The 72,089-nt window shown below is 37.8% G+C and overlaps 3 protein-coding genes across 3 annotated transcripts; 2 read left to right on the top strand and 1 right to left on the bottom strand.

Moving 5' to 3' along the window:
* The first annotated feature begins 42,837 nt into the window (after positions 1-42,837).
* Positions 42,838-47,912, top strand: LOC113291340. Its single transcript, XM_026540885.1, has 8 exons — positions 42,838-43,311; positions 44,129-44,281; positions 45,058-45,149; positions 45,245-45,298; positions 45,384-45,449; positions 45,613-45,741; positions 46,127-46,632; positions 46,666-47,912. The coding sequence occupies exons 1-8, from the start codon at positions 42,838-42,840 to the stop codon at positions 47,910-47,912; spliced, it is 2,721 nt and encodes a 906-aa protein (XP_026396670.1).
* A 1,929-nt stretch (positions 47,913-49,841) lies between these two features.
* On the top strand, positions 49,842-55,003 carry LOC113288928. The gene is made up of 3 exons (XM_026538083.1): positions 49,842-50,113; positions 50,520-50,613; positions 51,372-55,003. Exon 3 carries the CDS (start codon positions 51,476-51,478, stop codon positions 54,560-54,562), a length of 3,087 nt encoding a protein of 1,028 aa, XP_026393868.1. The 5' UTR covers positions 49,842-50,113; positions 50,520-50,613; positions 51,372-51,475; the 3' UTR covers positions 54,563-55,003.
* Positions 55,004-58,006: 3,003 nt separating this feature from the next.
* On the bottom strand, positions 58,007-60,858 carry LOC113288927 (subtilisin-like protease SBT1.6). The gene has a single exon (XM_026538082.1). It carries the CDS (start codon positions 60,802-60,804, stop codon positions 58,477-58,479), a length of 2,328 nt encoding a protein of 775 aa, XP_026393867.1. The 5' UTR covers positions 60,805-60,858; the 3' UTR covers positions 58,007-58,476.
* Between the last annotated feature and the right edge of the window lie 11,231 nt (positions 60,859-72,089).

Raw genomic sequence — 72,089 nt, 5'->3', positions numbered from 1 at the left:
GCCAAAATATGGAGATGTTAACGGCAGGTAACAAATTAATAACAAATATAGTATTAAAAATCAATATAGACAGCATATACATACCAATAGTTCGTGCCATAACTTATCCCTCATCACTGAATTCACTTCCTTCCACTTCAAGTGCCTTAGACCAACGTCTCGACGTACCAATACACCCATGTAACTAGCAATTTCAGCTTTATATTTCCCCTTAAATCGACCAAAATTATCAAATTCTATCACATGCTTCTCGCCGTCAAAATTTTTCTTTAGCTTCTTCAATCTTGTTAAACCTCGAACATTATTCTCCTTAGACTCTACTGTATTGTTTGGAGCTCCTGTGTCTTTTTATAGTTCAAAAACCCAAAATAAGAGTAAACATGGTGTAAGAGTGTACTCATATTTTTTAAGTCCAAAGCAAACAAAAACAGACAAGCTAGTATAGCATTACCAGGCTGTTCAGGACTTTCAGTCGATTCATCATCAGAACTGGAGCTATCACCATCGGAACCGGTGCGACTACCATCGGAATCTTCGTCTTCATCCTCTGACTCTCCTAAATTCTGCAAGGCTTGAGCCTCCAGGGCTGCAGTCTCATTTTCAGCATACTCATCATCATACTCTGGCTCCCAACTCGAATTCTCTTGTGTAGTCATATAGGAAACTGCATATACATGTATATGATTCAATCAAATAAGGTCTGAATTCTTTTCAATCAAAAGTCAAAAGTTATTAAGCTAGACACAAGCAAAAATTAAATAACAGTCAATTAACATGGTCTTGATTATGTCAGTACTAACATGGTCTTGATTAGTATGATTAGATGCAAGAGCAGGATGCCGTCTCAGAATTGTTAAAAGATATAACAATTAAAAAATTATTAATCGCTGAGGTTTTTACTAGAGCATTGAAAGAACTCAAGCAAGACTCCAGTTCAAACATACACAATTATGTAAACCTACCAAGTTCCCTAAAAACAAACGACGGATGCCGATCTCCGACATAATTATAATCCCATTATACAAAATGTCAATGACTCGGGAGTATACACGACAGATGGAAGCTTACTGACCAGCTAAAGTTGATGAAAATGAGATAAAAATGTGATTTCTAGTGGTTTCAGGGAGAACCACAGAAGTTTAAACTATTGGTTTGCAATGTGAAAAACATTCATCAGAATAGACAGATAAAAAAACCAAGGAATAACATTCAATTGACCTAGCTCTGACATAATTATAATCCCATTATACAAAACGTCAATGACACGGGAGTATACACGACAGAGAATGTGGCCAGCTAAATGAGATAAGAATGTGATGTCGAGTGGTTTCAGGGAGAACCACAGAAGCTTAAACTATTGTTTGCAGTGTGAAAAACATTAATCAGATTCATCGGAAAAGAAAGAAAAAAACATAAAAGAATAGCATTTCCATAACCATAGAAGACTGAGTTGTTATCCAGCCACTATGCAACTTAGAATACAATCTGCATAAAGATCCTAAGCATAACATAGGAAAAGCTTAAACATGCATGCACACCATTGTTCTTCTTAATAAGAAATAAACAGGTGCATAAACCCTGCTTTCAATGAATCAAAAATTAAGAATTAGGGTTTGAGTCAAAACTTAACCTTTGAATCAATTGGGTCTGATTCAAAAATTAAGGTTTGAATCAATTAGGGTTTGAATAACTAAGCTTTTTAGACGAAAGAAAGATTGAGAACATGATATACCTTTATAAGATTTAGCCATGCAATTCCTCAACACCATACGGCCCTTTATAAAGTCGCACAGATTGAATAATCCCGCCGAAAATATTTTGCGTTTCATTTTCATCCCGCTCAAAATTATTTAGGGTGAACTGAAAAATCGATTGAGTTTGGTCTACGATTTCCTTTTTTCGGAAAAATCTCCTAAGAAAATACCATTTGATTTTGATCCTACGGTAGACCTAAAAATATTTCCAAACTTTAGAAATCCGATTTCCCTTTTTACTCTAACAAATCTCAATGTTTCCCTGATTTTAAGCCTAGAACTTTATCCCCTTTTTACTCTGCTTAGGTTTCTCTAGTTCTCTCCGCTCTGTAACTCTGGTTTAGGAGGAAAGATAAAACGAACAGAATTTTGAGGTGTTACATAGCGTAAGATAAGAGGTTCTTCCATATTAATCTAACTATTGGTTGGGCTTGTGATAAATATATTCACCGTTAGATTTACTATGGACATCCTATTCGATGCATTTTGAAATAACATAAGTAAAATCGTAATGGACTGGGCTGGAGTGTTAGCTTAAACCATGTAATGGACTGGGCTGGACTGTTAGCTTAAACCATGTAATTGACTGGGCTGGACATAAATGTGGCATAAATTTTTTCATTATTTTTCATTTTTTACTTAAATTTTTTTTCATTTTTTTCCTTTTTTTTCTTTTTACTTTTTTTTTTATTACATAATCAAAATTTAGTTACATAATCAAGACTCGACACTTCACCTGAAATATTGATCGATTCTGAACGAGTTCGAGTAAAACTGATGAAAATGGAACTTCGTCCTTTGGAATCGAGACACGGAAAAATTTAGTTATTACATAATCAAAATTTAGTTATTACATAATAAAAATTTAGTTATTACATGATCAAAATTTAGTTACATAATCAAGACTCGACACTTCACCTGAAATATTGATCGATTCGAAACGAGTTCGAGTAAAACTGATGAAAACGGAACTTCGTCCTTTGGAATCGAGACACGACAAAATTTAGTTATTAAATAATCATAATTTAGTTAATACATAATCAAAATTTAGTTATTACATGATCAAAATTTAGTTACATAATCAAGACTCGACACTTCACCTGAAATATTGATCGATTCGGAACGAGTTCGAGTAAAACTGATGAAAACGGAACTTCGTCCTTTGGAATCGAGACACGACAAAATTTAGTTATTACATAATCATAATTTAGTTATTACATAATCAAAATTTAGTTATTACATGATCAAAATTTAGTTACATAAACAAGACTCGACACTTCACCTGAAATATTGATCGATTCGGAACGAGTTCGAGTAAAACTGATGAAAATGGAACTTCGTCCTTTGGAATCGAGACACGGAAAAATTTAGTTATTACATAATCAAAATTTAGTTATTACATGATCAAAATTTAGTTACATAATCAAGACTCGACACTTCACCTGAAATATTGATCGATTCAGAACGAGTTCGAGTAAAACTGATGAAAACGGAACTTCGTCCTTTGGAATCGAGACACGACAAAATTTAGTTATTACATAATCATAATTTAGTTATTACATAATCAAAATTTAGTTATTACATGATCAAAATTTAGTTACATAATCAAGACTCGACACTTCACCTGAAATATTGATCGATTCGAAACGAGCTCGAGTAAAACTGATGAAAACGGAACTTCGTCCTTTGGAATCGAGACACGACAAAATTTAGTTATTACATAATCATGAAAAAATTTAGTTATTACATAATCAAAATTTAGTTATTACATGATCAAAATTTAGTTACATAATCAAGACTCGACACTTCACCTGAAATATTGATCGATTCAGAACGAGTTCGAGTAAAACTGATGAAAACGGAACTTCGTCCTTTGGAATCGAGACACGACAAAATTTAGTTATTACATAATCATAATTTTGTTATTACATAATCAAAATTTAGTTATAACATGATCAAAATTTAGTTACATAATCAAGACTCGACACTTCACCTGAAATATTGATCGATTCGGAACGAGTTCGAGTAAAACTGATGAAAACGGAACTTCGTCCTTTGGAATCGAGACACGGAAAAATTTAGTTATTAGATAATCATAATTTAGTTATTACATAATCAAAATTTAGTTATTACATGATCAAAATTTAGTTACATAATCAAGACTCGACACTTCACCTGAAATATTGATCGATTCGGAACGAGTTCGAGTAAAACTGATGAAAACGGAACTTCGTCCTTTGGAATCGAGACACGACAAAATTTAGTTATTACATAATCATAATTTAGTTATTACATAATCAAAATTTAGTTATTACATGATCAAAATTTAGTTACATAATCAAGAATCGACACTTCACCTGAAATATTGATCGATTCGGAACGAGTTCGAGTAAAACTGATGAAATTGGAACTTCGTCCTTTGGAATCGAGACACGGAAAAATTTAGTTATTACATAATCAAAATTTAGTTATTACATGATCAAAATTTAGTTACATAATCAAGACTCGACACTTCACCTGAAATATTGATCGATTCGGAACGAGTTCGAGTAAAACTGATGAAAACGGAACTTCGTCCTTTGGAATCGAGACACGACAAAATTTAGTTATTACATAATCATAATTTAGTTATTACATGATCAAGACTCGACACTTCACCTGAAATATTGATCGATTCGGAACGAGTTCGAGTACTAATTTAATTTTAATCGAATAATTTATAATTTAATTTTAATTGAATAATTTATAATTAACTATAATTTAATTTTAATTAAATTTGTGTGGGGAAATAATTTAACTTTAAAAAAAAAAAAGACAAACACATGCTCGGTTTTGATGTTAACAATGTAAAATGGGTATCTTCTCAAACAGGCATGTACGCCTATCAGTTCATCCCTAAAATCTCTAAATCACTTCATCCATATCTCTCTATCTTAAGGAAAAAAAATTCTCCAACTGATATTCTGGCAGAAAATAAGGGGATTTTTAGGGAAGATTTAGTCTTCAATTTTGGAAATATTTCTGCACCTCCATAGGATGAAAATCTGATGAAATCAAGAATATTGAGAACATCTAGCGGTAATAATCCCAGTCAATTATTTTTTTATTTGAACCCTAACCTTTTTATTTTGGGGTTGAAATCAAAAGAAATAACTTTTGGGCGGGATTATTGCCCCTTGATGTTTTAGAATATCTATAGATTCAACCCTAAAATCAGTCTGATTTACTCCCATCTTAGGTATGTTGTAGCATTCATTCTTAGATTGCTGAAATTCTCATTATACTAGATGATTTTTGCGTAGTAATAAGTGTTACTATGTTACTTTTTGAATTTTGTTGTAACCCATTGCACTCTGTGTTAGCTTCATCTGGTTCCCTTGATGTTAGTCAACATTGATGCTCTCTGAATTTGTTAGTCCTGACAATCTCTTTTGAGCAACCAGGTACTTGTGAGGCTGAAATACAAACCAAGGAGGGGGTAAGAAGGAGCATCACAATATGTGGTAGTGCCTAAACCCAGTTTATACTGGAGGTATCATTCTCAAACCTTAAAGTTATTATCTCTGATAATTATCATGATAGCTTGTTGAACTGTAACCTCATTGTAATTTAGTTAAACCTCTGAACTTTTCATGCTCTGTCTTGAATGATATACCCCATGTTTGCCTGAAATGTTGTTAACTCCTGCAACATATAGAATCTGTTGAGTAAAGTTTGTGTCTGAAGTTTGTGCACTAAAATTCTTTTTCGCTGCACTAAAGTTTGTGTCTATTATTTTTCCTGCAACATATAGAATCTGTGCTCACTACTGCTTTGTTGTTCAGTACATCATGTTGAATCTGTGAGCATGTTTCATAGAACTTATCTGGTGATGTTATCCTATTAGAGGGACTAGTAAAATGGGTAGCTAAATGGGTGATGTATTGTAGCTGAATGGGTGATTTCATTCAATCTGGTGATGTTTCATAAAACTAAATGGTTGATGTTATCCTATTTGTTTTTGAATCTGTAGCTAAATGGGTGATGTATTGTAGGTACATGTATTTGTTTTCAATCTGTTTCAGGGGTGTCATTATTCTTCAGTGAAAGCATTGAGTTTCCAGTTCCATGAGAGACAGATTTAGTGATTTGCTTTATGTATAATACTATCGTGCAGTTTCGAGCATTTTCAGTTAAGACCTTTGGAAGAATTTGAAAATTTGCAATGATAAAATTCTTAACTTTTTGCAACAGTTGCCTGGGATTTGTTGTTTCTGGATCTAATTTCTACTAAATCAGCACTTTGAGACGAGAGAGAGAAAAGCCAAAAGGAAGGCATTTTTTTAAAGAATCACTAAAACTGACTCAAAGTTACTTATAGGTATGTTTTTCAAGCCTTGATGTACTATGCACCAGTGTTAAGTACTTCGTTTTTTTTCTCATTGTCATTGTGCAATCATTCTTCATGAACATTAGAGCTCTTTCTCGACAGATGTGACTTCACATCTGTCTAAAGAAGAAGATTTGAGCTCCCAGAGATATAAAAGTTGCCAACTATGTCAATTATAGAACTAGGGACATACTACTTATGATCTGATATTTCTAAGTTAATCAATTAGAGTACTTATTTGAAATGACATTTTGATTTCTAAGTTAATCAATTAGAGCACAGATCAGTGTTTACTCTAATTTAACAAACACACTGACCCTAGAGCTGCTGCAATTCATTCTCGCGAAATCTCCCAACTGCGGCTGACATACAGACCCTTCAGTATGTGTTATTCCAAAACTTGAAATGACTCCATTTACTGAAAGTACTAGACCAATTTTCCTGAGTTAATACTGGATGTCTGATTATGGGTTTGTGTGGCATGATTATCGGTTTGTATGAGGGAAATTGCATATTGCCTGTTTCATCTGTTATTACCATGTTTGTCCATATAAATTTTTTATGTTTCAAATGGTGCTGAATTTATTGGTAATTTCAAGACTTGTATGTATTTCTGAATTGATTTATCAGTTTTTGCTTTCATTGGAGTGCAACTGATGGATCTACTGGTCTCTTTGCGTTTCAGAATGGATAAATCCTGGATGAGTACTGATAGAACGAAGAAACGTTATAGAGAAGGAGTTGCGGCGTTTCTGCGGTATGCTGTCAACCATCTCAAGGAGGAGGGTGAGACATATGATGAATTTCTTATGTTGTGTCCGTGTACAAATTGTTTAAATCTCTGTGCATGCTCCGTTGGAGACGTAGAAGATCATTTATTCGTAAATGGAATCGATCAAACGTATACTATTTGGAATAAGCATGGGGAAAAGGATGAGGCAATAACTAGTAGTAAGCCAGTTAACGTCAACAATGGTATGCACGCTGAATTTGAAATGGGAACTCCCACTGATGCTCCAGACGAAGATTTTGGAATGGGAACTCCCACTGATGCTCCAGACACTATAGATATGATGCAGGCTGCAGAAGAGTTCGCAGATGACCCTATAAAGTTTAAAAAGTTACTTGAAAATGCTGAAAAGCCCTTATACGAAGGATGTCCCAACTTCACAAAGTTGTCTGCAATTGTGCAGTTGTTTAAGTTGAAGAGTAAGCACGGTGCATCAGACATGTTTTTTAATGAATTGTTACCCTTGTTAAAGGACATGCTTCCCAAAGAAGGTAATTTAATGGGAGGAGTACATATCAGGCAAAAAAAATATTGAAATCAATGGGTTCAGGGTACACAAAGATACATGCATGTATCAACAACTGCATTCTTTATTGGAATGAGTACAAGGATGAAAAAGTGTGTCCTACTTGTAAAGCACCCAGATGGAAAGTTGACAGGGATGGTAAAGTTTACGAGAATGTTCCAGCAAAGGTATTGTGGTACTTCGACATCATCCCAAGATTTCAGCGGCTGTTTCAATCGAAGCACACAGCAAAAGATTTGATATGGCACGATACCACTAGAAACAAAGACGGTGTTTTACGTCATCCGGCAGACTCACATGCTTGGAGAGAGATAGATAACAATTTCCCAGAAATTAAAGGTGATCCAAGAAATCTGCGGTTAGCTGTTTCGGCTGATGGAGTTGATGTAAACACAGGCACCAAACATCACAGTGTATGGCCAGTTTTGGTTGTGATTTACAACCTTCCACCGGGGCTGTGTGAAGAGAAAGTTCATCATGTTGTCGTTACTTATAGATGGTGCGCCAGGAAACAACATCGATGTCTTTTTAGAACCTCTTGTTAAAGATTTTCAATTCTTATTTGAGAAGGGAAAGAGAACATGGGATGCATATGCCCAAGAAATGTTTACTCTACGTGCAGTTGTTTTGTGGACGATAAACGATTATCCTGCTCTTGGTACACTATGTGGTTGTCGCTACGCTGGATATCATGGTTGTGTGGTGTGTCGTAAAAAAACGCACAGTATTAGGCTTCATGACTCAAACAAGAATGTTTATGTTGGTTATAGAAGATTTTTACCCTATGAGCATCCGTTCAGAAGGCAGAAGGGGGCATTTGGCGGAAAACAAGAGTGGGAGACTGCTCCAGAACCAATGACCGGGGAAGAAATATATGAGGAGGTAAAATGTATAAAGAATTCATGGGGAAAGAAGGGGACGAATACTCAAGGGGAAGACGTGCAGGCTACACCTGGAAAAGGTGGAAAGATGAAGCGCATCGGAAAAACGAAAATTGAGCGCATCAGAAAAATATCAAAAGAAGTCGATAGGTCAGGTGAGGAAGAGGAAGGCAGGGAAACCACTTACTGGAGCAAGTACAACATATGGCAGCGACTACTTAGATATTGGCGCTATAATGATGTCCAACATTGTATTGATTTCATGCATGTCGAAAAGAATGTGGGACAAAGTGTTGTTGGAACGTTGTTGCACAACGGGAATACAAAAGATGGATTAAACGCCAGAAAGGATTTGGTGCGTTTGGGGTTAAAATCGGAGTTACACCCTAAGACAGATGACAAAGGAACGATACTTCCCGCAGCATGTTATACATTAACTACGGAAGAAAAAGACATATTCTTGGAGACACTATCCGAGTTAAGAGTTCCAGAAGGGTATTGTTCGGATTTTTCCACCCTTGTGAACCTAAAAGAGCGTAAGCTGATCGGACTCAAATCACATGATTACCATATGCTTATGCAACAATTTTTGCCCGTCGCTATTCGATCAATTATGCCTACACCTGTGAGATATGCTATTATCAGGTTTTGTTTCTTTTTCAGATCAATATCTGCCAAAGAAATCATGGTGGAAGAGCTAGATAAATTGCAAGAGGATCTCTGTGTGACGTTATGCTTACTAGAGAAGTATTTTCTTCCATCCTTCTTTGACATCATGATTCATTAACTGTACATCTTACCAGGGAAGTGAAGTTATGCGGTCCGGTTTGCTTTCGATGGATGTATCCTTTCGAAAGGTGTATGAAGGTTATAAAGGGGCATGTGCGAAACAAGAATCAACCTTGTGGATGCATTGCCGAAGAGAATGTTGCAGAAGAGACGATTGAGATATATTGTGAGTACCATAAAAGCATCAGGACAATTGGTATTCCACTAGATAGGCATAATACATCTCAGGAGGGAGAACCGTTATCAGCTGAAGAGCCGTGTATAGTTACCCCTGAACAGTTGAGACAAGCACATTTCTATGTAATGCAGAACACGCCTGAAATTGAGCCTTACATAGAGTAAGTATTAATTTGTTTTTTTTTTCCTGTTTTTTTTCCTTTTTTTTGTACAAAGTATAATAACATTTGGTTATTGTACATACCAGCCGACACAAGCTATATTTGGAAACTAACTATTCTACTAAAAAGCGAGCATGGCTAGAGAAAGAGCACTCTAACACTTTTGGCGCTTGGTTAAAAAATGAGGTAATAGGTCATAGAAAAAGTGTCTTGTTTGATGTGTTATATTCCTTTAAACTCAAGGTTCATCCTAATAATGAATTTCAGGTTGAAAAAGAGTTGGCAGACGACAGAGAAAGTATCTCAGAGAACTTAAGATGGATATCACACGGCCCGCACTACGAGGTAACGAAATACACTGTATATCGCATCAATGGATATCTATTCCGCACAAGATCCCGTGATGGTAGAATTCACCAGAATAGTGGGGTTAGCGTTGCAGCAAATGACATGCACATATCTAGAGATGATGATGTTACATATGGTAAAGCCTCTTATTATGGTGTCTTGCAAGAGATATGGGAGTTAGATTACTGTGAAAGAAAAGTTCATCTGTTCAAGTGCAATTGGGTTGATAATAAACGTGGGGTCAAAAGAGATGCTCTTGGCTACAAGATTGTTGACCTTACTATGTTGGGATACAAAAATGATCCTTTTATTTTAGCCTCACAAGCTAAGCAGGTATTTTATGTCAAAGACCAGTTAGATAAGAAAAAGTCTATTTTTTTGTGACACCTCCCAAAAATTATAGAGATGACGATGCAACGATGAGGAATTCAGTACAGTAATCTTTTCTGCGAATGATAATATCTTGCCGTCTGTAGATCCACAAGACTTGGGTAAAGAATCCCGAAATGATTACTTCCGAACTGACTGCCGAGGTTTACTTATACGCAAGCCAAAATGACACACTCCCGCAGGTACATCGCTTTATTTCCTTTAATCTGTGGTTATTCGGTTAGTGACATGATATTGAAAGAACGATAAAGATGGAACTTATGTTTAATCCTGTTCCTTAGCATGCTTTCTGTATGTTTGCGTGCTTTATTCTTTGTAAAATGAATAACATCATTTTATCCGTGTCTCATATGGAACTTCAATTGAAATTTCTACTACTGTACTTTACAACTTGCTACTCTGGTCACTTTTAAATAGATATCCAAGAGAATGAGAGTTGGTATGTTTTTGTCCTATTGCTTGAATATATTTATGGGCACATGCACTATAACTACATGTTGTACTTGTATTTCAGAAATCTTTTATACACTTCATAACATTACTCAAAGCATATGTGGTGAAATTGAATTCCAAGTACCCAAATTAGATTCGTAACCCTGTAGATATATGATGGAAACTCCAGTTCATTAACCACAAAAAAAAACATTTAAAATGATGGTGCTAAAGGTCTTATGGTTCTCAATTTTATGGTGAAAGCATTTGGGGGCGGACTGATGCTTTTTCCTAAGTGAATTGCATGGAGCGGTTCACTTGCTTGTGTGAGGAGTTTGTATTGTGTAGCCTGTGAAGAATAGTGAATTTTAATCTCATTTTCCTTGTTCCAATTTAACCCTCAACCGTTTTGAATACCATACTTGACAGGGTTTTTCCCATATCTTGTGAAAGTCCTCTTTGTAAGAAGTCTTGACCACAATTTATGTTGAGTTGGGCTGACACCTTGTATTAATTGTTGTGCCCTCGTTCTTTCTTCCTTGTTTTTTTTGAACTCAGAACCCTATTTTCCTGTTGCAGGTTCGTTGTGGCTATTCAACACTCTACATTGTCCCTGAGCTTTGACGAAGTCATTTTTATGCCATCAGATGCCTCTATAAGTTTGACACTCGAATTGTAGGACACGAACTCTGCATCTAAAACATCAAGAATTTGATTATGGGATTGTTTTGTCTTGTTATATAAAGAGCAAAAGAAATGCATTCCTACTGCAATCGTAGTTTTGGAGTGGCTGGCTCCAAAATCAATTTGATGTTATTTTTGTTTTTTTCTTTTGGAAAGAGGTAAATAAAAATATTGGTTGTAGATCTAAATTTTTTCATTAAATATATTGGCTAAAAATATAAAGCTTTTGTGAATTGATAAGTTAAACAGGTTTGGTTGGTCTCACAGATGGCTCCTGTCGTTTGCAGTCCCTTCTAGATTTGTATGAAAAGTTTAAGATATGGTTTCCTATTTTGGATTTTGGCATGGTTATATATCGGGAATGGGAGAAAGTAACACAACAGAACTCCACTATACATGTTTTATTTTCACAAAACACCCGGCTGCACCCGCTGTATTGCAATTACCTTGGAAGCCACAATCACTTGTAATGTATCCTTCTATACACCAGAGCTTGAGGTTTCTTTATTGCAGTGAACATGCATAAACATTACCCTAGCATATGTTGCTTGAAAATTAAGCATACTAGGAGCATTTGGCCTAGAAAAGACTCGGTAACAACCATGGCTAGTACTTTAAAAGTTAAAATTCAATCTCATGTGTCTAATGGATCCGACGCTATGTTCACAATTTGTTTTTCGTGTAGCCATATCATAATCCTCCCAAAAAAAAATATGGAGTAACCATATGTCAATCTTTTGTCATGTTTGATATAATGTGTCAATTCCTTAGTATATGCGTGTCTAATAAACCAGATATTATGGACACATAAACAAACCAATGTGGCTAAATAAATCCTCTTTCCGTCACAGTCTAAAAGGTGTGTCTATTTTCATCCGACACTTTTGACACATACAAAATTATTTAATGTGGCCATATACGCATCTATGGCTACATGTGATTGGATTAAACTGAAAACCATGACCAAACGATACCCTATGGATACAGTTGATGGGTTTAGGAATAAACCCATGACTAAATGGTGCACTATGGCTACATGGTAAAACAAAATGTGGCTATAGTTATACTGATGACCAATAGCCACACAAATAACCTGAAACGTGGCTGGACTGTACACTAAAAAACGTGGCCTATGTGAAGGTTTGTACTAGTGGTTGGACATCGTCTTGTAGCTAGTTTAAACGAAGCTGCGTCATCGGGACTTAGAATCAAAGCTGCACAAGAATGGAAGAAAACTTTATCTGCGAGATCCTCTTTGGAAGATTTTTGAGTTAGACTGCAACTGCTCTTCAATCGTGCCCCGTTATTCTTTTAGAAAAGTGAGATGCATCATCGTGATAGGATAGGAGCTGCATCTGCATTATCGGGTTGAGGAGCGGAGCTTGAGTTAATCCTAAGTTCCAACTGTTCTTTTAGGTTAGCAATCCAGCTTGCACGGAAGCTACATCTTTGTTGGGACCGTAGGTATATATCATCGTATTTGCATCGTCATTTGGCGTTGCATCGTTGCTAACGTACTTTGGTTCACCTGCAGTCAGCTTCGGGTTTTGGAAAGCACCACCGGCGTCGGACTTCGGCTCATCTGTGCATGGCTTTGCAATATCGGCGTCAAAACTTGAATTCGTCCTCTGGTCTGCATCGTCTTCATCGAACTTTAGTTGCTCTGCAACGCTGGTGATGAGGGGTAATCATCGGAATTGAGGTGATCTGTATCATCGTCATCCGAATTTGAACACTTCAAGTTTGTTTCTGTATCATCGTCATCCGAATTTGAACCATCGGAATTGAGGTGCTATGTATCTTCGTCTTCGGTCTTGGATCATCGGGACACCGCATGAACTGTGCTTTGGTTTGTTTCCGTTGGCGTGGCGCTTTCCTGGTCATCAGTTCATCTTCATGAAATGACTTCCTTTGTAGCTTTAACTGCATGTACACAACATTACTTCTTTCATCTTTATTGGGCGTGCATCTGGGATTGAGCTGGTCCACATTTGATTATCCTCACGTCTCAGCAATAACACTAGGCAGCTTGAATCTTCCTCATCGTAGTATTCCTTGAGTTCAATCCTGGACCGTAGTAACATCATCGTGTTGCGGAACGAAGCTCTTGCGTCATGAGAACTACCATCGTTACAAGGCTTATCGTCATAGGCACGAGGACCGGATCTATCATCAGAGCTTTGGATCGAAGCATTATTTCTTAGCTCCTTCGTTGGGATGCTGGCACAAGCTAGAGCAAAGATTAATTGAGGGCCTACTTTTCAATTTATTAATTCATGAAGACAAGACATCATTAGGATAAGGTAGTATTTTTTGACAAGATAAAGACATAAAGTAGAAAAGATAAAGTAGTTTGACTACTAAACAAACATGTGACATTATTCAAAACTTTTTGTGGTCAGTAATCAAATCGTGAAGAATACAATGATTCCCAAAAATGATGTTGGGATGAAAAACAACATAACCATCTGAATTTGGTTTCCTAGCTTAACACAAAACAATATCTAGTACCACAGTTCATTGAGTCATTTTCTCAAACAATACAAAGCAAGGTTAGAAGTTCATTTTCTGGAAAACATCCCGGACATCTCCATAAAAAGCTCGAAGATTAAGGCATCAGAACGATGATTCGCTGAATTCTTTTTGTAAACTTAATCATACACACTGATAGAAACTAGTACAAGGCTTTAAGTAAGTTAGAAAACGAAAGCTTCGTAGAACTTTTACTTTTTCAGCCACTAATGACAAATTGTTACTACCATTAAATGATAGCACAACCAAATAATGAAATGATAAAACAAACCGTAAACACCAAATATGAATCGAAATCATAAAACGAAATTAAGATGCAGAGAAATGTAAATAAGAAATTGGACACAAGATATAACGTGGTTCGACAAAGCCTACATCCACGAGGGTAAAGGAACTGTTTATTATTTATCTCATCTGTTACATATGGTAAGATTGGTAATTCATTCATGAAGATATGAAAGAGATATCTTCACATTTCTTCGGAGTTGTAGAGGGAAGAGAGATGAAAGGGGTCTTCAAAAGTGTCGGTGGGAAGAAGGGAAAAGAAAAGTCCCCCTTTGCCCGAACCTAATTGTTCCCTATTTATGGGCAAAATATATTCTGGCAGATTACGCTTCTATCATTAGCTTAGGATTGAAGTTGTGTTAGGCTGATATGGTGCGCGCTGTTGTATAGTTGCATCCTGCTTCAGCTCACGATCTCACTCCACGTGTCAAGGTATTTTTTGGTGTATACACAAGTAAACAGAAAAATCAAAACTATGAAATCGCTTGGTAGAGCTGCGTTGCTGGTAACGTTTTGTGAATAGGGAACGAGACAGAAAATAGAGAGCAAAGAGGAGAGGAATTTTTATTACTATGTGTATAGAATACAATGTTTAAGCCTCTATTTATATAGATAGGAGACTTTGTGTCCAAGATATGTAAACCCTAAACTTAAACACGAAGGGCATCTTCGTAAATAAATTTGGTTTATAACAGGCTCTAATTATTTATTTATTTTTTATTAAAATAGTATATACAAATATAATTCAAAATTTAAAATAATAATCTCTAAAGAATGTAATATAGATTTATAACATGGATTAATCGGGGGCCCCAAAAAATAATTAGCGGCGTCATACTAGAGGACAAAAAAGATCACCCAAACCTAATTTCAATAATCTCTTATCCAAATATTTTAGGTAATGACTAATCTACCTTTATTTAATTAGTGATAATTTTATTTAATTAGTATTAATCTTACTTAATTAGAGTTTAATCATTTTTTTAAACTTTTTCAAAAAAATTGTTTGCAACTTTTTTCTTTTTTGTTTTTGCCGAGATTTGAATGAAAAGTCGTCATGGTATTGTAGAGTCGTTATTGTTTTAAGTGGCGACTCTAAAAAGTCGTTATTTTTTCAATGACGGATTCTGAAATGCCGTTATTGTAGGGTTGTCACTGAAACAATAACGACTCTTTAGAGTCGTCATTAAAACAACTTCAATGACGACTCTAACGAGTCGTTATTGTTTCAATGACGACCCTACAATAACGATTCTTTAGAGTCGTCACTAAAACAATAACGACTCTAAAGTATCGTTATTTTAAAAAATATATATATTACAAAATATAATTTATTAAAAATAATATTTTCTTGTTTATGTTGGTTGTTGAAGTGTTGTCAAAGTTAATTGAGGATGCAGTTAAGAGAGGACATTTGCATGGTTTTCAAGTGGTGGATAATGGTGTCATGATAACAAACCTTCAATTTGCAGATGATACATAGATTTTTGTGGATGCTAATGCAGATGGGATAAGAAGATTTCTTTTAATTCTTAATACATTTGAGCTTCTTACAGGTATGAAACTGAATCTGGAAAAAAGTTCTATAGTCAGTGTTGGAGCAGATGAACTGGTGGAGGATTTGGCATTGGAATTGGGTTGCAAAGTGGAAAAATTGCCATTTAAATATCTAGGTCTTCATGTTGGGGCTACTGCAAGAAATGCTTCTGTTTGGGAGGAGGTGATTCAAAGAATGGAAAGGAAGTTGGCTCCTTGGAAAAAAAAATCTTAATAAGGCTGGTAGATTGGTTCTTATTAGAAGTTGTCTATCAAGTTTACCAATTTACTTTTTATCACTCTTTAAAATGCCTGCAATGTGGAGTTGAGGTTAACTAGATTGATGAGGAAATTCTTATGGGATGCAAATGAGAATAGAAGGAAAATGTGTTGGGTTTCATGGGAGAAGATTTGTAAACCTAAGAATAAAGGGGGTTTAGGAGTTAAGAATCTGAGATGTACTAGTAAATATTTGAAGGCTAAATGGGTATGGAGATATACAAGAGAGAATAGGGCTTTGTGGAAAAGGTTGTGCAGGAAAAGTTCAAGATAATATGGATGTTTTAATTCCTACTGATGATGCAGCTCCTCAAGGAGGAATTATGTGGAAGAGTATTCTTCAATCTTCTGTTTTTCTGCAGGATCATGTGAGCTTTAATCTGAACAATGAAAAATCTATAAGATCCTGGATGGATAAATGGACAACTAATGAGTCCACTAATGAGAAGATATCTTGCTATTTTTAAAATTTGCAAGAATAAACAAGCAACAGTTTCAGAAATGGTTGTGGATGAGGGTCTACAGTGTGTAACAAGAAGGAAAATGCAGTATCAAGAGAAAGTGGAATGGGATATGCTCTGCAATGAGTTAGGGCATGTGCATAGCTTGAACAATGATGCAGATGGTATAGATTTTATGGGTAATACTGTTAAGAAATGTTATGACTAGCAATTGAAGGATGAGAATGATTGTGATTTTGAGAAGTTTATTTGGAAGAAGAATATACCACCAGAGGTTAGTTTTATGTTATGGGCTTGTTTTCATGATTCTTTACCAACTTTAAGTATGCTTAAGCATAGAGGTGTGACTATTCAAAATGAAGTTTGTCCAATGTGTAAGAAGGGGGTAGAAGATTCAGATCATCTGCTGGTTAAATGCTCTTATGCTTTTGAGGTTTGGTCTTATTTTCTCAAAGCATTTAAGGTGTCTTGGGTGGCTCCAAATACTGTGAAGGGTTTCTTTGAATCTTGGAGGTTGAATAACTTAACTGGAAAGTACAGAGAAGTATGGTGGAAGATCATATATGCAGTTATGTGGCACTTATGGAAAGAGAGGAGCAAAAGAGTTCATAATGGTGGCAAGGATAAGGAAGCTTCTGAGCTGATTATGGTGGTAAAGCAAACTATTGCTCTTTGGTTTTTTGATAAGGATACTTTTAAGGGAATCTCTGTAAATCAAATTTTGTTTCAATGGGATTCAATCCTGCACACGTAATGTGTGTGCTGTGTTGATCCTGTTTTTGTACATATTTTTTCTTTAAAATAACCATCCCTTCGAAAAAAAAATAGGGTTGACACGTGTCATCATCCTAAAGGTTGGGGTAATCAAGTCTTTTCATTATATTTAGACACCCCTTATCCACCTCCCATGGGTTGGGATAAAAATCCAAGGCCCCTGATTGTTTTTTGGGGCCCAATTAAGCGGTGATTTATAATTACAACCTTTAAAAAATATGATATAGAGATTGGAGAAAAACAAATTTTTTATGAAAGATTTGAGGGAAATTTTAGTCATTTAACATAATAAGAATATAAAAAAATAATCATGCATTAAAATTATTTGGGACCAAAGTTTATGCTTCTGGGGATTTTAAAAGCTCCTCTTCACCAGCTTTTAAAAGTTGAAGAATTTTGGAAGTGCTACATTATCTCTAACATTCAGTTGTCAATTTTCTGCTATTTGATTCCGGATCATGAGATTAGACAATCATATAGCATACTCAAAGTCAATTTTCTACTTCAATTTCTTTTAAGATTGGACAATCATGTAAATAGATCACCTTGATCAGAAATAAACTAGGGTGGTTTAGTGGTGAGAATACTCAAGTTGGCGGTGTGGTGTGGTGTTGATGGTCGTGATAAAGGAAAGGAAACGATGAAGACATGGAAATGAGGCATGCAGTTGTTAGGTAGTTGTGGTGGTCATGGTGGTTTCCGACGGAGATGGAGGCATGGTGAAGAAAGAAGCGGATGTGGGACGACCTCTGAGAGTTCGACTTTTTGGCACGGTGAAGAAAAAAGCAGAAATGGGATGACGTTCGAGAGTTCGGCTTTCTTACTCGATCTGACTTAGTTTCCTCTCACATGCATGTGGAATAGTCGCGTCATCATTACTTATAAAACATGGATCAAAATCCATTTAGTTGAAGCATAGAGTGGTGAAACCAATCAATTGACCTCTTCAAAGTCTCGATGGACCTTGATGGAATCAGCTGAAAATCTGTTGTTGTGCACCATTTTTCTTTTGCAATATCAGACTCCCATAAAAAGCTTCCATGGAAAGCAAAAAAAAAAAAATTTGTAACGATCATTTGCCAAAATCACGTACCATAATAAAAAAAAGTTCAATATACGAGAAAATTTTGATGGAGCAAATACCGATGGGGCATAATGGACGAATAGGAATTCCACATTTGTTCCTTTTTTTCTTGTTGTTTTTAGCTAATTAACATTTTTACTTGGTAAACCCGAATTGCCCTTCACCAAATCTAATCAAATCTTATTAGGTTCCTATAAATACTATTAGAGTCTAATCTAATAAAAGCTAAAATGCTCTTGTTAATCAATCCCTCTTTTCCTTGTCGTCTCTAGATTCATTAACCTATTTACCCGATTCAAAAATCATGTTACCAACTGTTTGAGGGTGAAAACGATTTCTGCTGATTTTGGTAATTTCGGGTGTGTGGGTGAGAAACGAGTTTAAACCCTAAACAATGTACTGCAAGGGAGTAATTTAGATTCGAGATATCAATCTGTACAAATCCGGCCTAAACCACGAAATAGGCGTTCCAGACTTGCTTCGGTCACAAAGTGAAGGAGAAGGGTTGGTTTTGGGGAGGGAAGCGAAGAGAGTGTTGAGACCAGAATAGTTGATTCTGGAAGAGTAGTTGTTTCACGAATTGTATCAGAAAGTGGGAAGCTAACAGATGGAAATATAGCAAATATTTTCTGAGTGTTCTATCCTCCTGACCTGAAATTGTTGTTCGGTGGAAATAGGTAAGACCTATTTATACAAGTCGAAGTGAAATGTACTATGTCTCGTAAGAAATGGAACACGGATGAGTAAATGGGAGGAGGTGGTAACAGGTAACGCCTGGAATTGCTGTTCCATAAAAGAAAGCGTTTCACCATTACTCCATGTATTTACTAACCGCATCATCCTTATGACACTGTCTTATAACGGTCGTAGTGTATGCCGCACGCTGTAAACCGCCAAACCAATACCCAATGAGCATCCCCCAGTTTGTGACATGTGTTGATATCTCGAGTGTTTTCATGGAAAACATGTAGCATGTTGTTGTTCGGCAAGTTGGGCTTGGGAGACTTGCCAGCTCGGTGGTGACCTTCGACGGTCGAGATTTTGCATCTTGAGAGGAAGGGTAGCCGTTGATTATCGCAACCCTTCGTTTGGTAGCCAGTGGCATGAAAGAATGGCAGGTACGGATTTAATATGGCCTAGTTTAGGCGTGGCCAAAATTTAGGGTTTTGGCTTTGTTTGGGCGCGACCAAACTAGGGCTTGGCGTCGGGCCAAAGGTTGCCATACGTTAGCTGGTAACCTTGGACGGCTAAGATATACATCTTAGATGGAAAAGTGGTCGTTGATCTTCGCAATCCTTTGTTTTGGTATCCGCATAGGGAAGGCCGGCATGGTATGGCGCGGCAAGGTGGTTGGCATGCCATTGGCACATGTGGCATGGTTGGCATTCCTTGGCGCGGTTTGGGCGTGGCCAAAACTAGAGTTTTGGCGTTGGGACAAAAGTTACCATGTGTTGGTTGGTGACCTTGGACGGCTGAGATTTGCATCTAAGATGGAAGGGTTTCCATTGATTGTCGCACGCCTTTGTTTTGGTAACCGCGTAGGGAAGGTCGGCATGGTATGGCGCGGCAAGGTGGCTGGCATGCCATTGGCACATGTGGCATGTCCGGTATGCCTTGGCGCGGTTTGGGCGTGACCAAAAATAGGGTTTTGGCATTGGGCCAAAGGTTACCATGTGTTGGTTGGTGACCTTGGACGGCGGAGATTTTCATCTAAGATGGAAGGGTGGTAGTTGATTGTCGCACGCCTTCGTTTTGGCAGCCGTGAAGGGAAGGCCGGCATGGCATGGCTTAGGCGTGTCAAGGTGGATGGCGCGACATGCCATTGGCACATGTGGCATGGTCGGCATACCTAGGTGTGGTTTAGGCGCGGCCAAACTAGGGTTTTGGCGTTGGGCCAAAGGTTACCATGCGTTGGTTGGTGACCTTGGACGGCTGATATTTGCATCTAAGATAGAAGGGTGGTCGTTGATTGTCGCACGCCTTCGTTTTGGCAGCCGTGAAGGGAAGGCCGGCATGGCATGGCTTAGGCGCGACAAGGTGGATGGCGCGGCATGCCATTGGCACATGTGGCATGGTCGGCATGCCTTGGCGTGGTTTAGGCGCGGCCAAATTAGGGTTTTGGCGTTGGGCCAAAGGTTACCATGCATTTTTTGGCAACCCTGGACGGCTAAAATTTGCATCTAAGATGAAAGGATGGTCATTGATCATCGCACGCCTTCGTTTTGGTAGCCGCATAGAGAAGGCCGGCATGGTATGGCGCGGAAAGGTGGTTAGCATGTCATTGGCACATGTGGCATGGCATGCCTTGGCGCGGTTTGGCGTGGCCAAAACTAGGGTTTGGGCTAAAGGTTACCATGCGTTGTTTGGCGACCTTGGACGGCTAAGATTTGCATCTAATATGGAAGGGTGGCCCTTGATCATCGCACGCCTTCGTTTTGGTAGCCGCATAGGGAAGGCCAGCATGGTATGGCGCAGCAAGGTGGTTGGCATGCCATTGGCACATGTGGCATGGCATGCCTTGGCGCGGTTTGGCGTGGCTAAAACTAGGGTTTGGGCCAAAGGTTACCATGCGTTGTTTAGCGACCTTGGACGGCTAAGATTTGCATCTAAGATGGAAGGGTGGTCGTTGATCATCACACGCCTTCGTTTTGGTAGCCGCATAGGGAAGGCCGGCATGGTATGGCGCAGCAAGGTGGTTGGCATGCCATTGGCACATGTGGTGTGGCTGGCATGGTTGGCATGCCTTGGCGCGGTAGCATGTGAATTAGGGTTTGGCATAGATGATGTCAGTCAGTGTTAAGGGTTCTGCCGTCGAACGTGACCCATGTAAAAATAAGGGTACCCTAGTAATTCTTACGTAGACATGCTGATTGATTCAATAAATGTGCTAATGGTCATAGTGACGTCATGTCAGATGTACAGTTTTACGATTTTGATCCTAAGCTAAAAACCACCATCAACATTAAGTTTCCTGCTTAGCTCGGAACAAGAGCATTGTTGCGAGGTAAGCATAAGATGGTGACAGGCGAGGACAAAATCGAAATGACAAGTCGTGAAAATATGGTCAAGAAGACCCGACTAACCTTTTTCGAGAGGTAAGGAGAGTTCGTGATTCTCGTGTATGGTCTTGCATAGATTCTACTTATAGTGTTGCTGGCTAGACCGTGAAGTGGTGAGATGTAGATTATCGACTTGGAATGGGAGCCGCAGGCGTTGGTCGTCTTGGAATGGGATCCGCAGGCGTTGCTCGGCTTGAAATGGGAGCCACAGGCGTTGGTCGTCTTGCAATGGAGGAACTGTCTTCGGTCAGCGGAATGGTTGAAATTGTCTTCAGTCAGCAGAATGGTGTAAACTGGTTTCAGAAATTCGGCTAACAAACGAAGGTGATGACGCTGGAACTTCGTTTATCAAATGGTAGAGATGGCGCCTGGCAACTTTGTCGAAATCAGGGTTTGGGATGCCGAAACCCTAATTAACGCTCCTTACTAAAATCGTTGTAGAATTCTCGTACGAACTCGGATTTTGACGGTCCGCCCCTCCATCTGACCGGAAAAGAATTTCCTATCTCTCTACGATGGAATATTTAGGTTTTGAGCTCGTTTTGGAGGTGAAAACGGCCCGACAGTGAAACTCAAGAAGAATTCAAGAGGGATGTTGCAGGCCCGGGGTAGCATAGTCGCGCCGAGTTATCTGTTCCCGTTCATGGAGCAACAAGGGAACTTTATTCTGTGCAAAACTCTAGAAACTCCCTCTGTATGAAAAGAGGTATTGACCTTCTTCTGTTTTCTGTTGCTCGTTTATATCCGCGCTTTCATCTGCAGTGTCTCTCTAGTGGATTCCAAAATTTACCAAACTCCATTGAATTCTTGGGACGGATGGATGGAATATATGCTCGGCAACGATCATGTCAGGGTTAATCTTGGATATTGTGGTTACGGTGTCGGTCCATCCTCGGCTTTAGGTTGTTCAGTGCCTGGACCTTGTGATCGTGATGATGATGTGCTATGAATGCTTGTATGGTCGAAAACTTCTGGCGCCCCCGGATGAAATAGGGAGACGTTCCGTTGCCGATGTGCTGCTATCAAGTCTTCCAGGACTTTGTTCCAAGCGACATCCTTCGAACCATCTTCTGAATCTTGGACTATTGTATGGAATGAGATGTGGTAAGAAGTCCCCAGTTATACTCCGGTTGATCCGATGGCATGGATAAATATGTGAATGTATCTTTTTGGCGTGCTCTTGAAGTCTTCGGTGTACATGTACAGCTTCGTGTTGAGAAATTCCTGCGGCCCGTGAAACTTCGACAGTGATGATGTTGAAATCAGAAATAACCTGGCTGAAGTGAGTGAAAGCGTCTCATGATGGTAGTCCCCATGTGTATCCTATTTTCATTGCATCGCCTTGAATCCACGTCTACATGATTTGATACAAGCTTATCGTACTCTTCTGGATGTGACGATGGGATGCTCAGGATATCGCATGGACGAAATATTCTGGATAGCGAAGATGTAGGAATGAGAGAGTTATGTTGTTTATCATGGCTCCCTCTGTTTCTTCAGGAAAATGTTTCAGCCGCGTCTTTGGAGTTATCTCATGAGTCTTTGATGGTCGTCGATGGACTGTGAAGAGAAGTCCCCAGTCGCATTTTTCTTCAGTTTCTGAAATTTTTTTCCTCTGAGCAGGCTTGGGATCCTCCGCGGCCTCGTAAAGTGTTGAAGGCATCTTCTAGACAGAGAGGTGATGATATTCTTGCGTTGTACCCTTGAAGAGTAGATGACCTTGTTGCGGCTATGGCCTTTTAGTTGACTGTGTCTTCTGATCTTTGACAGTGAAGGGATTCCGTGTATATCCTCAGTCCTCAAGTATGGTTTACATGTTTTCATATTTGTAGTGATTGCTGCTGTGGTGAAGATCTGGCTGGTATCAACAAATGAGCGGCAACAATTCTTGGTAGCAGATGTAATCAGAAGAGACTACATTGTCGTGGTAACAAAGTAGGTTGGATGGAATTGTATGGGAATCCGTGGAAGTAAAAGGATTGGCTGGATGCGTAAGCGAGCAAACTGTCCATGACTACGAAGATTGGTTGGCTGTGATCATGATCCTTGACATGGGGAGCGTGGTGGTACGACTCTTTGTAGGAAGAAGCGTCGTTGAAGCACCTTCGGCTCTTGGAGAAGATGTTGAAACTTAATAAGTTGAACGTTGAAGCCTCGTTTTCGGATCCTGGAGAAGCTTATGGAGAGAACGCTGAAACGGAGCGGCTGCTGGAGCGAGCGTTGAAGCGGAGCGGATGTCGGAGTGATCGTTGAAGCCGAGTCGCTGCTGGAGGATGTTGAAGCGGAGCGGCTGCGTTAATCAGTGTGCTGTCAAACTAGACACCCTTCAAGCGAACAATGGTTAGGATTCCCCAGTTCCATCCATCAATTGTGCTTTCCAGGAGAGGTTAGGGTTTGGGAACGGCTTCTCTGGTTGGAAACAGCTGCTTCCATGATTCAGTGCGGTTGAGGGATGAAAATAAGCCTTGATGTTGCGCCTTGGGGAAATATAGAATCTCACATAAATGTTTCATCATAGACTGCACGATTTTGCCGGCGAAGTCCCCAGAAATCATACATCTCCTGACAGGGAAAAGAGTCTTTGTGAACTCAGGGGGGTCGCTGATTTTTCTTTGCTTCGATTTTGGAGAAGTCGTTCCTGATCTTTTCATGTAATGAAATTAGATTGTTTATTCCCTTCTACTGGGCGTTCAAGAGCAACGCTGGAAGGATGCAAGCTGCTGGCGCAGGGAAGATGCAAGCTGCTGTAAAGATGCAAGATGTTAGCGCTGGAAAGGATGCAAGCTGCTGGCGCTGGAAAGATGCAAGTTGTTAGCGCTGGAAGGATGCAAGCTGCTGGCGCTGGAAAGATGCAAGTTGTTAGCGCTGGATCAGCTTGGAATGGGCGCTGGCATGGCGTGGATGCTGGCTTGGCATGGACGCTGGCTTGGATTTGGTATGGCGCGGACTATCGGCTGGGCATGTCGTGGACTGTTGGCTTGGCACGGCGTTGTCTTGGCGTAGCGCGGACTTGTTCTTGCGGGCCCATTTGCCTCTTTCCATACGTAGCTCAAATAGGAAATCATTTCCTTATTCAAATTCCAAAAGTGTTATGCGTATGAAAGGGGTTGGCTCTCCTTTTTATCTCGTATCTTTGTTCTCACGTCCTGGTATTAGCGGTAACGCGGTAGCAATAAAGTGGGCAAGCATATTCCAGCTATGTACTCCAGCGTTTCTCTTTCAATTTGTTTTCTTGTTTTCTTGTGTTGGTGCAAACCCTAGCCATAGGTATGCCTTCCATAAATCTGTAGAAATATTGTTCTTCTGAACTGGTGTAAACCCTAACCGTGGGTATGCCTTTCATAAACTTATAGAAACACTTCGTCATCAACAATTCCTCTTCGAATATCACCGTAGTAACGTCGGCTACCTCATGAATAGTGACGGGTAATAATTATTATGCAAAGTAGGCACGTACGGGTAGGTGACTTTTTTTTTTTTTGAAAGGCAAACAAAGCGCTTGGTTTATGGTTTTGATTTTCTGGAGTTTTGGGTTCATAGACAAGTATTACCCCTGAGGGTTTTGGATTATTATTTGGAATGAACTGTTTTAGAATATTGACGTTTTTGGTTATGAATATAAGTGGCATGAGTACCCCAGGGAAGTCATGGAATTGTGAATGTTTTGCGATAGTAGAAAGCATGAAACACGGGAAAAATATGGCTATCGGTTTTTTATCTCCCCTGTGAAGATTTGAAGTAGTAGACCATGTATTTTGTCTAGCAAGACTTACTCGGTTTTTCGGATCTCCTGATGAAAAGGAATCTCCCGGGTGTAAGACCGAGTTTTGTGGGAAGCACCGTCGTGACTGTGGAAAGTCCCCAGTCATCCCTTGTCGTGTCATGACTGGTAACCGGGACGTCTGGTAACTGAGTCGTCGATCCCTGGGCAGGTCGTTTGGATTCTACCGTCCTGACGTCTGGGTCGAAATATGAGATCGAGGATTGAAAGTTGACATTGTAACCGAAAGATCAATCTCCCACTGTGGTCGCCAATTGTTTGAAGGTGAAAAAGATTTCTGCTGATTTTGGTAATTTCGGGTGTGTGGGTGAGAAACGAGTTTAAACCCTAAACAATGTACTGTAAGGGAGTACTTTAGATTCGAGAGATCAATCTGTACAAATCCGGCCTAAACCAAGAAATGGCCGTTCTAGAATTGCTTCGGTCACAAAATGAAGGAGAAGGGTTGGTTTTGGGGAGGGAAGCGAAGAGAGTGTTGAGACCAGAATATTTGATTCTGGAAGAGTAGTTGTTTCATGACTTGTATCAGAAAGTAGGAAGCTAACAGATGGAAAGCTAGCAAATATTTTCTGAGTGTTCTATCCTCCTGACATGAACTTGTTGTTCGGTGGAAATAGGTAAGACCTATTTATACAAGTCGAAGTAAAACGTACTCTGGTCTCGTAAGAAATGGAAAACAGATGAGTAAATGGGAGGAGGTGGTAACCGGTAACGCCTGGAATTGATGTTCCATAAAATAAAGCGTTTCACCATTACTTCCTGTATTTACTAACCGCCTCATCCTTATGACACTGTCTTATAACGGGCGTGTACGCCGCACGCTGTAAACCGCCAAACCAATACCCAATAAACATCCCCCAGTTTGTGACATGTGTTGATGTCTCGAGTGTTTTCGTGGAAAATATGTAGCATGTTGTTGTTCGGTAAGTTGATCTTGGGAGACTTGTCGGCTCGGTGGTGACCTTTGACGGTCGAGATTTTGCATCTTGAGAGGAAAGGTAGACGTTGATTATTACAACCCTTCGTTTGGTAGCCAGTGGCATGAAAGCATGGCCGGTACGGCTTTAATATGGCCTAGTTTAGGCGCGGCCAAAATTTAGGGTTTTGGCTTTGTTTGGGCGCGACCAAACTAGGGCTTGGCATCGGGCCAAAGGTTGCCATGTGTTAGCTGGTAACCTTGGACGGCTAAGATCTGCATCTTAGATGGAAAAGTGGTCGTTGATCTTCGCAAGCCTTTCTTTTGATAGCCGCATAAGGAAGTCCGGCATGGTATGGCGCGGCAAGGTTGTTGGCATGCCATTGGCACATGTGGCATGGATGGCATGCCTTGGCGCGGTTTGGGCGTGGACAAAACTAGGGTTTGGGCGTTGGGCCAAAGGTTACCATGTGTTGGTTGGTGACCTTGGACGGCTGAGATTTGCATCTAAGATGGAAGGGTGGTCGTTGATTGTCACACGCCTTTGTTTTGGTAACCTCATAGGGAAGGCCGGCATGGTATGGTGCGGCAAGGTGGATGGCATGCCATTGGCACATGTGGCATGGCCGGTTTTCCTTGGCGCGGTTTGGGCGTGACCAAAACTAGGGTTTTGGCGTTGGGACAAAGGTTACCATGTGTTGGTTAGTGACCTTGGACGGCTGAGATTTGCATCTAAGATGGAAGGGTGGTCGTTGATTGTCGCACGCCTTCGTTTTGGCAGCCGTGAAGGGAAGGCCGGCATGGCATGGCATGGCTTAGGCGCGGCAAGGTGGATGGCGCGGCATGCCATTGGCACATGTGGCATGGTCGGCATGCCTTGGCGTGGTTTAGGCGCGGCCAAACTAGGGTTTTTGCATTGGGACAAAGGTTACCATGTGTTGGTTGGTGACCTTGGACGGCTGAGATTTGCATCTAAGATGGAAGGGTGGTCGTTGATTGTCGCACGCCTTCGTTTTGGCAGCCGTGAAGGGAAGGACGACATGGCATGGCTTAGGCACGGCAAGGTGGATGACGCGGAATGCCATTGGCACATGTGGCATGGTCGGCATGCCTTGGCGTGGTTTAGGCGCGGCCAAACTAGGGTTTTGGCGTTGGGCCAAAGGTTACCATCCGTTGTTTGGCGACCTTGGACGGCTAAGATTTGCATCTAAGATGGAAGGGTGGTCGTTGATCATCGCACGCCTTCGTTTTGGTAGCCGCATAGGGAAGGCCGTCATGGTATGGCGCAGCAAGGTGGTTGGCATGCTATTGGCACATGTGGCATGGCATGCCTTGGCGCGGTTTGACATGGCCAAAACTAGGGTTTGGGCCAAAAGTTACCATGCGTTGTTTGGCGACCTTGGACGGCTAAGATTTGCATCTAAGATGGAAGGGTGGTCGTTGATCATCGCATGCCTTCGTTTTGGTAGCCGCATAGGGAAGGCCGGCATAGTATGGCGCGGCAAGGTGGTTGGCATGCCATTGGCACATGTGGCATGGCATGCCTTGGTGCGGTTCGGCGTGGCTAAAACTAGGGGTTGGGCCAAAGGTTACCATGCGTTGTTTGGCGACCTTGGACGTCTAAGATTTGCATCTAAGATGGAAGGGTGTCCGTTGATCATCGCACGCCTTCGTTTTCGTAGCCGCATAGGGAAGGCCGACATGGTATGGCGCAGCAAGGTGGTTGGCATGTCATTGGAACATGTGGTGCGGCTGGCATGGTTGGCATGCCTTGGCGCGGAGGTGCGGCTTGCATGGCATGCCATTGGCGCAGTGGTGTGACTGGCATGGTTTGCATGCCTTGGCGCGGAGGTGCGACTGGCATGGCATGCCATTGGCGTAGTGGTGCGGCTGGCATGGTTGGTATGCCTTGGCGCGGAGATGTGGCTGGCATGGCATGCCATAGGCGCAGTGGTGTGGCAGGCATGGTTGGCATGCCTTGGCGCGGTGACGTGGATGGCATGGTCTGCCATTGGCACAGTGGTGCGGCTGGCATGGTTGGCATGCCTTGGCGCGGTAGCATGAGAATTAGGGTTTGGCATAGATGATGTCAGTCAGTGTTAAGGGTTCTGCTGTGGAACATGACCCATGTAAAAAAAAGGGTACCCCGGTAATTCTTACGTAGGCATGCTGATTGATTCAATAAATGTGCTAATGGTCATAGTGACGTCATGTCAGATGTACAGTTTTACGATTTTCACCCTAAGCTAAAAACCATCATCAACACCAAAAAAGTTTTTTTTGATAAAAATTACTAATCAAAGATTATGAAGAAATAAAGCGCTAACTTTTTATTTGTTTATGTATGATGATTATCATTGATTCCATTAAGATTTATTCATAATGGTTAGATTGCACAACAAGTGCGTTCATTGATTTCAACTTTAAAGTTCAAGCAGTCAGATTTCCTTTTCGAACTCCGTTGGCAGAAAAAAAATTGCAAACTCTACAGTTATACATACATCAGTCGTTCATTGATCAAGTGCTAAAGTATTAAAGCTAGTTATTAAATCATCTCTCAATCAATTTCTGTTTTGATCGGTACATGCTCGTGGATATTCTCAATAATAACTAATCAACATGGAGCCATCTGTTGTAACTTGTGAACTTCGTCTTTCTTCTCTCCTCCTCATCTTCTTCAATATATATACAACTATGGTTTCATTTTGATAATAACCATCACTGTAAGAACCCTCATAATCGATATAACAAAACCATATATCATTCTATCAAAGCAGAATTATTTAGATTTGTAAAAGGTTAAATCGGGTGTAAAATTTTAACACTTTAATTAGCTAAAAATGGTAAGAAAAAGAGGGAAAATGTTGAATTCCTATTCGTCCCCCATATGCCCCCATCCGGTTTTTCCCCATCAAAATTTTTCTCTCAGCATGTACATACAAAAACATATTTTGGGTAAATAGAAATTTCTTTTTAAGGTGGAATATCTTGGAAAAAAAATTGGAAAAAAAAACTTTACAAAAGAGCGACAGAGCTGAAGTGAAATCATAAGTTTAAAATATAGGTTCTTTCAAAAAACCATTACATCGTGATGCGAGGCAAAACATAAGTTTAAAATACAGGTTTTTTCAAGTAACTATTACATTGTGATACAAGGCGTCCGAAAAATATACAAAAGCTAAAGTCTTAAGAGTAATTTGAATTGTGTACTACAAAAGCCAAAGTCTTAGAGTAATTTGAATTTTGTACCGGTCAACACTGGAATATATCCCAACATTTGATATATCAAGTGAGGTATATGCACTCTTTTTAGTCCTGGAAAATCCTCTGCTCTCTCTCTTACCCCAACGGATAGTTTTCTTCATCCTCCATCTTCCTTCTTTGTTTTTCTTCATCCCTATCTTTAATGTCTGCTGAGTAGTTTGCCCGTATGGTTTTCGACCCAAAGCCAGATGGGGTTCAAAGAAAAGGGGGTTGGTCTTCCATCGAATTTTGGTTTTGCTTCTGTTCAATTTAGTTGGCTTGAGACTTGAAAGGTTAGCATATACATCAATGGCATATCATTTCATTCATATACTCATATAATTATTCATTTACTATGAGCATATTGCATCATTCATTTCTGCATCTGCATCTTTCACTTTTCTTTTTTTCCTCACTTACCTTTATCTTTCTTTTGGTGCATTTCTTAATATGATCTTCCTTTTCTTTGTCTTCTTCCTCTTTAGTTCTGCTTAATTTCTAACTTGATCAATGGATTATAATAAAACTAGAATTACTAGAAACTGCATTGATTTTAAACATTACTAAGAAAAGATCAACAACAGATAGAATACTTAAACATTAAGATAATATAAAAACAAACTTCTTCAACTTCTAAACACCATTTATTAGAACATAAAACTACTTCTTTGCTGGCTAGTGATTGTTCCTTCCCTCACTGGCTTTAAGCTGCTTGTCCCTCTTCATCTGAATCTTCTATCTATATCATTCCTCCTTCCCTTTCCTGCTGATAGATGGAGGACTTTTCATGGGCATAGGCGTAATCCATGCCCGAAGGAAACTCTGTTAAGAAATAGGCAGATGTTACAGGTACTCCGGTAGTCAAACGAGTGTGCAAATATTTGATAGCTTGCTTCCCAAATCTCTCCTTTTCTGCGGGGCTTAAATTGCACAAAGCTAATCTCTGTGCTTGATCGGGATACAAAAATGCTTCACGACCGCATGCAGTACATCTATAATATTGTAATCAATGTAACTGACCATCTTGACATCATATTGCCTTAGTTGAGGAGATCGGAGCACCCTTACGAATCCTGAAATGATTACAAGCCATTGCCAAAATTTCTTCCCCTTTCCCTTAATCTCTGAAGTTCTAATCTCTGTAAGTCTATGCTTGCTATTGCTTAGAAAAATCTAATGTATAAGTCCAATAATCCGTTGGTTTTCCCTTGCATTAAATTTGTTTTCAATGTATTTCTACCTTCTTTCGCTATTTTTTCCTCATTCTGGCTCCTTATCTTCTTGTGTTCTTCGTTTTCGCCATTAGTGGAGGACTGTAACGGTGCCTTAATTGAGGTTCAGACTATTCTAGATTTTCCTTAAGCCGTTGGACTAGATGCCATCTTTAATATCATCTAGTCTTGTCAATGCCTTTAAATTTTCTTTAGATGTAACCCTATAATACCCTCCATTTAACTTCTCTTGAGTGATAATTTTAATTCATTAGGGACTGACCTTGATGTAGCGTGTAATCCAATTCTTCAGACTGTCCCTTTCCCCTTTGTTGTTTCTTTTTGGCTCGAGTAGTATTATCTTGTCTCTGTTTTGGGATACTTTTCGATTCGCTCATAGGTTTCTTAATTTTTGCACTGTTTACTAACAACTTTTTGATGTTGCTATCGATCTCGGATTGGTCGAGGTTTATTCCTTAAAAATCTCAGTTTTTTTTATTCTTTTCACTTCTCCCTAGAATTCAAATTGTTGTTTTAGTCTCAGACACATCTCCCTTACTTATTATGCTCCTGCTTCATTCATTGCTAAGTACTGATCTATCTTCTTCTCTTTCTCTTGCATAGTTACTTCTTATACTGCTCATTCCAACTGCATTTTTCTTCATCCTTCATTATGAATGATCATAACGCATACAAACACCTAAGTGGATTAACAGTAGCACAAAGATATGCTAAATACACCAATGTTGGCATTTTACCTACATTACCTACATTAATGAGAGATTTTGGCATTAAAGAGAATATCATATTAGCCAGACTCTTCTCAACTGAAACTTATGAAACTGAAGACATTAGAAGTGTTCTTCGTCATTTCTGGGGGCTTAATATATATTTCCAGATCAGGGAGGTGGATCCAAACATGTTCATTCTTACTTTTCGTACTGTTGAAGATCTTAACTGGGTAGTTATTAATGGCCCGTGGTACCCTTATGGTAACGTTATGTCAGCCCGCTCTGCATTCCCTGGAATGCAGATATCAACTGAAGCGGTCAAAGAAATACCTCTTTGGGCTAGCATTTCTAATACTAAGCATGAACAAAGATATGGTGAACGTATCGGTTTGATCGCAAGCAGAATAGGAAGTGTGAGTAGAGTGGAAAAAGGTAGATTTGAGTGTGAACCAAGAGCTCTAGTATGGGTCAACATAGAAAAACCGTTAGTTAAGAAACTCCTAGTTAGAGTAGCCAACTATCCAGTTAGAGAACTTTATTTCTCTTATCTTAACCTGCCATCAAAGTTTTGTACCCATGCAACCGTTTTGGTCACAAGATCAATCAGTGCGCGATTCTTCAGCATAGACCGTTGGAGGATATCTATGATATCTCCATGCCCTCTCCAGGACCTGCTGATGACATCTTTGTCTTATATAGTACACCGATTCAAATTTGGAATCCTCAAGACAACACTGATGCTCATGGGAGAATGGGCTCAGTTGAGAATTTTTTTTAGCCATTCCTGGAACAAGAGAAACTTTTTATGAGCTTTATAGAGAGGAACATCCACTGCCTGTTAATGATGTAGGGAATCAACCAACGGCTAATCACGAGTATGAAGTGATGGGATCGGTAACTTATGAAGAAGAAATGCCTCAGGCATCATGCTCAATACTTGGGAAGAGAACTTTCCCATTTAACTTACCTGAAAACTTCATACCGCTTCATGGGTCGAGTTCTGAATCGGTGAGATCGGGTAACTCAGAAACTTATAGAATAATCCGTGCAATGGAACCGATTCAAATTAGTTCGGAACAAGATTTGGAGGCTCAACGGGTACAAGTTAATCCGGATAATACTAATCTGGTACCAGAACAAGGTCAAGTGGCTAGTAGATTTTCTTTCTCTTCGCCTCCTTATGAGGATGCTAATGAACATATCTCTTCTCCTCTATCTGTGGAATCTATTACATCCTCTTCGATTACATCTCATGTTCAATCTCCTGTTATTAAAATATTTTCATTGCACTCTCATATTGCATCTCCATTAACTCAGCCTAGATCGGCCTTTTCATTATCAGTCCCATATTTCTTATCTTCATCTTCATCTGAAGAGATGAGAATTCTAGTTTCTAGTGCTGATAATATGCATTCATTCAACCAATATGGTTCCAATCTCAAAGAACAGAAGCAACCAAATGGAAGATATCATACCAATTCTTTTTTCTCTTGATTCCCCATCAGTGCCTAATGTCGAAAATCAGGTAACGCTATTACCTTGCTTTATTGCAATTTAACATCTAATTCATTTCCTAGATTTCCTTATTATTCTGTGTGTTATTAATTTAGATAATCTATAACTGATTTACCCTAGGAAAAATTTCTTACCTTTTCTTTTTAATTTTATCTCAAATTCCTCTGGAAGTCTTGTTATTTTCTTAAAATTAGCTAGGGATAAATTACCTTTAATTTTAAAGTTCCCTATACTTTTAGTAGCATGAAAATTATTGCTTGGAATGTGCAAGGGTGTGGGAACCCCTTTACACAAAACCACTTAAACCAAATGATAAATAATGATAAACCATAAATCATATTTTTATCTGAAACTAAATCTAAAAGACACTTAGTTAAAAGAATCCTTAAAGATTTTCCTAATACTCATATAGTTGATCCAGTTGGGTTAGCTGGAGGTATAGATATAGGATAGGTTGATGGATTTTCTTTTGAAATTGTTTAATGGAACCTCAACATGATAAATATAATAGTTCAAACAAACACTAACTCTGCTCCTTGGTTTTTAACCTGCTTCTATGAAAGTCCTTATCCTTCTAATAGGAATGAAGCTTGGGACTTCCTCTCTGATATAGCTAACCAAGTTAATAGGAATTCAATTCCTTCGATTTTACTTGGTGACCTTAATATGATCTTCATCTAGGAGTATAAATTAGGAGGACTACCATTCAAAAAGTCTGATAGTGAATATTATCAAAATATTCTAGATAATGCAGGACTTTTTGACATTGTCTTCAAAGGTTATGAATACACTTGGAACAATCATAGAGAATCAACTACTAACATTCAAGAGAGGCTTGATAGGGCTGTAGCTAACTTAGAATGGAGTGATAAATTTCAAAATGCTGAACTATCACACCGGGTGGCTGCAGTTCTGATCATAGTCCTATTGCTTTAAACCTATACACTACATTCACCAAAGCTTTGTACACTTTTAAATTTTATGATACCTGGGAAAAGGATAGCTCTTGTGTTCAAACCATTAGAGATTCTTGGAACCATATCACAAAAGGAGATCCTGCGAATTCTCTAATCTTGAATCTCGAGACTGTTCAAACTAACTTAGATTACTGGAGAAATCATGTTTTTGGTTTACCTTCTAAACAAATTAAACAAGTGCTTGCCCAAATAGACAATCTAAACAAGGCTGACTTCTTATACCAAAAAGAAAGCAAAATCAAAGAAAAACTCTCCCAATTAGAAAATCTATATGCAACTCAAGAATCCATAGCTAAACAACAGTCAAGAGACAATTTAGTCCATTTAGGTGAGAAAAACACTAAGTTTTTCCACACTAAAGCCTTAAAAAGAAGGAAGTGGAATTCCATAGAATGTCTAAAAAGGAAAGAAAATGTCATATCCTTTAAAAGAGAATAAATCCAGGATTCTTTAAAGGATTTTTTCTTCACTCTTTTCTCTTCCCCATCTCCTCCTCCTGATCCTAATCCTCTTATTTTCCAAAAAATCAATCCCTTGATTACCTCTGACATGAATGCTACGCTTAACTCTATTCCCTCAGTGGAGGAAATATGGCAAGTTATAAAAAAAATTAAAATCTAATAAGTCCCCAGGCCCAGATGGTTTCCCAATCAGTTTTTTTTAAATTAAATTGGGAAACTGTGGGTGATCAAGTATTTTCTTCAATTCAAGGTTTTTTTGAAATAGGTATTTTACATCCAGAAATAAATAAAACTCTTATAATATTAATCCCTAAAAGTATACACCCTAAAAATCCTAGTGGTTTTAGACCAATAGGGATTTGCAACACCTTATACAAAATTATAGCTAAAATTTTATCAAATAGAATGAAACTTCTCCTCAATTTCTTTATTTACCCATTTCAAGCTGCTTTCTTAACTAAAAGGAAAATCTCTGAAAATATTATTATTGCTCAAGAGATAATACATTACTTTTAGAAAAAGAAAACTAAGCATGCTGGAATGGGTATTAAGATTGACATGTCAAAGGCTTTTGACAGAATTGATTGGAGTTTCTTAATGTCCTCTATGAAAACATTTGGTTTTGATGATAACTTTTGCAATCTCATCTTCCATTGTTGTATTACTTAACTGAAGTCCATGGGAATACTTTAGGCCTTCCAGGGGACTCTGGCAAGGAGATCCCCTGTCTCCATACTTATTCATCATTTGTATGGAGATCTTTTCCAGAATTTTGTTAGCAAGGGAAGAGAAGAAACTTATTAATGGTGTTAAAATCACTCCTAAAAACAGTCCAATTTCTCATCTTTTCTTTGCAGATGATTGCTTGTTATTTATTAGAGCTGACTTAAAAGAATGTCATAACATCCTGTCTCTAATTGATACCTTTGGCAAGGCTTCAGGGCAACTAATAAATTTTGAAAAATCTGGGATTTTCTTTAGCAAAAAAGTTCAACCTAAACATCAAAGAATGATAAGTAAAACTCTAAAAATAAAAAAAAATTAACCCCCTAGACTCCTACTTAGGAACACCTTTGTTTATCACTAACGCAAAAATAAAATTGTTTGAGGATTTAGTTGCTAAGATGGAAAATAAAATAAAAATCTTGATGGGAAAATTGCTTGCACAGACAAGCAAACTTGTCCTTAATAAAGCAACTCTGGCTAGCATGGCTAGCTATCAAATGAGTTGTTTCATACTTCCTAAAAAAATTACAAATAAAATAGATGCACTAAAAAGAGATTTCTGGTGGGGCAAAGAAACAAATTATAAAAGTTATTACCCTAGATATTACTCTTGTCTGTGTAAACCTAAGCATAAAGGTGGGATAGGACTAAGAAATGTGCATAAGTTCAACCTAGCTATGATAGCTAAACTTGCCTGGAGACTCCTTTCGGAACCTAATGCACTTTGGGTTTCTCAACTAAAACCTAGATATTTTAGACACACTTCCCCTTACAGGGATAAAAAACCTACTACTAGCTCTTGGATCTGGAGATGCATATTTAAAGGTATACTATTAGTAGAACAAAACAGTATCTGGGAAATAGGGGATGGTAAAAAGACTAGTATATGGGATGACAAGTGGATCCCCAATTTGGAAAACAACCTTAGTAACTGGAAAAAAACAACTAACAATCATTTAACACTTGTGGAAGATCTCATTGATCCTATCACAAAGAAGTGGAATTTTATACTAATTCTGGAAATGTTCCCCAATCATATAGCTGAAAAGATTATCAACACTAGAATAGAAAAAAGTAAACAAGATACTTTAAGATGGATTCTTACTAAGTCTGGGATTTTATCAGTTAAATCCATGTACAACAAATTGAATGAGAAAACTATGAACCATTATAATCTAGGACAACCAAACTCTTTTTGGAAAAAAAAACTCTGGAATCTAGACATATCTGATAAAATAAAGATTTTTGCCTGGAAAGGCTTACAAGATGCCTTTTCAACAGATTTAAAATTTTCCAAATTTATGGAGGATGTACATCCCCATTGCTCCTTTGGTTGCTCAGAAGAGGAATCAATAGAGCATATTCTGATTTTCTGTCCTTATGCTAAAGATGTCTGGGCATCTGAACCAAATCATGTAGTACCATGCTTTCATAATGCAATAACTTTCTTGGATATCTGTAAAAAAATGTATGGGAACTCCTAAATCAACCATTTTGTAGCACCCCTTAAGCTAGCAGCTGACTAATACAAGAGATTAACTAAATAAAGAGGCACCACGAATCTAATTCAAATACTTAAACATTCAATTAAGAAATCTGCTACAAAACTTATCCCAAAACTAACTCCGCTCAGAATATATATACATGAACTTCTCTCAAATGATACATATACAATAGTCAATTGGTTTACAGATACAATAAACAACATAATAAACATAAAAGAAGTTAACTAATTAACAGAGTCAACACTTGTGGCTCTGCGCAACTCTGATCTGACTCTGAAAACTGAAAGTGGGAATAATTAACATTTAACTTCTAAGTAATCATAAACAAGATTAAGAAAAACAATAATGTTTTTCCCAGACATTAAATAGTGACCAAGTCACTGAGATACACAAACACGAATATGGACAAGCTCTTTCTTCAAACAATGTATACTATGGTTGTGCAATTCCGAACTCGCAAATCCACACCTAATCGTAAATATGGATGTCGACAATTCCGAACTCGCAAACTGTCGACCGATATAAGCATAAAAGCTGAATTCATGTAGATATAAATATGAAAGAGCATATCCTCACAGAAGTAAACAAACATGTATATGGACAAACTCCTTCTTCAAACAATGTATACTATGGTTGTGCAATTCTGAACTCGTAAATCCACACCTAATCGTAAATATGGATGTCAACAATTCCGAACTCGCAAATTTTCGACCAATATATCATAAAAGCTCTAGATATAAATGTGAAGGAGCGCATCATATATACCACACGTGGAAATTCTTATTTCCCATAACAATTCATATTGACCACAACACATTACAGGTCCTTTCCAAACCATGGAAAGATTAACAGAATCAACAGAATTATCGTAAAACAAGTTAAACAATGCATAGAACGCACAAACAGAAAAACATGAATTTGTTAAACATAAACTGTTGTAAAGGAAAACAATAATGGTTACCAAAGAGTCAAATGCATTCCCACATCTTTTGATGACAAGCCACGCCTACCTCGAGATCCACGATCCACTGGTTCGTCCTTGAATCGATCGTTGTTAATATAGACTAACTGTTAATCACACAAGGGGCATGTTTGGTAACCATTATTTTAATGGATTATCATCCCATAATCCATCATGCAGATTATAATGGATTATATATGCGTTTGGTAACCATTATAATAATTGCTTATTTTAATCATAATTGAAAAAATCCATTATTTCCATAAACAGAAAAAAGTTGTTTAAAAATTATTATAATCAATTATTTTTTCTTAATAAAATTGAGTTGTGTTTATTCCTCTTATTTTCTATAAACTATCAAGAGAGGGTTAAAAAAATACTAGGGAACTTAGAAAAAAGTTCTAGATCATTATTTTTTCCACTACTTTTAGGGAGCATTTTTTAAAGATAATCAATTATTTGATAAAGGTGTTTGTGAAAATTTATTATAAAAATGATTATACTAAAATCATTTATCTATTTTTGATTATCTATAATCATAAATAGATAATCATAAATTTTTCCAAACAAGGCCAAGAAGTCTAAGAATCTAGCCAAAAGGCTCATACAAGAATCATACAAGTCTATCTAATGTTTCGAAGCCCATTTGTGGTTTTAACACATCTTCATTATCCATCTCTTGCATATCTAAAGATTTACTAATTCCATTAGGTTGGTTCTATAGTCTATTAGCTAAGTCTTATGAATGTCTACAACTTTGTAGAAGAAGTCAAAGTCTAATTCGGACCACAAGAGGTCCAAAACATCTAATTAGGAAAACTACCATAAGCCAAAGTCCACTAAACAATCCCACTACACAAGGCCTGGTCCAAATGAATCTATTAACGGTCACTGACGGTCAAATGGATCAACTAACAGTCAACGTCAGGTCAAAGTACAGGGTCAATGGTCAAGTGGTCAACGATTTGGTCACACAAGTCAACTCAGGTCAACACAGGGAACACAGTGAGTCAACACGATTCAACTCAATCAGATACTGAGTCAGCTAAGGTTAAAACCGAATCAGACTGAGTAGATTCAGTCAGACATGCCAAAGGTTCTTACACAACTGTAACTCTAAGTCTGGACTCTAACTCAAATTCAACTTCAAACTAATAATACATCAACTGAATCATTCAAATAAACTTCAAATTGAATTACAAAGATAACAGCCTACCTGCAATTCAGCAGTTCCAAGCTTTCACTCTTCCTGCATATAAAACATCTCCACTATAAGCAACCTCTACCAATCCCCTAAACACCAAGTACCTGAACCAACCTACAATCTTGATTCAACTACTAACTGCAATGCCACAGCTACAGCCGAACTTCAACAACCTAAACCTACATCTAACTGTCACCATCTCCAATTCTAGCTGCACTGAAAACAACATCATCTTCTCTTTATTATACCCTGTCAATCCCATGACCTAAATCTCCAGTAACATAACACAATTCAAATCAATATCTTTAATTACATCTTCACAATTTCCACTTCATACCGGCAACAACAACACCAACAGCTCAATGTTCTTCTTCTCATTCTCTATAATCAAACATGACCTAAACCACAATTAAACTATGACTTCTCCACTCATCAAACCTTTATTCATATAACTCAGTCACATAACATCACATTTCCCAGCTTCAATTAACCACCATGACTCACTCTTGCCAAATAATCAAATCCACAACAATAACCAACCAATAATTCAACCTCAGACAGATTCCATACTTCAATCATCACTGTGTCTATCTTCTCAGCTCAATTGTCACTGCAACACCATTATCACACTTATACTCTCTCTAAACTTTCTCCAAGAGCTATGCTTAAAGCTTATCAATACTGTCAGTTGAGCAATACTGAACCGCAACATATACCACCTACCTCAATCTCAGTTCAACATCCCACAACAACACAAACTCAACTAACTCCGACTATAACTCATCAATTCCTCATTACACAGTCACTCATTTAACAGTTCCATTAATGAACATATAAGCTCAAAACTGAACACAGAACTTAACTGAAAATCAGGGAGAAGAAACAATTACCTCAAACCAATTTAGCTCAAGCACCAATAGGTTCAACACTCATTTATAATATCATCACCTTCTTATAGACTCAATCAAACCCGCACTGTTAACGGCCTCAATCATGAGCTCCAATCGATCTCATCTTCAAAACCCTAACTTTTTCAATTTCTAATTACTCTTCAAAATAAATCCTTAAACAACCCTACAACTTCAATCAAACATCAATTAAGAATAAACCCACATTCTAACTTCGTCTTGTTCATCCTTAATCGAATTCTCGAAACCTAATTCAGAAACCCTAATTACTGAATTCATATCCAAAGAAACTTCAAAACTTCAATTGAACTTAAACCCATCCTATATCTCCTTCCTAAAACATTAATTCCAGTTTCAGTCACTTGATTTAATTGCATGCAAGAACCCTAATATCTGTTTTGGGGATGAACATAAATTATAGCTTCTCCAATATTTATTAAAAACTCACACATCAATTGCTCAAGCTTCTTCTCCATACTGTGTTCACCAAATTCCATTCTTCAATCTCTCAGTCAATAACTCAATTAACGATCCACAAGTTAAACCCTAGTTCTCGATTCATAACAGCAACTTCATCTTCTTTTTCATAACTAATAGAAACACCAACCCCTTCTTTATCTAACCATCCTCACGATAATACTCTCAAGATATACCTCACTTTCATCTCTCGATCTTCTACAGAAGAAGAATACAGGAAGAACAGAAGAAGAAAGAAGAAAAGAAGAAAAGAAGAATGAACAGGGGGTTAGTCGTGGGAGAGTTCGAGAGATTTGAATGTATTTAGGTTTTCTCCTGTGAGTTTGAGGGAGTCTCTCCAAATCTCCGTTAGTCGTGGGGGAGTTTAGAGGAGTCTCCTAAACTCTCTAGAAAACACCTGTTAGTCGCTGGGGAGTTTAAAAAAAGCTCTTGAACTCCCTTTTAGTCATAAAACCCTACAATACTAGGGAGTTGGTTGCTTTGGGGAGTTCGAATGAGTTTTTAGTGTATTTTGGTCTCACAACAAATCTCTCAAAAGAGTAGAGATTTGGGAAGGAGTTTGGTGCGTAGAAAACCATAGGAGAAAGAAGAGGAAACGTTTTTTTCCAGGTATGTTTTTTTTCTTCTTTGATCTCCATGATTGTTTATAATAGTTTGATTTGTGTACTATTTTGATTGTTTTTCATATTTTTGATCTCCATGATTGTTTATTTTGATTGTGTGTATAGTTTTTTTTTGTGGGTACTCTCTCTCTCTGTCAAAATCCTAATTTGTGGTTCAAAAGATCTTGGTAAGAAATTGCATGATTTGATTATAATGATATCTTTAAATTCAACCGTTGGAATATGATGAAATTTGAGTATGTCGTATTTTACCTTGTTATAGAAGTACAGTAAAATTTTCACGCGGATCAGGTCACGTTTGCTACTGCAAAGCTTGCACAATATATGACTATGGTCTGCTGAGTTTAAATCCCGAATAGGGGACTGATTCCTATTTATCTCATTCTCCGCTTATCGGACAAAGCTGAAATTTTAGTATGATGTTTATATATATGAAGGTTACCTATTGTAGAAATTTCATGAAGTTATGATCACTTTAGGTACACCAAAGTGTGAGAAATCCGGAACTGAATTCTGTATGCACGTATTGAAAGTAGTCGGGTTCTGAGTAATGTATCTTTTTAATGAACCGTTGGAATGCTATGATTTTTGAGTGTGTTGTGTAATATTGAGTTGTAAGTGTACCATAAAAATTTAAAGAGGATCAGGTAAGTATTAGTACTGCAAAGATTGGACAATCTGAAACTGTGTTTCGGTGAAACAGAATTCCTTTACAGCTATCTTCATAATTTGTTATGTCATCATGCATTAATTGGCTTGCTACTTTGCATGGGTGTCATTGAGAATCACTATCACTTGTTAATTCATCTTATTTAGACACATACTTCTCTTCTATTTTATATGCCAAAGTTCAATACAGTGCCGTACTTCATTCCGTATTGGCGTGTTTTAGCCAATTCATACGGTGCTTTTGTTGCAAGGAGTTGCTAAGGGATTTTCTTTGATTAACAATTTGGCTAAGTAGCTCTGCGTGTTAGTACTGTGTAATCTAGTATCACATTTTTTTATCATGTTTACATTAGACTGTCTGGTGTTATTACTATCCTTGCTTTGTTAAGTTCTAGTATTAGTCTAAGTACTAATGTAGCTAACATGTCACACCATAGAATGGAAAAATCCATCCAACCTGCTGAAAACAACAAGAAGAAAAAGAATGTTAGGAAGAATAAGAATACGGAACCGGAAACGGAAGTGACTACGAATTACAAACAATGGACAACTCGAGAGACTGAGAAATTATTGGAACTGTTGGTAGAAGCTACACTTGAGAAGACGAAAGACACTAGTGGATGTTCGTGAACAAAGGGAGTTAGAATTGTATGGAGACCGTTAAATTGAAGGGAAAAAAATTATCTCGTTGCACAAAATAACATACTATTGATACATAGATATGATCATTTTCATTTATTTTTTTTCTTTTGATTAAAGATCAATGTTATTTGAAAATAAGGGTTTATTGTTTCTTAAAAGAGAATGAGTTAGGAGTGAACTCTCTCAAACTCCCCCAAACTCCCTCTAATAAACTCTCTCAAACTCCCTACACTCCCCCAAACTCCCTGAAATCAAAAACACGAAACTCTCTCAAACTCCCTACACTCTCTCAAACTCTCTCAAAATCCCTGAGATTTAAAATACACTCAACTCCCCCGAAATCACTCGAGGACTAACCCCCTGGAAGAATGAAGAATAAGAAAGAAAGAGAATGAGAATTATCCTCTCGATCGACAAGGGATAAGGCCGACCAAAACTTATAAAGGCACCCATAAAATTGTTAAGGGCGGCCAGGCCGGTCCAAACCAAAAAGACTACTTTTCCTTTCATATTTATCCAATGATATCTTCTTCGCCCGGTATTCGATCGACAAGTTCGAGTAGTCCATTCTACACAACTTTCCGTGATCTATTCAACAGTACTAGTTTCATAGCTAAATCGTTGTTAGATTAATTCCTATTAATTAACGTTCGTGTTACACTAATCGAGTAATTAACGGCTAAGACGTCTCTTGACTAGTCTAATAGCGTTGACGAGCTTGAGGGTCCTTACACATTTCTTTAGAGCTCATTCTAACCAAAGCTTGGTTTATATGGAAGAAAGATGCAACACAGTTTTTGAAAAAACCTCTCAGTGTAGTGCTCAATTAAGTTTGGAAATCCAAAGACATTTAGACTTTTGGTGCAAACATTCCTCTCCTCTGGGGTTAACTAAAGAGTTAATTCCTAGTACCTGGATTGCTCCTAATAAAAATCAATGGAAGATCAATATTGACGCAACATGGATCTCTAAGACAATGCCTGCAGCTTTTTCTTTAATCCTTCGTAATGATGCAGGTGAATTCCAACAAAGTAGAGCTGGGCCAATCTCAGCTACTTCCCCTGAAGAAGCGGAAGCAATAGTCTTGCAACAAGGAGCGAAATGGACATTTGAAATGGGACCGAAAAAAATTTGGGTGGAAGGAGACTGCAAAAGCCCGATGGACTATTTGAATGGGAAAGAAGCTGAAATTGAATGGCGAAACCAAGCCATAATGGAAGAAGTCAAGAAAGATTTTAATTTGTGTCAAAAAAAATTGGGTTTTACTTATGTTCCTAGAGCTGCAAATAGTGTAGCAGATATCTTGGCCAAAGAGGCAAAAAACTTTAGAATAAATTTGAATTGGAGTAGAACTCCTCCTTCTTGTATTACAAATGCTCTTGAAGTAGATAAATCTAATGTTAGGATGGACTCTTCCAATCCTACATTGAATGGCTTTACTTACTATGATGTAAGGGTTACTAACTCCCCAAATTAGTTCTTTGGAATGCACTTAACAAAAAAAAAAAAAAAAAAAAAAAAAAAAAAAAAAAAAAAAAAGGTGAGGTGTATGCAACCATCCTCTCACCTCACTAGCCTTTAGCCTAAGTCATGAAAAAATTTAGTATATTGGCAAGCCCACAGATTACAGAAAGGAAAATTTAAGCGAAAACCAGGCCCGCTGACGAAATTGCCCCCTTGAGGTTCATTGTCAATTTGTCATATTTCCAAGTTCCAACCAAATGAAATTCCCCCAAAGTACCATTTTTCTCCTGTCTTCTATAATGGAGCTCAGCAGTTGATTATCTCTCTATACTCAGTACAACAAAACCAATATCAAAAGAAATCAAGAGTGGAGTCCATGGATACACTTAAAAGGTTTCTAGGGTTTCTGATTCAGTAGTTAATGAGCTAATTTTTACATTTTACTGGTATGCATTCTTCTATTTATACTTGCTGAATTCCTCCATGTTTGTGTGTTGTAATCAGTCTTTAATTTAGAAATTATTACATTGGATTTCCTTGTTACATCAATTTTCATTTATTTGTTTTTTTTCCCTCTTTTTTGGTGTGTTAGGGGAGTGATTATAAAATGAGGCAAATTTTTGTAATCCAAGTTATTAGACTGTTTTTGTTTGATATTTAGTACATGGGTTTTGCTTATCTAGTGAAATGAGTGATGTTCTGCATATGCCATTGAAGTTATCAGACTGTTTTCGTTAGATATTAGTACATGCATTCTGTGTATCTTGTGGAAAGAATGATATCCATTTTATCTTGCACTGCAGTTTGATATTACAATAATCAACAAAGGGTTACTATCGGGGTCAATGGCACGCGTTGCCATATGGTATAAAGGGAAGATTGTCGATGACAACCCGCACAATCCAAAGTATGTGGGTGGGAAATTCAAAATGTTTGATGTTGGTGAGAATATAACAGTGAGTGAGTTCTTTGAGAGTGTCAGAGAAAAATGTGGTATCGAGACTAGTATCCGCATTACAATAAATTATCGACTTTTCCTTAGCTCCACCTTTGCTGCTCTTGTTGACATTGCTGGATGTGACACACTTACACCGTGTTTGTTTATTCCTGACTCATCTGAGTCGTCTGGATCTGAATCATCTGGATCTGAGTGAAATCACCTGACTCATCTGGATTTGAGTCGATATGTTTGTTTTGAGTCAGATCTGACTCATCTGACTCAGAAATAAGTGAGTCAGTGGTTTGGTCCCATGAGTCAGGGGTATTTTGTTACCTGACTCAAATGAGTCCGAGTCAGGGTTTATGTCTGAGTCAGAGGTCGAGTCAGATCTGACTCAAAATGGAAAACAAACGGTCTGACTGCTGACTCGGTCCGAGTCAGGGGTTGACTCAGATTCAGACGCCGAGTCAGCTGCAAACAAACAAGTTCTTAGTGACTTCCTGTCGGGCTCTGAAAATACATGCATTTTATGTTCAAATAGAATGTGCACCAGCTGAAGAACCGAACCCGAGGGAAATAATTGAGAGGTAAGTGTGGTCATTCTGGAACTATATATATACTTAGTTGTGTGATTTAACCTCATCAAATTGATAACACAATTTAGTTGTCGCACAGAACTTCTGCTGGTAGCAAGGAACCTTGCCCTAGAGGGACGGTTGAAAGGTAAATGTGCTCATTGCTAAGCTATAAATTTTTATGCATTGTTATACTTTCAATGCTGACATAGTATAGTTGGTGGATAAAACATCTACTGGTTCCCAAGATAGTCGTGTTCGGGTTCAAGGCTCATCCTCAGCACATGTCGTTCCAGAGCAGCCAAATTTGTAAGTTCACTTATGTTTAAGTGCACCACTTCTGTTTTGTAACTCACACATTAACATGCATATTAAGAAAAGCTTAATCTTCCTCCATTTTGCAGGAACCTTCTTAAGACGAGAAGCAGTACCACAGTACGGACACGTGCGATGAGGAGGTAGATTGCTGTTGTTCTAATGATAGCCTTGAAATCATGTTTGGCAGAACCTCAAATATAATAACTTTTTCATGCTTGAAAGCAGGCAAGAACAAGCTCCATCTGTCCTTTCTAGGGAAACCGTGGTAGCAGATGTTGCAGATAGTTCGAGGTCATCACCCCACCATTCTTTCGACAATGTCATAGACGGTTCATCTGATAGGTGCTCTCGCAAGTTGAATTCTGTTTTAGTTTTCTATTTTCTTAGGGTTTCCTGTGCACGTTTGCCTAAATTACTGCAAAAATATAACTGTACTGATAATTCTCTGCTGCAGTTCCTCCTTGGATGATGAACAACACAATGAACCATTGTTGACCTCTTCTTGGGATGGTGGGCAGGATGAAATGGAATTTCTAACTGATAATCCAACACGCCCGAACACTCAAGCATCTGGGAGGCATAGGTAATTCAAAACCTTATCCTGTTAACTTAGACATTAATTATAAAGCTAACCTTACGCTGAATCAGATTAAATACCCAGGATTAACATGATTAGAAAAACATCATAAATACACAATTAGTTCACACTATAACTTGAAAGATTGTGTAAACAAGGACTTGAACTCCTTCTTTTTCGTGATGCTTAGTCGATATTTAGACATGCATGCTCCGTCAATTGTATATTTAGCTACATTACGCTACTATAGCAATTAACTACCATTACGTCTAAGTACATGATTAAGAACTTTTTTACAGAAGAACTTTTTACATAAGAAGTTTTAGCAACATTATTTTTTCCTGTTCCTCTTTATTTACAAATGCAACTTACATGATTTCTCACCATCCAGATCAGTTTCCAAAGCAGATGTAGGAGGCAGTAGGTTCACTAGTGCAGATCTTAATGCTCCTATTCTGACAAGCTCCGCTCTAGACAATGAGTTTTGTGTGGGTCAAATCTTTGAGACGAAGCAGAAATTAAAGTTTGCTTTGCATGATACAGCAGTAAGGTCCAGGAGAGATTTGAGGGCCTGTAAAAGCGACCAGCAAAGAGTAGAGTGGAAATGTGGAGGAAAAGGCTGTGGATGGTGCATTCGGGGAAATAAAATTGGTGATTTGCCATCATTTAGAATTACTCGGTATTTGAAACCTCATACATGTAAACCACTAGAAGGGCAGTTGGATCACAAGAAAGCATCAGTTGATTGGATTGCTGCTCAGGAAAAAGAGATGCTGAAGATTCAGCCAGATTTAAGCACCAAAGAGATCGTTACAAACATCGAAAAGCGGTTTGGTATCAGAATTTCAAGTACAAAGCCAAAAAGGGCTATGACATCAGCAAAAGAATCTCTTCATGGAAATTACAAGGACTCCTTTGATAATCTTAGAGGTCTTGAGAGAGAATTTACCAGCAAAGGAGATGGGACAGTAACGAATCTGATTGTCAACAATGATGGAACATTCAGAAGTTTCTTTTGGGAATTTGGACCATGTATAGAAGCTTTTAACATTTGCTTGAGGCCAGTAATGATAATGGACAGTACAATCCTAACAGGACTTTACAGTGGAGCGCTACTGATGGCTTGTGGAGTTGACGGAGAGAACGAAATTGTGCCAATTGCATTTTCAGTGGTTGAGGAGGAGAATGACGACGTCTGGGGTTTCTTTGCACAATGCGTACAAAACCTCGTCTTGGGTCCAAGTCGTAAAGAACTAACCATTATCACACACATGAAAGACTCAATTCTCACGTCAATAAAGCAATTTCTACCATTAGCCCATCATTCATTCTGCCTTCAGCGCCTGACAGAGAATTTTGTCTCTAAGTGCCATGAAAAGATTCTCGAGGATTTAGTATGGCGATGTGGGACAGCATTCACTAGAAAAGAGTGTGACTACTTCCTTGAGCATTTAAGAAGAGGGAACACGCAAGCTTCATATTGGTTGGAAGCAGTGGATAAGAGCTTATGGACAACAAGCTATTTTAGTGGGTGCAGGTACGACATTTACACAACAAAACTAACTGAAAGCTTCAAAGCCATTATTGGTGACGTCCTAGACCTTCCTATCACTGGACTGGTTCTCGGAACACGTACTAAGGTTGCGGATTATTTGTATAAGCGTCAACAGGACGTGTCGGATATTGCCAATGGATTGACAAAGCACTATGCAAGACTAATGGAGATTTCTCAATTAGAATCAAACATTTATAATGTAACACACTTCAGTCTGCATGAGTCACGAGTGTATATCCAAGACGAAGAGTTTTCAGTGAACTTAGATGGACGCACATGTTCGTGTCGTCAGTATCAGTTAATGGGAATGCCATGTGTCCATGCAATTGCGGCAATACAAGCTCGGCATTACAACATCTATGATTACTGTGCGTATTGGTACACAGTTGAAACATACCGTCAAACTTATTCAAAGACACTTTCTGCTATTCAAAGTTGTAATGATTGGCCTTGTGGGCCGAACGACTCTCCAATTTTGCCACCAACATGGCAGAAGAGAGTGGGTCGTCCAAAGCGTAAGAGCATAGAATCTCAGTCACTTGTTCGTGGTGGTACAGTACGATGCGGAAAGTGCAAGGAACCTGGACACAACCAACGTAAATGTGGGGTCAAGTCAGCATAAAGGTAATCTCTTTGCTCTTCTGTTTGTATGGTGGTTTATAGCCTACCTCAATAAACCATCCAAAATAATACTGTTTGACTTGGTTGAGTCATTGTTATATCATGTACTCTGCATTTATTCAGAAGTATGTTTATGTGTAACTACATTATCATCTGTTAATTAACTGATTATATATGTGCAGTGAAGATCACAAAGAGAAGAGACTGAAGAGATCATGTACCTCAAAAATGGAGATATGGTATTTGTCATGTAAATCGATAAATGGGAGGTTGTTTAGAGCACTACTTTGTAACTTTCTCTAGTTTGTCGATTTTAGTATAAAGAATCATGTAAAAGCACAAGATTGAACTTCTATTTTGTTGCCTAATATGTCTAGAAAGTGTTTCTAGAGTCTCTTAAGGATTGAAGAACACAGAGACTTGAAGCTACAGCGGCAGTGAAGAAGATCTTGTCAACAATGGGCAAACTACTTGAAGGTCAAAGTGACTAGAAGACTTTAATGGAGAATGCTTGATTTGTTTCCGCATTACCATCTCACTAACATGAATAGGTAAAGGACTTTTATGTTGAGAGTTGAGACCATCAAAGGGTCAGAGTAGAATTAGGTTGATGTGATCCCGTGGATCAATCAATGAGAATTCAGAACATTCAGCTTTGTAGTTCAACTCTGTATATTTCAGGATCGAATAAGGTGCACAGACAGTGAGGATAAGTTCTTGAATCATGATGTGGCAACCAGACTAAGAAATCGTCTTGGTGGCACAAGAATGAGTTTTTCACTCTTATGTAGCTCATATCGACTTTCGAAACATATTTTCAGAAGTTGTTTAGTGTCCAGAGAATTAATACTCGTGGAACAAAGTTATTTCAGGAAAGTGATTCCGAAACAGGAGGAAGGAAGGATGGATCCCTTCACACTTTTATTATCACACTATCTCACATGTTGGACATAATTTTTGTGAATAAAAACTAGAAGCTAATATTTTGAGGATATGTTCCTCTTGCCAAGTTGTACGTACCTATCAAAAATGAGCACATTCCGAAATATAAAACCTCATAATCTACCGGTCTTAATTTCGACGGTCAAAAATCCGTTGATTTTCAACGGCTCATTTTCAAAGTAGTAGACAGTGGTGTTATACGTCTTGGAATATGCTAATTTTCGGTAGGAACGCAGAGCTATGTAATAGTAACATATCCCAAAATCTTAATTTCAACGTATGAGATAGTGTGATAATAAAAGTGTGAGGGATCCCTCTCTCGAAACAGATCACATCGTCTTTTGTTGGAAAAGTTGCATTTATAAATAGGTCAAAAGAGACAAGAGGTTATCTTACGACACTCCCATACACCATTTGCAGCCGAATTTGATATCTCTAATTAATTAACATTTATTAAAATTTTAATTTTATTATTAACAAACTACGGATTCTGTGATTTCAAAACCTTAAACTTAAAATACTATAGCACAGATTACTACATTCTTTTTAATAAAACAATGCCCATTTGATACTATTATTATAGGGAAAAAAGAAGACTTGTATTAAATGTACCATCATGTACCTGTATATTTCACATTTCATTATCTCCACTTGCTGTCAAGTGCACCACAGGGCTCTGTAAATTGACCTTCTTTAATCACAAAAACATCCTCCAAACCACATTTGTCTCTATCCTAATAGACATTAACGTGACCCACCTTCATTACATTAACACTAATAAATACTGTCCTAATCTTGTTTAATTTAATCATGGTACCGTGCAAAATCAAATTTTCACCGGTTTCCAATGACTGGTCAAACCGGTGACGGGGTCAACTATCTATGACTTTCGTCGTCTGAAATTCCCAAGCGTGTAATTTACACGATTAAGTTGGAAAAAAACATTAGTATCTGAGAAATGAATTAAATAAAAAAATAAAAGGAAAAAGGAAAGGAAATCAAAAAAACGGTGTAGCAACAAAGAGCACCAGCAGCAGAAATGTTGTTGCTTCTCTGATTCGAACAGACAGACTCGAGGGTTTTGTGAGCAGACATCGAAAGAGACTTAACACGAACAGGTACAGAGAAGAAGAAGAGGAGGAAGGAGGAGAAATTCTAGATTAAGGCGGTAAAGGTCTCTTTTTGGTGAAAGATAAGTTTGTTTCATCGAATCTTTTGTGTGTTAGGGTTTTTTTCATCATCCATCGTGGATGAACAACGGTAAAAGCTTCTATCTTTTTCGTTATTATTCTAAATTACTCATTTCTTTTGTGTGTTTTATTAATTCATGATATTTTCTTTTGGCTTTAGAAAAGATTTTTTTTTTCATTGCTATCTCTTTCTCCGTTTCATTGCTATACTTAGATCTTTACTTGTGTTAATACAAGGTTTGATATATTAGTTAGGGTTCTTGTTTGTTTTGGGTTTTCGATCTTCTGTTTTTGATTGAATTTTAAGATTTTTTTTTTCATAGTAGTAAGTGGAGGATTCATATGTGGGAAATTAGATTTCTTTTTGATGAATTCAATGATTGTTTAGGTTTATGTCTGGAGCTTCAGGTTTTTGTTTTATCAATTTGTTGATTGAGGTTCAAATTGCTTAATCAGTAATTTTATTTGTGTTTCAGATTTCACTAGTTCATTATTGCCTGATTCTACTGTTGCTGGGGTTCCAAATTGCCATACAACATAACAGTTCGTCGACTTCCTCAAAAGTTTCAGGTAATTGACCATAGAAATTGCTTTGCCTTTGCTCGATTTTTCTCTCTGCTGTTTTATCACTGGTGTTGGTTATTTCATTGATGTGCTTCAATCCTTGTTGGTCTCTCTTGACATAGATGAGGTGGGAAAAGTTAAGTATTATGCATCTTTTGTGGAATCTTTTTGCTCATCCAAACTCATTGATTAGAACCTAAAGGCACTGTAAACGCTATTTATGGTGTTAAACTGTACATGTTCTGTAGAAAATTTCACTGCAACCGATCGAATAGCTAGCTCATATAGCCTATCTGGTTATTTGATTGGTTCCATCTTGAAAGTTGCATTCCTGGATCCTGGTTAATTTTGCTTATAGGGTTGTAATATATGAATCACTGGGATCTCTGGTTAAGCTAATTATATTAGTTGTTAAGTGTGTAGAATTACTATACACTTTATAGATTATCCAAACTTGTTAGAGTGTTCCAATTTTCTTTCGGTGAGAAGAATGGAACCCACGTATTAAGAAAGTGATATGTTGCCTTTTCTTCAAAACAAGTTATAATCACTGAAACAGCGAAGCACAAGCAGGGAAGTATCGGAAAAGGCTAGTTTATATAGCGGATAACCTATCTTTGCTGATTTGAATATGGACATATTATAAGCATGTTGTTTTCTTTTTGCTCTTGAAAGTCTAATGCTTGGCTATATCTGTTATTCTTATTCGTTATTTATGTCATATTATAGAGAATCCTATTAATTTGGTTCTCTGTGTTGTGCAGGAAAAATCTTTCTCACTGCTAGTGCAGAAGTAAGCAATAAAAGGTTATAGCATGCTACACGAGCTGCTTAAAAGCTCAGTAGGACCTAGGCGCTGTGAAAGAATATGACGTTAGAAGATTTTTTTACTCTAACTGAAATGAAGGACGGGCTCATGGCCCTTGCCAGAGTTGAAGAATTGGTTTCTGTGATGAAGGAAGAGAAACCTACAGTTGTGACGAACATCGGCGAGACAGCCAGGCAATGGTGCACAGTAGCTAGTACTTTGGCGGCCACAGAGGACAAGGACATTCTTCATCATTTTATTAGGTTGGAGGGGCTACATTTCCTTGACCGCTGGCTTCAGGAAGCCTGGCAGTGTTTAAGCATCACGAGTGACAGCTCTGTGGAAGAATCTATTGTTGCGTTATTGGGAGCTCTAGAAAAGCTGCCGATAGACGGTGAGAAGTCAGTTTCTTCTGGGATAGGTAAAACTGTAAAAAAACTTTTTGAGGTCAAGAACTTTACTGTCCAAGAGAAAGCTAGAATCTTGTTTGATAGCTGGTCTCAGAGAAGTAGCAAAAAAGTCACGGATCACCAAGTTGCTGAGAAGATTAACGGGTCCTCTTGTAATAGGATTGAGCCAACCAGTGCAATTAGCACTGTAGATAGTGGCTGCCCGGGTGATTCAATTGCTGATAACTCACTTTTAGATGGAAGTGCTAATTTAGATCATCTGGTGGACCAGTCAGCTGGGGGTGAAAAGGGTATCTCAAGGTGCTCCGATAGTTCACATTCAGAGATTGCTAAAGATGTAAAGATTGCACATCTTAATTACCGGGATAACCGTCAAACTTCTTTGAGTTCTGTCTGTAAGGAGGAAGGGGAAGAAAAACTTCGACGGGGCTTCTCTACTGAGACAAAGCCTCACCAAGAGAGCCTTTCCAGTTTGGAAGACAGAACTTCCTCTATGGGAGTTTGCCACTTGCCAGCTTCTGTGGAAAGTAATGTTGAGGGGAGGTCTGCAGATGCTACAGAGTTGAAACCTATCTCTAGTGATGAGAAAGAGACCGTTGCATCAAAAGGTAGCCAGGATACGCGTGGTAGGAAGGAAATATGCTCAGTTTCTGCCTCATCTACTTCCTCAAGTCGTGTTACTCTGCAGAATGGTGAAACACAATTGGTTACTCGAAACAATCTTGATGATCCCGTCAGTGATACTCCAGCCTCTGAACTGAATACTGAGATGATCAACGGTGGAGGGCAAAAGCATTCTAGAAGCACCGTGGAGCATGAGGCTGCAGACCGCTATTCTAATGTTTTGCTAATGAGAACTAGGAGTGTCTTGAGAAAGCCAGAGGATCTGGATTCTTCTTCTTCATCAAGAAAAGAGGATACTGGAGCACCAGGCTTTGTGAAAGAGGCTGCTGGTGAGTCGGTTAAGGTTGGGGGAGGAGAGGGTTATGGAACTGCTGCTTATGTATCGAAGTCAAAGAAGGATACAAATGTTTTGGATACCATCCACAAAAAGAAATCAGATGCTGAACTTGATTATGGCGGTGAAGATGCACTAGAGGTTGCTCGGCAAGTTGCTAAGGAAGTGGAGCAATTAGTAGTTGATTATAGAGAAGAGTTCTGCAGCACCTCTTCTGAGAAAAACTCTGGTGGAGTTGCGGATCCTGGTAGCCCCGGTTCTATAAACGTCGAGCAGGAGCATCCTGCAACTACTGAACCAGAAGATGAGGTCCATACTGGTGAAGATATTTCTCCTGAGACCCTTTCTCCGGACAGAAAAAATCCTCAAGTGAGTTCTGAGATCACAGACAAAAATAAAGATTCTATGCCATGTCCAGACTCTTCTCAGGTCACTGAAACTACCGAAGAACCTGCGGTTAACACTGGAAAAAACATGTGCGACTTTGATCTGAATGACGATGTCTGCATGGAAGAGATGGATCATCCAATGACTCCCACCTCTGCACCCTCTGGCTCCGCACCAGTCACTGTTGTTTCTGCTTCAAAAGCAGCAGTTCCTAGATTGCCCATGGCTCCGCTCCATTTTGAGGGAGAACTTGGGTGGAAAGGATCTGCTGCAACAAGTGCCTTTCGTCCTGCATTTCTTCGCAGGACTCCGGAGGCAGAGAAGAGTATCTCAGGAAGCAGCCATAGTTCGAAGCAGAGACAAGACTTCCGTGATATTGATCTGAATGTGGCTGAAGGTGATGCTGGTGGAGTCGCCGATCCGGTGTTAGCAAAGCAGATTCCAGCAACATCTGATCTCCATTCTGGGGAATCTTCTGTTGAAGTGAGTTCTAGACGGGCAGAGAGGCTCAAGTTGGACCTGAACCGCTCCGATGACAATGAGGAGACGCCATCAGACTGGAAGGTGGAAGGAGGGTTTGTTTACCACCAAAGAAATGGACATTACAGCCCGTCTCCAGCATCGTCATCCTCATCAAGGCCGTCTTCTTCCATGAGGAACTTTGATTTGAATGATAATCCATCTTTCTTTGAACATTCAAATGATCAACGCTCTGATCTGGGCAAATCCCTGGACATGAATGGTTTTGGAGGTGCTAAACTGGATGATCCTGTTATTTCAATATTGGGAACACGAGTGGAGCTGAATAAAAAAGAGTTTCTCCCTCAAACTCGCTCCTTCCTCCCAAACGGACAGTCATCAGAATTCCCCAGTTCAGTAGACTTTGCAAGAGGGGGAGGAATGCGCTCTACAATGACTTATACACCCTCTCCACTTTTTGGATACAACGGTTTTCCAGCAGCGGGGCCATCCATGCCTCTCTCTCAAGGTATGTATGGTTCTAGTTCTGTTCATTACATGGTAGATTCAAGAGGTACCCCTGTTGTACCACAGGTAATGGGCTCCTCGGTAGCTGCTCCCCCCAACTACTCTCGTCCACAGTTCCTCGTGAACAGCACAACCGGTCATGTGTCTGGTATGAATGGGGCTATGCCAACGCGGCCTAGTTTTGATTTGAATTCAGGGATGACAGTTGTTGATGCGGCAGAGAACAGAGACCCACATGGTGGATTTAGGCAGCTGTTTATTCCAGGACAAGGCGGTGTGTTAATGGAAGACCCGATTAGATCCTCTTCTTCGCAGGCAATGGGGTCAGGGATGAAAAGGAAAGAACCAGATGGTGGATGGGACCTGTACCCTGTTGGCTATAAACAGAAATCACCATGGCAGTAAGAATATGTTTTGTTCAACATAAATGGTGGAACCTTGTGTCTTTGTTTAGGGAGAAAGATGGTAAAAAGAGAAGAAGGAAATGATAATGCCGGAAACAGGCCAGAAGAGAGGATGAAAGATGAGCCCATTGGCTTATTTAGTTGAACTGAATAAGGCTGGAAAGCACTATGGGTATAATCGGATTCATGAGATTGATTCCTGAGAAGGAAATAGACGGAAAAGAAAAAGAAGCAAAAAAAAAAAAAAAAAAAAAAAGAATCGTAGGTCTGCTGTTTTTTGTCTCCTTAATTTGCCTTCTGTTTTTCTTAATTTTTTGTCTTGTTGTCAAAGTTTTCATAGATAGCAATCTGCAGCCAAGGAAGTTGTCCATGTATATCTCATCTTCTCCTTCTCTCATAATTGTCAACAGTTTGAAATGAAAATGTTGGGTTTATTCTTGCATTTTTCAGTGTATCCGGAGACCAATAATCTGAACTTCATTTCTGTAACAAGTGTTCTGTGTTCATATGTAGAAGGTGATCTGAGTCTATAGTTTTCGAAATAGGAATAAAAGTAAATGGTTATATTTGTTGCTCTGATTTTAATGAATTATATCTTGCTGCTATGGTGTCTCAAGATTGTTTTGTTGTTTCTTTTCTTTTAACATTAGCGATGCCAGCAGAATTAAACCTCGGTCTTATGCACTACCGGTTTAGATTTGCTTGCTCAAGTCCTCATCTCCCTCTTAGCAATCCTGTGTTTCTGTTTTGTTGTACTCAAGGAGTCTTTCTCTTTGTAGCATCTCCTTTGTCTAGATTTGCATTGTGGCATATATGCCAGATTTTTTGGCCAACTTGGTCAACTATTCAGCTGCACTAGTTATGCCAGAAACCTATTCTTGAAGTAGAAATTGCTGGAACGTCGTACTTATATTAATATTCTGTCAGAAAGCAAGTAAAGAAAAAATGAAAAGAAAAAAAGATGTGTACTAAATTCTATGTTGTAATACGATAATGCACTGACTGAGAAATTTGTGGAAGTAGCTTTCAGTAATTGTGATTATTATTAAGTTGGTGGTGGTGGTTGGTGGTCCGGGCTAGTCAGGAAAAAAGCAAAAAAAAGAAAAAAAAAAAAAAAAAAAAGGTGAAAGAGTAGGTATGTAATTTGACTGTGTACAAAGCAGTCAGCCTAACATTCCTTCCTCCAATCACGCTTTAGCAAGAAACAAAAATCGTACACAAGCAGGGAAACCAAAGAAAAAGAAAAGAATATTAGATTGGATTTACAGTTGGGTTAAAACTGAGAATTACAAGTTCGTCCGTAGCACTATCGAACCCCCGTCCAGTGTTGCTTTCCTTCGGAAGGAGCAGATCTAGCTAAAGTGGGAGAGAGGAAAGCACGGAATTATTCTTAAAAGTCATTTCTGATATACTAGTACCCACATAAAGCTCTCAGATTGCAAATGCTAACCAGTTCCATTGATTATTTTTCTAGTTTTAGCTCAACGGCCTTGTATCGTGATTGGTATGTATTTTACACGTCTCGATTATGAGAGCTACTCCCCGACACAAGCCTTAAAAGCAAAATCCAGGCACCTTCCCAAGGTCAAGGAAGATCGAGTTAATAGTTAATACTTGCACAAAGCTGCACGGGCTCACTCCTTGGGACACAGTGGCAGCATCCCTAGGTGGCATAAAAAGGTGTACATGCCTTAGAACCGAAGTTCCTCCTCCTTCCCTTGGAATTCTAACTTATCCCCACTCTACCATCTAACTTTGACCTAAAGTGAACGGATTCTTTTACTTGTTTATCCGTGATGACTCATCTGAATCCACTCGTCTGAATCAATATGTTTTTTTTTTTAAGTCAGATTATGTGAATTAGAGACTTGCTTTCATAAATCAGGCGTATTTTGTTCCATAACTCAAATGGATCCAAGGCAGAAATTAGATCTGACTCAAAATAAAAAATAAATGATCTGATATCTGACTCGAGCCGAATATAGGAACAAATCAGATTCAGAACAGAACAAACACACTCTTTATCTTTAATTAAGCAACCGGAACAAGTAGTACTACGAGTCTACTACACCACACAAGATCCTCCTGCAACACGTTCTACATTTATGGTACCTGAAAATTACAAGGCTGCCAATGGGGGTGCCAATTTGCTCGGGGTGTAGCAACCCCAAGGCAAATACTGTTTTCTCTTATTTGTATTTTGCTACACCCCCAAGCAAACCAGTCCCCCTATCAGCAATCCTGGAAAATTATACCTTGGATGAAGCCTTGAATTCCAAACAGACTAACTATTTTAAACCCTCATTAAATATCCTGGCGAGATTGGGGTACACTCATTTTATTTCCATCCAAACTAGTGTGCTAAGGGGTGTCTAAAAGGTGTTAAAAGACCAAATTGCCCATACTAAAAAACCATGCCGACTAAAACATATTCAAAAGAAATTCAAAATCTTTCTTCAAAACTCTAACCATACATGATGAGATCAAAAAAAAAAAACAAAGAATCAAAACAGATCGAAAGTCAGCAAGGTTTTTTTTGCGGACCTTGCGGACTAAAATATAGTCGGCAAGGTATAAGGTTGAACACCGTGCCGACTTTTCATCTCTGAAATCAGCAGTTAGACCGGTCGGCACGATATTCAACCTTATACAAATTAGTCGGCACGATATTCATCCTTATACCTTGCCTACTATAGTTTAGTCGGCAGGTTATGAAATTAATACCTTACCGACTAATCATCCATTTGTAACACCTTTCTCTGTATGTCAAAAATCCTATAGCCGGCAGGTTTTTTTTTGTCGATCTTGCCGACTATAAGTTAGCCGGCAAGGTAAGAAATCAATAAGATGCCGACTAGTGAAGCATTTACAACAGTCTCATGTGTGTCAAAAAAAAATCGGCATCTTCTTCATTCGACGACCTTGCCGGCTGAAGTATAGTCGACATCTTCTTCTTTCGACGACCTTGCCGGTCAAAGTACAGTCGGCATCTTCTTCATCGTCGACCTTGCCGATTTTTCATGGTTTCAGAACTGAAAGTGTTGATTTCTTCTATAATTTTGAGTATGATCTCAGACATCATCTTTGCAATCCCCTTTGGAGAAGCGTTTGGGTAGTATGCTTTATTTCCGTTGCAAAAACTTTTTTCAAAACAATTTTTTTCATCAAAAATCTTCCCACATGAGTTCAATCAAAAACAAAATTTTCATAAGTTTTAATCTACTCATAAGTTTTAATATAAATTCAATTAATTAACTTAATCAGAATTTTTAGTGTTAACTAAACAAGGATATGTTAGCCATTTAGAAAATACAAGGTTCAAAATGATCTACTTTTTGTCTCATTAGGTATACCCAATCAAGCCAAGCCACGCTAAAAATGTAGCTTTCATTAAATATCTAGCTTTCATTAAGAAACAAGAAATAAGAGTAAAAACAAATATCCGTCACAAATTCAGCTTGTATGTTCACATAAGACAATGTTAAGAAGACATGACTGACATTTTTCCACCAACTAGTGTTAAGTCATGCCCTATCTATCCATATATAAGCAGAATAAAACCCGTAAAATCTTCCAGAATCAGAAACCACCATTTAATATTGAAAGCAACAACACTAGAGCTTGTAACGGCTATAAATACACACTTCTTTTGCCAGTATTCTAATCCTAAAATAGTCAAAAATAAACTAACAGCAACAACAATCTGATCATCTTGCAGGAGCCGAGAGAATCACATTCTCCCTAACCAAGGAGGAGGAGAACAACAGCCAAACAGAAGAAACACCACAAGCCCCATTCTTCTCTCCGATTAAACAAGTAGCTAAGTCTGCTACATTTGTCCCCACAGAAACGACCGTTAAAGTGGAGGGACCTTGATTAAATTCTAACCCTAGGATGAGCTGAGAGGAGATTTTGCTACAACGGATTTATCTGGGAAACCACAATTGGACTTCTAACCACATGCTTTCCATCAACCCAAGACAAGTATCCATAAAGACCACCTGAGTCATCCATAACCATGTTATGACTATCCATGGAAACAAACACCGCAAAACTCAACTTCTTTACCGACTCCGTGAACACCAGTTTTGTTGGCTTCACACTGATTGTTACCCCTCTTGGTGATTCTATCTTGGGTCTGTAAACTGAATTTACTGCACCAACGTTAGTAACTGTTCTGATGAATGATTTTGTTGTCACCCCTTTGCCCGAACTTGAAAATATTGCTGAGATTGACGGATAGTTTAGGTTCCCTGGTTGTGATTTTCTTGTTGTTGCGCAATTTGCTACTGCTTTGGTGATGACTTGAATCGTCTTCGGGTCGTAACCAATTGAACATAAGAAATTCACGTAATCTGCATTGGCGATATCGTATACTAATCCAGGGTCCATTGCAAGATCGAGATTAAGATGCCCTGAACCAAAATCGAAAGGAGTAGATGATTTACCGGTTGATTCATCCGTAACGGGTTGAAAACGGTTGTCGTTGTTTCGCGCACTGGTCATCATTGCGGACCGGATCATCGAAGGAGTCCAAGTTGGATGAGCTGATTTTAGCAACGCAGCAGCACCACTAACATGAGGAGCAGCCATTGAGGTACCAGAAAGAATATTGAATTCTGATTTCCGAGTATCGGATTCTAAACCAGTTGGTCCGACAGCATCAGTCCAAGCAGCTAAAATGTTAACACCAGGAGCAATCAAGTCTGGTTTAAGAATCTCAGGTGTTAAACCACTTGGCCCTCTTCCTGAAAATGAAGCAACGATTGGAGCTGGTTTTATCCCAATTACAGTTCCCCGAAACACAATTGTTGCAGTTGCCAACTTGGACGATGCAATATAAGCTTTAACCAAATCACCCTCATCGGAACCAACAGCACAAGCAGGGATTATATGAGCATCACCAACTAAGCCTTCACCATTAGACACACCATTGGCTAAAATCATACCAACTCCACCAGCTTTTCTCACTACTAAACCTTTAGCTACCCGAGCATTACTTCCTCGGTCACAAACGACAATTTTTCCTCTAATAAGTGCAGGGTCAAGTGAATTTTCCATACATAATGATGCAGACAACAAACCAGATTTGCCTGGATAAACAAGTGGATACATTTTCCCATCTAATGGTTTTCCAGCATATAAAGAAACGCCATTAAGTTTCTTACCATTACCAAGTAGTACATCCGCGGGGAAATTCCGATCAATCGTTCCCGCGCCGACTGAAGTAATCCATGGAGCAACATTTGTCACGGACATTCCAGTAGGTCCATCATTCCCAGCTGATGAAGAAACAAAAACCCCTTTCGAAACCGCCCCATAAGAACCAATTGCAATAGGATCAAGATAATACGGGGACGAAACTCCGTCGCCACCACCAATTGAGATAGAAATAACATCAACACCATCATTAACAGCAGAATCAAATGCAGCTAGAATATCAGAATCATAGCAACCAGAATTTTTCCAGCAAACTTTATAAACAGCAATTCTAGCTTTGGGTGCAACCCCTTTGGCAATCCCAGACGCATAACCAGACATACTCGCTTTGAATGCGTACCTCCCAGCGGCAGTCGAAGCTGTATGAGTTCCATGTCCATCAGCATCTCTAGGTGATCGGAATTCCACAGATGCGTTCACATAACCAGGTCCTCCGGTACCACCAAATCCAGCTTCATGACCATTAGCAAAAAATCTAGCACCGATGATTTTCCGATTACATGAATTAGAAGTAAACTGAACACCAGATTGACAAACACCTTTCCAACGAGAAGGAACGGGACTTAAATTCAAATCAGAGAAACTTCTTCTTTCCGGCCAAATCCCAGTGTCAAAAACCCCAATTATAATATCTGATCCGTAATCAGATTCAGCCCATAACCCATGTTGATTCCTCAAACCAATAAACTGTGGAGAACGAGTCGTGTGTAGCTCTCTACGTTGATCTTCGAATACAGCTAGTACTGATGATGGGTTGTTTCTTGAAATTGAATCAGCTTCTGATTTCGTTAGTGAAGCTGAGAATCCGTGAAAGACTGTGTCGTAAATGTGTAAGATTTTTGATGATGATGTGAATGAGGATGCGTACCAGTTTGTATGAGATGGGAAAATTGCTGGTTTTGATTCTTCATCTATTCTGAATATGAAAGTCTTAACCTTTTCATCAGTAGATGTTGAGTATGTTATCAATGGAAGAAGAAGAAGTAAAGAGAGAATATGTCTGAAATGAAATGCAGATGCCATGAATGAAGGTTTTGAGCAGTGGAGAGTGAGCTGAGAGAGTGAAATGAAATCAGCTCGGTCTTCTTATAATTATATGGAGTTTTTTTAAACGTTATTAGTGAGTATTTGTTTGTTAATTAATTACTCCACTTTACTGAAAAGGAAAAGGATAAAGTTGAGTTTATCGACAATGCCAGTGTAGTGGAGTACTCTGGTTATTTTTAAATATTCCATAATCAAATTACACTTTTTACTTTTTGAAAGGTTATCTTGTGTTGCACAAGATGCAACGTGGCAAATCTATTTTGTTGCTGTTTTTCACTTGCTTTTGTCTGAATTGTGTGTAAAATTACACTTCTCTAACACCATTGCTCATTAGCACAAATCGAGTCCGAATGTAATTTTGGGAGTAATGGAGAACATGTAAAGTACACATTTTTCATGAAGGTGCAATAATTTAACTGCAGGTACAGGGACAGTTAATTCAGTTTCATTTATAGTGTGTATCTGACTTTCTACCATGCGGTTAATTATGTTTCTCACATTTTTTGTTTAACAAAATTACATGTATGCGAAATGAATGTGTTTTCTGCAGTGAATACACCGTGATCTTATCTTGCACACTTAAATGAACTGAAGGTGGAATTTTCATTGAGATATTTTCAACGCGCTAAATCAACTTTCTAAATTCTTTTTAAAGGCATGATTTTGTGTAAGGAAGTGGATCATCACATCTTGAGCTGAGTGATCATGTGCGACTAAAAAGACCTCCTAGTTGGGCCGCAATAATGGCACATTTCATACGTTTCCTGGAGCAGTACAAGGACATGCATATTACATACCGAATCTTGTGAAGATAAATTTGAGGAAGAAGATATTAAGAAGGAGTTTGCCCAACACTTCACCAACATATTTTAAGAATCACATCGATAGAAATCTCAGTCGGACAATTCTGCTTTTCTAACGAGATTTTCAGAGGAAAAAAATTTGCTGGAAAAACTCATGGAAGTAGAGGAGGTATGGAACATTATTGAGAGTTGTGGTAATAGAAAATCTTCGATTGCCGATGGGCACATACCCTGTAGAGTTTTTCAAAATTGCATGTTTGTTATCAACTTGGAAGTGATGGAAGTAGATGAGAGCAGAAGAACGAAGGGATTGAAGAACTAACGACCTGTTCATCTATTTACCAACCAGTCTAGTAAGAAGTATATATAAGATCGTCTCCAAAGTTCTGGCTGGAAGGCTAAAACTATTTTATTCAAAAACTTATATCTGAACATCATGGGGGGCTTCCACCAAGGGAAAGCAGATTCAAGATGGCATATAATGTATGGTGAACTTTTTAATGCAAAGTTAAAGGCAAAGATCCCTGGTGTGTTATACAATCTAGATATTGAAAAAGCATTTGACAATGTCAATTGATACGTATTTGTCTTGACAGCATGCTCGAAATATCTAACTTTGGGTTTGAAGTGGGAAAACTATATTTATTGGTGCATTTCCACAACATAAAACTAACCCTCTATTCTAATCATGGTAACCACCACCACAAGATTCAGGCATCTTAAAAGTATAATGCAAAGGGATCAATATCCCCATTCTTATTTATTTTTGTTGCTGAGATTTCAACAAAATTATTGATGATGGATGAAGAGCTAAACTTGATCTCAAGATTTAGTGTGGAAACCCAATTAAGGTTGTATTTGTTGACGATACATTACTCTTTCTGGATGCTAATGAAGATGCAGCTGAAAATCTTTTGATAGTGCTGCAAATCTGAGGTTATATCTGGTCTTAAAGTGAATTTAGAAAATCTAGAATAATATAGTCATTTATTAGCATTGGTGTCGATGACAAAATAAAAGCAATTCCGGATATTTTTCATTACAGGGTGGAAAAAATCCTTTCAAAACTGAATAAATCTGGCAGTTAGGAGGCGGTCTTAGATAAATTCAAGAAGAAACTAGCGGTATGGAGGAAAAGATTTCTAAATAAAGCAGGAAGATTAGTTCTAGTTAAAAGTTGTTAGAGCATCGCTCAATCAAACTCACAAGTTTTGGTATGTCAAGCTTATTGTCAAATTTTGGTGATCAAAACTATATCTTTATTTATACTCTTTTGAGATCAATTTCGGACTAAGAATAGAGCATGATATTTGAGTATTGGAATTCACTGATCGACCTTAAGGGTTGAAGACTTCAGAACAACAGAAACATCTATGAGGTCTTCATGAATAAAGGTATGTGAAGGCTAATTATACCATAAGCAAGTAGATTTTCATTACCTTGAAGATCCCCCATAAGAAAGATTTTCATTACCTTAGTTGTATGTCTTTCTGAAGGTAATCAATAGGCTATATGTTAGAGGCGTAATAGTTAAAAGTCTTCATTGCGTCTGAAGAAACTCTCAGGCCTATAAAAACGTCATCTAGGGAAATCAAGTGTGATGGGTCTTGCGAGGTCCAATAGAAGTAAGGAGCACAACTGAAGCTGAAATACTTGTACAGTCGATTCAGTCTCAACTACATTCCATTCCGAGAAGTTTGATAGTAAGCTAGTGTTTGTAGCGGCTTAATACAATGTGATATTCAAACTGGACGAGGTCCTGGGATTTATCTATAAGATTTTAGTTCCCTTGTTAACAAAATTTTGGTGCCTTATGTCATTATATTGTTTATTTTTTATAATTATAATTGAAATATGAAAATGTAGTACGTTAAACAACCCAAATAATTTTTAAGATCAAACCGTATAAAACCTGCAAAACTTGTTCTTGTGAATTCGTGTCTTCAAATATAGATTACAATACTTGCTCTTGTTAGAATTCGGTTCGTGAACGTACTAGATTATTCTTGAATATTGATTTTTGAGATCGTCCAAGGAACTTGCTTACAATCACGTACAAAGATATTTTCTATTATTATATACTTATTGATTGTATAAGGAATTTTTCATACAGTTTCATGAATTAAAAAGTTGGTAGTGTACTCGGTATCCTATTCTTTCAAGAGTGATTTGGCAAGTATGCCAATTAATTTCATGTCTATAATGCAAACTCTGGTGGCAGTAGAGAAGAAAATGGCCAATAATATTGTTAGATCATTTCTCGCTTCAACCCACCAAGCGTTGGTATGTCAAGTTTGGTTGGCATGTTTTAGTTCCAAAACTCGAAGCTGCATGATTTGATTACTAGAGTCAACTTCGATTTGTTAAACTAGGAAAAATAAAATGTTGAGACTTGATCTTGCTATTCATGAAGAAGGAAACGTATCGGCATCAATGGATACATCATCTTTCAGTTCGAGGATAGTAACAACGGACTTGACTTTTTTTATTTCCATCATAGTTCTTCCAAGTCAGGTATTTATTAAAAACATAACACACGAAGTAAAGTTTGTTTACTTGCCTCTACTATCAGTGACTTGGTCATTGTACTATTATCAAAGTATCAAGAAAAGATATACTAGTTGTTTCTTACAACTTGAGTATATAGAGTTACGAAGAACAATTTGTCTATGGACCTCGTGAACGGATACAACACAAATGGGTGACTTGTTATTATTTAGTATTTGAACTTCTGGAATAAATTCAACAATTGTGATTATATATGAACGAATATCATAAACATAATCGAAGGAAGTAGACTTGCAAAATTATGTTTCCTAGTCAAAAAGAGAATTCAGGACCTGGTAAGGAACGAATCCAGGACCGATCCTTTGTGGAGAGGAGCAATCCCTGACGGATCATGTTTTAAGTTTAGTCTGAGTTTATATTTTCGATATGTTAGGTGATATTAGGGTTTGTACAAACATCGATATATATTCGGATTGAACTTGTAATATTCACATAAAGTCGATATAGTGATTTGAACATGTGCTAAACTCTTATTACTTAATGTTCAAGTATTTTCCTTGATACTCAAGGGAGATCCTGAAACCGAAATTCAAATATTTTTTTCTCCAGATATTCAAAAATATATGCTTACTATATCTCATAGGTTTTCATATCTCTAATTATTATGTTAGTAAATTATATGATGTATGCTAGCTAATATTGGTTGCCAACAAGAGTGATTTGAGTACATTGGTTAAATTACAGTTGGATTTTGTCAAAATCGAAAACATATATTTATTGCATATCTTAAGGATTTTCGAATTTGGTAATTCTTTGTTGTCCAAACAAACCTTGGTCATAAATCTAAAAATGGCGGATACAAGCTCATCCCTCAACACACTACCTAACCTTTTGTGTGAGACGCCAACTCGTTGATAGAGGTGAGTAATCGAATTAGGTGAAATCTCTTGCATTGCGTTCATTAAAAATCTTCTTTGAAATCTCTTGGTGGGAAACTAAATTGTGTTGTTACTTTAGTTTTGAATTACTGATTTGATTGACTAACGGTGTAGTTATCCTTGATAGATCAAACTTCATTATCTCATGGTCCTTCTATTCTGATAAGGTCACTCTTTTTTTGAGGATTGACTAGTTCACATCTATTTAATTCGAGATCTAAAGATAGAACTAGTGATCGTCCAACGTTCACAGACTCCTTTTGTGTGTGATTGGTCATTAGTAGGAATTGAGTTGTCTGTGAAGGTGATACTTTGAAGATTAAAAACTAGAAGACTTTTTTTTGTTGGTATTTTGATCTTTGTGATACTTATTTCACACTTGATTCTATGAATTTAAACAATCAGTTTATTTTGATAGACACCAGACTTGTTAAAAGATCGAACAAACTATCTAGTTGCTTCTCCTTATAGAGTTGCATGGATAGAGCTTGTTCACTAAGATGAATCTTTATCTTGGTTTGATCTTTGACCAAAGAAGTTTGTATTGATAAACATAAGATCCTTTGTACTCAACTTTATCTCTCACTATTGCCGGGTTTGGGAGGTATAAAGTGAGGTGGTTACTAGAACAGTTTAATCCTTTGCTATTTCAAGTTATGATCCAAAGGAGTTGAGAAGCAGAAGTCTTCACATCATGTGAAGCAACTTGGGAGACTGGGATATATCTTAGGATTCATATACATAGATCAAATTGGTTTTAGGCGCATGGATATTGAAGGAACTTAGTAACTAGAAATAGTTTACTTGGTCTTAACTCTACGAAGTTGCGGTAGTCATTTTGTATAACGTCTTAATTTTGAGAGTATTCAAAACTGGACTAGGTCGCGAGGATTTTCGGCCTTCCAGTTTTCCTCATTAAGAAAATCTTGTATTTTATGTTAGTTACTTTGCTTATGTATTATATTTTTTATTTCTACAATTAAAGTAAATGCACTTGGTATACGATTCTACAGCTGGTACGGTTTTGAACATATACTATATACCAAGCTAAAATCTTGTTGAAGTGATCTTTTGGAAGTAATTATTTCTGTAAGATTACACAAGGTTTACCTATATAATAGGTTGATATGGAAAGTTTGTGGTATACTCGGTACCCTAGTCATTTCAATTGGTATCAAAGATAAGATCTAACAATATGTATTTGTTTTGATCTAACTTACCGAGACAATGAATTCGGGTTCACTCGAATCGAGTCCAGTTAAAGTATCATCAAGATTTGATAGCTTCAGTTTCTCATGGTGGAAGAAACAAATGAAGATGTTGAAACTATCTTTGGAAAACATCTTTGGAAAATGGAGACAAAATGTAAGTATCTCAGGGTTACGAAAAACCCACTGTCAAATTAGAGAAATGATATCCACAAAGAGCAAGGTGGTAATTTCTCTGAAGAACTAGATATTACTGAGCCTGCGAAATGAAAAGACCAAAAAGCACATGACTCATATATTGCAACATGTGAACCTGAATCTTTCAGTATTGTTGGAATTGTTAATATTTTCGATATATCTTCAGATGTTTCTTTTCTTAATATGACGTATTTTCTGATTTGGAAAGAAAAACTTCTTTCTTCTCGAAGGAAAAGAGTTATGTTTTAAATCTAATAAAAAGTCATCCTTTAAGATGATTCCCTTGGGTTAGATTGTAGATAAAAGATAAGAAACTTATCATCACTTAAAGAGAATCAAGAAACTCATAAAGTTTCCTGTAAGATTGCTCTAAAAGTTCAACGCTATAAAAACATAAACCAATTTTGGTTTAGATACCATAAAAATTATTTTCTCTATTACGGTATGCAACTGCATTGTAACATGGCTCGGATAGTTAAACTTTTTCGATTAAAAGCATACTCATTCATAAATAGACATAAGAATCCTTTTTGCAATTATATTGTTGAAACCAGTTTTATGCAACCTCCACATAATGGGTTGTTTGAAAAAAAGTGATGATATGCTAAAAAAGCTCGTAGATTTGGAGATATGCAATAGAACATAATTCTTTGTGGAGAAAAGTGATTCAAGAAAAACCAAATCACATGAACAAGGATAGGTGATGAAAACAAAATTACACATTTAACATTCACAATGACACATTTGAAATTGCACAATTAACATTACAAAGATGACATATCGCTTTATTTATCTCACCAAATCGTTTCCAGTGTTGCTACAAACAAGAATGCTAAGATAAATAAGATGATTGAGAATGACATATGGAAGATTCAATTAAATCACCAATCAAGATTGTGAAATCGTAAATCGAAATGTGAATCTCTTTTCAATTTTTGAGAATCGAATCGTATATTGAATCGTGAATTGAAGATTCATGATCGATTATTAGATCTTTATATTTTTAATTATATTACATGTAAATAAAAAATATAGGATTGTATATAGAAATAAAGTGATTTAAATGCAATTTATTTGGTGAATTATGTTGAGAAAGTATGAAAATTGTATCAATTATATACGAATTCATTATTATCACTAAACAAGTAATGGCACAATGGTTTGATACAAGATATGTAGACGGTAGGACATATCACCAAACTAAACTCACCAGCTTTAGCTTTCGTTTTTAGTAGAATTTGACCGGTCAAAACTCACAGTCAAAGGTCAAGAATCACAATCTAGTAAGGAATCTTACACGATCTTCGGAAGATTCGATTCAAAGTATCGATATGCAACAAAATAAAATTATTTGGAGCGAATCAGGCGATTTTAGAAATATTTCCACCAGCCTTCAAGCCAGGAAACAGGGATCAGTGGTCCTCCATATTTAGAAGTAGAAGAACAATACTCCATAATATGCAAGTTTGATTCTACCTCTTTGGTAAAAAGAAGCTACTTATGGTTAGTAAATAAACTCCACTATGTTTGTTATCTGCCTCGCAATAATACTGAAGGTAGAAATATTTGCTTGACTAGTTTCACACAATGCTATACCGACTATTGATAACTCAAACAAAAGAAAATTTGATATAAGAACACCATCTTGCAGTTTGTGCAACAAATTCGAAGAAGTTGTCAATCATCTCTTCTTTAAGTAATTTCTTTTTCTAAGGAACCAGGAGGTCTTATTATTAGAAGAACTGATCTTTTGAACCTTGCTTTACTTACCAAATTGGCTTGGAGAATGACTAATAACCCTGAGGAACCTTTGGCTGTTATCTTAAGAGAATAGTACTTTTCTGGTTGTAATCCTCTTACTGACATCGTGAATAAGCAGGGTTCCTGGATTTGGCAAGGCATATGCACAAGTCTAAGTGTTGTCAGAAAACATTATGTGTGGGAGATTGGAGATGGTAAGTCTGTTAAAATATGGAAAGATACTTGAATTCCAAATATGCACAGACCTCCATCAAATCTCAATTTTTCTTCTGGTATGAATCATGTCAGTCAACTTATTGATGATGAGCAAAAAACTTGGAAAACTGATGTTCTTACAACCTTATTTGATAGTAATACTGTGAAAGAAATTACTAACATAAGAAATCCTTTTACGGGTCAGGAAAAACTGAAATGGGAACCCTCCCACAATGGGAACTTCACTATCAAATCAGCCTATAATGCTATTTTGAATGAAAAATTAGTAACCAAACCTACTAATAAGAATCTGAATATTTGTTGGAAATCTTTTTGGAAGCATAAACTTCCACCTAGGGTTCAACATTTTATTTGGAAATTCATCCACAACTGTGTACCAACCAACTCTAGGTTATCCAGGGTAAATAGCCAGCATGACAGTTCATGTGCTCTATGCAGTGCTAGTGTAGAATCTCCTCAGCATCTGTTTTTGAATGTCCCATTATTAGACCAGTCTGGTCCATTGTAAACTCTAACCTTGTTAATCTTCTACAGGGTCAAGATTTACACCAATGGGTGTGTAATTTCTTCCTAAGGGCCAACTTTATACAAGACACTGACTTTAGATAGTATGAGTCAGTCTGCTTTATTATCTGGCTAATTTGAAAGTTCAAGTGTCTTAAAGTGTTTGAGAATAAGAACATTAATCATGTGGAAGTAGCTAACAACATTTTAATGCAGTTAAATGATTGGGATAGAACTAAAGATATCCAAGCCTCACAGAGGGTCTTCAATTCTCCAACTGTCAAGCACTGAATTCCTCCAGTAACTGATATATGCAAGATAAATTTTGATGCCTCTTTTATTGATAATAACACATTGTCAGGTTGGGGTCTAATCTGTGGGGATTCTGCAGGGAACATCAATGGACTGCGAGGAGGTGCATGTATAACAATGGATCCATAGCAAGCTGAAGCAATTCATTACTTGAAGCTGTCTTATGGAATCAAAGAAATGGATAGAAGAAGTTACATTTGGAGGGAGACTGCTCAATGTGATTTCTGCAATAAATGGAAAGTCCAGTGCAGTAAAATGGACTTCTCTCAATTTAGTTAATGATACTTTATCAGTTTTAAAGACTTTTGATTCTTGGTGCTGCACTTATGCTCATAGAGATGCTAATCATTTAACTGACTCTTTAGCAAAGTTTGCAAGAGCTCATAGTATTTGTTTCAGTTAGTCTAATTAACATGCATGTCTGCGTAAACACTCTACTCCAGCAGGACAAAAATGATATGTAATTTTTCTTCAGCAATTGAACTCTCTTTTCCTATTAAAAAAAATGATTTTTTCTCACATTTGGAACTATTTCATGGCCAGCTGGGTCAAAAATACACTCTTACAAAGCGGTGGGAAGCTTGACCAAATAATCCAAGAAGAAGTTAATGGTGAAAATTTTTGGTTATTCTTTCTTTTGCAATTGTATGGTCAATATGGATCGAGAAAAACTCTTGGGTGATGGCTAAAAGAAGAGGAAAATATAAGAATAACTATCAAGTCAAGAGTCTGGTATTTTATTGGGGCAAAAATCGCAACTGGTTTAAGTCTAACTCATTCGCAGATTTGCTTATCAATTGGAAAGTTATTCCTGATTGCAATTGATTGTATTAGCTAGTATTGTGCCTGATATTTAGATCCAGGTTGTATTATACTATCTCAGTTTTAGGAAAAGTTATATATTTCTTTTATTTTATTTTTAATTTTTACCTAGAAATAAGCCAAATTGAAAAGATGCAAATACCAATTTTCCTTAAAAAGGAGTATAGTTTTTTTTTTTCCACGATAAACTCTTATCCTTTGTCGGGGCGGATCCAACCTAAAGCGAATGTGTGCACTTTCTACTCCTGCTTATTAGGCTTCTAATCTTAAATTTTCCTCCAAGCATAATCTTGCTTTCTTTTTAGCCTTAACAAAACTTTGCTTCCCCTTAGTCAGTTTCTTGCTCGACTGCTATCCTTTGTTTGCTCGATCAAAAAGAAAAAAAAAAAAACTGAAAAGAGGAGACCGTCATGATCCATGTGTTCTACTATTTCCTAAGGGACAACATGAAGAAATGCCTATTTCCTTACATATCCAAATCCCATGTCCATTTCTTTCTCTATTTATTTCTCTCACATTGATTCACAGATTGCGGTTGGCATCAACTATCACAAGTAACAAAAAGTAGGTACCCTCCAAGCATAAAGTGTGCGAGGCTCATGAGACCTAGAAGCTCTCCCTATCACGAACAAGATCAGATTGAGTTGCCGATAATAAGTTCGTCTTTATGAGGAGGGATAGCGTTGAATCTATTGATGACTAAGCTCCCAAGTTGACTCATCAAGTCCTTCACAAAACCAAGTAATTACAGTTTTGCCTTGCAAGTGAAGTGTCGGGGGATGGAGCAATAGAGATATTCGAGCTAACAAATTGGGACAAATTTGGTGTGAGCAATAGTGTCAGGACCGCAGTTGGGTCTTGCAATTAATAAGTCTTTCATGGCACATCGTTTTCTTCTCTTCCTTTTCATTTATTTCTTATTTTCTTTATAGGTCAGATATTTAGGCAGAGGATAACAAAATGTATAGATGATTAGATATCATATGGATATGGTCATGCGAGTGAAACAAAATTAGTGAAAAAACTGACATGTTAAAATCATTTCCTGACAAACCAGGTAATCAAAAAAGAGTAGTTACTTTTATTATCCTTCCTTTCAATGATTTTACGCTTGGAAAAAAACAAGAAGGGAACTTGCATAAATGAAATTCTGAATCTTGCAGCGGCACCGAGCATGGTTGATGGGTGTTTCAAAACAACATATAGAACCCGAGTTATTACAGACGTCGAAGAAGATTGAAGAATTGAAAACTGAATTACAGGCATAATCATCTAGGACATGACGGTTAAATTTTGGGCATGAGTGAGTTTTGTTTTGGCGCATATTTGTGTCCTGCTGCATAAGCTCAAGCTGCAACATTCGTTACAAGGTAGTAGCAGCCCAAGAAACATGGGTCTTTATTGGGTTTGGGTCTGCTACCAGGCTTGTAAACCGGGTACAAGGTGATCCCAGAAACCCAGAACAATAACTCAATCTCAGAAGCATTGTTAGGCAAATCACAGAATCAAAATTATTGCTAAATATTGTAACCAGTGAACAAAAATGCTGCTATTTATTAATTGTTACTGTAGATACCATAATCTCCACCATACACGTGGCGACCATCAACAACTGAAGAAGGATAATATGAAGCAGCACAGTGTACCATATCAAGCCCAAGACTGTTTCAGTGTGACGCCAAGGTCACTTTAGTAATGAACCAAACATCCCTCCCCTTTATAAGCAGATGCGATTAGGTTTAGGGAAAAGGGGGGGCTTCGGCTTTCTCTCTCTACCTCTCTGAACTTCATCAATGGAGTTTTTCTTCATACCAGATGTAACAGATCTAATACTTAATAAACTATCCCATTAGCCCCGTGGATGTAGACAATCCGTCGAACCACGTATATTGCTGTGTTAATTTCTATTTTATTTTACTGCACTTAAACTTGTTCATGATTTGATTTCGTATCTTGTTTTTAGTTATTACTTTATCATGTGTTTCAATTGG

Source organism: Papaver somniferum, chromosome 6 (genome assembly GCF_003573695.1).
Source record: "Papaver somniferum cultivar HN1 chromosome 6, ASM357369v1, whole genome shotgun sequence".
In the NCBI taxonomy this organism is placed as follows: domain Eukaryota; kingdom Viridiplantae; phylum Streptophyta; class Magnoliopsida; order Ranunculales; family Papaveraceae; genus Papaver; species Papaver somniferum.
The sequence above is the reverse complement of the archived record's forward strand: the minus strand, read 5'-3'. Positions and strand labels throughout refer to the sequence as shown.

Excerpts from the sequence above, each read along its gene's own strand:
- LOC113291340 (XM_026540885.1), top strand. The coding sequence starts at position 42,838 with ATGCCTGCAGCTTTTTCTTTAATCCTTCGTAATGATGCAGGTGAATTC. Across the intron at positions 44,282-45,057 it reads ATGTTGGTGAGAATATAACA|TTGGTGGATAAAACATCTAC; the intron begins GTGAGTGAGTTC and ends GACATAGTATAG. Across the intron at positions 45,450-45,612 it reads GATGTTGCAGATAGTTCGAG|TTCCTCCTTGGATGATGAAC; the intron begins GTCATCACCCCA and ends TCTCTGCTGCAG.
- LOC113288928 (XM_026538083.1), top strand. The coding sequence starts at position 51,476 with ATGACGTTAGAAGATTTTTTTACTCTAACTGAAATGAAGGACGGGCTC.
- LOC113288927 (XM_026538082.1), bottom strand. The coding sequence starts at position 60,804 with ATGGCATCTGCATTTCATTTCAGACATATTCTCTCTTTACTTCTTCTT.